Below are 71,104 nucleotides of genomic sequence, written 5' to 3'. Positions count from 1 at the left end.
GTCACATTCCTTTCAATGTGTACTGACCAGTTTTAATTTTTCTTTAAAGGTAATGAAAGAGGGGAAAATAGCACAAGCAGGCAAATACCAGGAAATACTTGAATCTGGAAAGGAGTTTATGGAACTTGTCTCTGCACACAAGGACGCCTTGTCAGCACTTGACTCCTTTTCCCGCATGGAAGATTCCTCCAGTTCCAATCAGGAAATTGAGAACAAGAAGACCCAGATTGACACGTCGTCAGAAGAAGCAAACCCTAACATACCAAAGGGACAACTTGTAACAGAAGAAGAAAGAGAGAAAGGGAAGGTTGGGTTTTGGGTCTATTGGAAATACATCACATTGGCATACAAAGGGGCACTGGTACCATTAGTCCTCCTCGCACAAATTTCCTTCCAAGTCCTTCAAATAGCAAGTAATTACTGGATGGCTTGGGCTGCCCCTGTGTCAGTGGACGTGGCCCCACCTGTCAGTAGCATGATGCTTATATATGTATTTGTGGCACTGGCACTTGGCAGCTCTCTGTTCATACTAGCAAGGGCTTTGCTTCTTGTCACGGCAGGCTACAAAACTGCAACCATTTTATTTGACAAGATGCACTTGAGTATATTTCGTGCGCCTATGTCATTTTTTGATTCTACTCCAAGTGGTCGGATCCTCAATCGGGTTAGTCATGCATTAATTTTTTTTTTTTTTTTGCAATTAGTTAGTTATATATAAAAAAAAAATGGAAGTAAAAAAGAGACCAAATAATCAGAATCCAAAATACAGGGGTCTCTCTTATTCTTATGTCTGCATTTTTTATATCCTATAAAATCTCATTAGTGTGTCATATATAAGAGTGGCATAATATTAAATTTTCTTTTAATTAATTCTTTCAGGCTTCAACAGATCAGAGTGAGGTTGATACAAGCATACCATACCAGATCGGTACTTATGCCTTTACAATGATACAACTTCTTGGTATCATAGCCGTCATGTCACAAGTTGCATGGCAAGTGTTTGTTGTGTTCATTCCTATGATTGCCTTGTGCCTTTGGTACCAGGTACCTTTATTTTTCTCATGGGAATTATTAAAATTCTAACTATTCAATATATAAAATCTCCTTCTTGTGACCTCATTATTAGTACATGACCAAAACTGCTGTTCTAAAAGCAAACTTAGCTTTTAAATATGCTTTGTGAGTACGTAATTTCAGAAAATTGAAGGGTTTTGTTATTTAGGTAGACTATACAGTTGTTCAATACAAACCGGGTAAAGACACAACACGGGATTCATGTAAATTCCTTAATAAAAAAAACTAACATGCATATGATGAATAGTGTTGTTGGAGTGTTCTGCAAATTGCCGGTAGGAGAGGAATTTTGAATTTCATTGTTGTTCTTGTAATTCGTTGCTCATACAATTTGTTGTTTAAACAGAGATATTACATAGAGACGGCAAGAGAATTGGCAAGGCTAGTAGGTGTATGCAAGGCTCCAATTATACAACATTTTTCCGAGTCTCTGACCGGTTCTACCACGATTAGAAGTTTTGGCAAAGAATCAGGTTTCAAGTGGAGAAACGGAAAATTGATGGATGATTATTCCCGGCCCAAATTCTACAATGCTGGCGCCATGGAGTGGCTCTGTTTTCGGCTTGACATGATCTCGTCTCTCACCTTCGCTTTTTCTTTGGTGTTCTTAGTGACTATACCAGCTGGAGTGATTGATCCAGGTAGGCCATTTTATAAATACATGCACAAAGTGCAGTTGCAATTTAGGATTGTTGAAGATTTGGGATAAGAATTTTTAATTAGTCCAATAATTTTTAATAATAGCAGACCCTTGTGCATTTTCACAGAATTAAAATATTAAATGATGCTCTTTCTTTCCGTTAGTACTTACATTCTTCCTTTCCTTCCCATAATACTTAAAAGTAAAGATGGTTCATTGGTCTAATTTAAAATTGCAGCAGATTTATTATTTGAAATTTACATATTGCTTTTTATATTTCTTCTTGAATACAGGGCTCGCGGGTCTTGCGGTGACTTACGGGCTTAATTTGAACATGCTACAAACTTGGGTTGTTTGGAATTTGTGCAATCTAGAAAATAAGATAATATCTGTTGAGAGAATATTGCAATATACAAATATTCCTAGCGAACCCCCCCTTTCCACTCCAAAAGATTTGTCATTAGATAATTCCTGGCCAGCACAAGGAGACATTATGCTTAAAAATCTACAGGTACACTTAATTCCTTTTCCCATGCTTATAATTTCATTGGATGTGATTAAACCTGAACATAATGCTTAAGAAAATATAAATTTTGTAAGGCTTGCATGTGTTGTGGCTCAATAAATCCTTAGGCCAAGAAACTTCCGAAGGAACTTTTTTTGTTTCTCATGTAGCTTCTGTATTAGAGACTCCAAAGTCAGTAATTTGATGTCAGAAGTTTGAAAGGTGAACAACCAGGACCATTCAATCCCCTAGGCCCTTATGATTCCAGAACATAAACAAACGGAACCAAAACAAAATTACTTTACCTGAATGTATCAAAATAATAATTTGACTTGAACCTAAATGAAACCCAAAAATGGCTAAATGATCAGGACATGAAATTTGTTATGTAGCTCAATCCAATCTGAAAGTGTACATCTAGCTTTCTTAGCATACATGAGGCAATTCTGAGGATCCTTCTCATATTGTTTTTTCGAACAGGTTCGATATGCACCACAACTTCCATTTGTACTCCGAGGTCTCACATGCACTTTTCCTGGTGGCAAGAAAACAGGTATCGTTGGGAGAACAGGAAGTGGCAAGTCAACTTTGATCCAGGCTCTATTTCGTATAGTTGATCCCACTGTAGGTCAGATACTGATAGATAATGTTGACATCTGTACAATCGGATTGCATGATCTACGGTCCAGATTGAGCATCATACCACAAGACCCCACAATGTTTGAAGGAACAATTAGAAACAACCTTGATCCTCTTGAGGAGTACACTGATGCTCAGATTTGGGAGGTAAATAATTTCAATAGTTCTCAATTCAAGAAAGCACACTTTTCAGAATTTTCACAACCTTGACCCTTTATAATCTTTTTCGTAAAATATGTATAAAATTTGTACAATAATATATAGGAATTTAATGACACACAATAATTTGATGATTGACTTTAGTCCTTTATATCTTTGGTGTAGGCTTTGGATAGTTGCCAGCTTGGAGATGAAATCAGGAAGAAGGAATTGAAGCTCGACTCTCCAGGTTCGCATCATATTTGCTTGTTGCTGTTTTTTTTATACTTACTTTTTATTTTTTATGATCTTATTAATTAATCTTTTGCAACCAGCTCCAACATTATCCAATTACTGGTAACGGCATCCAATATTTGAGACCTTCATAAAACCTGGGAAATTATTTCCCTTGATTGTAAACTCAACATAGCATATTCTCATAATAATTCAAGGAAATTAATGAGGGGCCTAAAACCGAATTATTCAGCATGTTTTATTTTTCCTACAATCTTAGCAACCCTCTACTTGCAGTGACAGAGAGCGGAGAGAACTGGAGTGTGGGCCAGCGTCAGCTGGTGTGCCTTGGGCGTGTGATTCTGAAAAAGAGCAAGATTTTGGTTCTTGATGAAGCAACGGCTTCAGTCGATACAGCAACAGACAGCTTGATTCAAAAGACTTTGAGGCAGCAGTTCTCAGATTCGACTGTGATAACTATTGCACATCGAATCACCTCAGTGCTCGATAGTGATATGGTGCTCCTACTTGATAATGGTTAGTGTTCCCTCAATTACATTTTGGTTTTTGTTGGACCAATTTCTTTGGAAATAATGTTTCTTTAGCTAGAGGTTCTTGATCAAAATAATTTGTTGTGCAATTTGTTTCACATTGGTATATTTATGAAGATGCTGTGCATTATCTTTTCTGGATAGATTGTGTGAATTATAAACAAAATTATTTATTCTTTTACTTTTAAACAGGTGTTGTTGTGGAACATGATACACCGGCAAAATTGTTGGAGGACAAGTCGTCTTTGTTTTCGCAGCTTGTGTTGGAATATACAATGAGATGATCATCAGTATAGTAGATGTTATTAACCAATTAATCCTTCACGTAATTCCACATGCAATTTGACTGTGATTAATATTTGGAATGACAAGGTATATATCAAAGTACATAGTTTAGCAGTTCTAATGCAAAATGAGCATGGAATTAAGATGATTTCAGGATGATAATGCCACAAAATGTGCAAGGAAAATAAAATTTTGTAGCTGCAGCTAGCTGTATGTCTATTAGATGCAAGTACAAGCTACGTCCAATTATTAATGCAATAGTTTTATAACTTCTGCTGAGTGTTGTTGTTGTTTTTTATTATTATTATTATTATTATATTGTTGTGACTTGTGACTGTTTGATTGTAACTACGATAAGGAAATTATCCTTCTTTTCCACCACTCAATGGTTTTCATCAAATGGGTAAATTTGTGGCTTTCTGGTAATTTTGACATCTTTGGTTTCCGAGTTGGTTTCTGCTGGGTCACTGTTGTATACTTGTCATGGCTGTTAATTAGAATTGCTAATTTCCTGATTTCTAATTACCTTTTAGCTAGCTTTGTCATTTAATCCATGCACATTCCAGGAGAGAATTAAAAACGAAGTTTTCTAATTCATTCATTTAAAGCATGCATGGTGTACACTAATAGATCGATAGCTATAGATTAAGATACCTGAGGCTGAGGTAATACAATAATTTTACTAGATAGCAAGCATGGTTTCCTGACGTTTTCGTCTGTCTTGTGTGATTGGGCTCAAAACTTGTAAATTTGTGGGGTTGCAACAGAATGAAAATGAAGGCATAATTTTCACATTTGGGCCTGTGATATATAGTAAGCACATGCATCATCAGTTGAACCAACTTGTTTAGAACATATATAAGGTTTTGAGATTCGTGCATGAAAAAGTTTTAACTTGAGAAACAATTAATACATTCATTTCATCGTACATAAGAAGACATGAATTGTACCTGGTTTAATTAATGATGCTGTCAATGTCATGTATAATATTTAAATTGAAGGTCTATATCGGTCATATATTTTATATTAGGTGCATTTCTTCATTTAATTAATTAGCAATATATATATATATATATGTTCTTCACTGCACAAGTAAAGTAATTACGTCACATGTATGGTTTCCTTCTGACTCAGCATTCACTCCTTGTGCAGGTAAATTATAAACAATTTAAGATTTTGACAACCAGTCAACCACCATCAAATAAATATTGTAAAACTTCCCGTCACGTAAGTTTTGTATGACTCAGCATTGCATTCATTTTCTTTTTTTCGTAATAAACAACAATTTGAGGACGTAATTGTTGCATACATCAGATATTTTTGTCTTATATTAATTTATCAACTTTATATTTTAACTAATCCCGTCAAATTAATATACATTCTCCAGTTTGCAAAATTCTATCTCACAGCCAGACTCCGCATTCGCTCTTAATTTCTTGTAAAATTCGCTCTTTCTGTATTTCAGGAATATTAATTGTATAACAACATGCATGAATCAATTAATTTTTTTTTTTTTATAGTATATCAACTTCACATTTTGCCACTGACCTCCAAACTAATATTGTTCAACGCAAAAAATGAAGTTGTAAATATGCTTTTATTATATGGTTTGAATAATTACGGAACTTTATTCAATTCAAATCTTTACCGAATAATAACTTGAATCAAAATTGTTAAAAAAAAATAGTAATTAATTATACAAATACATCTACAAATATAATTTAATCGAATAACATTCTGATTATCAAAAATATTAATTAGATGTACTTTAATTAGACCCACTCATCTTTTTGGTAATGTAATATGTTAACTTGAGGAGTGAGACTATATATATGGTACAATATGTATAACGCGGATTGGTTTATACTATGGATTAATATCTTCATTTTTAAAATTTAAATAGTCGATCTAATTCATTCAATAGGATTTACATATGAAAATCTACTTGAAGACTAAATTTTATATTTTTAGAATTATTTTACCTTTTTTTTAGATAGGTACAAAGTCAGTACTTATGAATGGTCTACAAAGTCAGTAATTATTTTACCATATTTTCTCTACTTTTGTCGCTAACACAATAACATTTAGATATATATTTGTGTAAGCGTCAGAAGTAAAGAAATAACATATTTGTTCTCCAAAACTGATCAATTAGAAAATTGATATATTTTTTTTTGAAAAATGCTCTTGCTTTTTATTTTTTAATGAAGGATAAATTGAGAACTTCATAAATTTAAAATTAGTTTTAATATAAAAGACAATTAAAAGGGTAAAGTTGTGAGTTTTTGAAATTTAGAAGGGTAAATATGATATTATAAAATTTAGAGGAGGAAATACATAATTTCAAAGTTTTTGAGGGGTATACATGAATATCCTCCTAAAATTAAACTGAAATGTAGAAATGAAATTATTTGATATGATTTATATAATTATCTCTATGCATATATAAAATATTATAATATTTCGACTTATTTTAATTTGTACTAAGAATTTGTGAAAATATTATTATGTGAATAATTTCTGAACATTAATTTTTTAACTTACTGATTAACAGAATCTAAAAGTAACAATTGTTTTAATGGATGGGGAAAAATATTTTAATCCCATCTAACAATTTGTTTTGTCATATGAGTTTTAATTTTTTTTTATTATTAGCAGATTAAAAATAAAGGAATCAGGGAGAAAAAAATAGTGGTACTTTGAACTCATGTAATTTTTTATTTTTTTTATAAATTATCTTCATGGTCAAAGTAAATGTTTTGAAGTCATCCATATTCAACTTAAAAAGTTGTATATGTTTCTTCTGGTTTCTTTCCGGCTAACCAAAACCGATGCAAAAGCTCTGTGTGCTGCAACTCGCGCCAAAAAAAAAAACAAAAACAAAAAAACAGATCTTTCCGTTCTCTCATGTACTACTTATTTTGTAATACTCTCTGAAGAGAAAAGAAGGAAAAATTTGCTGGAAGAGAGCTTGGAATTTTACATTTTTTTTTTTCCTGTTTTCTTCTTCATTTTCTACTCAAACATGGCTGTGATTTTTACTCTTCAAAGAACTACTTTGATTTCTCCCTGTTTCATGTTCTCTTTGCATATGTAAACCAATACAGAAAGGAGGAGAAGAGAAAATAGAAATAAATGAAAAGAAAACACTAAAACAAGGTCTAATCTCTCTAGCTCCTCTGCTCAAAACAAATGGCCGTTTACCTATTAATTGATCTTGGGTTCTTGTTACTACCCAGCAGTTTGTACTATTTCTCTGTTTCGCTGCATGTAGCTTTCTTTCTCTTTCTCTCTCTGGTTTGGCTCTGTAGAAGGTTTAAGGAGGAGAGGTCCACAGAGAATGTAGAGAACAATGATTTCTTGTATTACAAATTGACCTTTCACACCTCTCTTGGTCTTGGTTTGTTCTACTTACTCTTCTCTGTTTTCAATTATTTATGGTCTAATTCAGATTTTCTAATTGAATTGGATTCGGTGATCAGAACCATCTTTTGGTTTCTCTTCTCTTGCTACATGGAATTTGAATTTGGAAGATTGAGTGAAAAGAAATTTCCTGTCTCACTAAGAGTATTGTTTGGTCTCTTTCTACTCGTATCTCTATATTCTCTTGTTCTACATATCCTCTCCTTGCAAAATAATGCAATTGTCGGGGCACATTTCTGGGTCCTCGATTTCGGGTCATTTTTCATGGCCTTGTTGCTTAACTATGCTGGTATTTTTGGTACACGGAAAGCCAGAGAACCTGATTCACTTCTCCAAGAACCTCTTCTAAATAGAACCTGTAACAGCAGCAACAGCAACAATACTAGTAGTGGTTCAAAAAATTCCTCTCTGTATACCAATGCTGGATTCTTCACCTGTCTTACATTCTCTTGGATCAGTCCCTTGCTCTCTCTTGGCTACAGAAAAACTTTGGAACTGGAAGACATACCAATGGTAGATGAGAGAGATTCAACCAATGGCATCTTACCTATCTTCAAAACCAAGCTAGACTCCCAAACAGGTGCTAATGGTAGAGTCACAGCCTTTAAAGTCGTCAAAGCAATAATTTTCACTTTTCTGCAGGAAATTATCATAACTGCTATCTATGAGATTGTCACCAACCTCTCTTCCTATGTGGGCCCATACCTGATTGACTCCTTTGTGCAATACCTAAATGGTACAAAACGGTTTCCCAAACAAGGTTACTTGTTGGTATTTGCATTTATCATTGCCAAGATATTTGAATGTCTCTCTTCGACGCATTGCGGCTTTCAATTGCAACAAGTTGGGGTACGGTTACGAACGGCTCTTGTTGGCACCATATACCAAAAGGGACTCACTCTATCCAGCCAGTCGAGACAAAGCCATACGATTGGTGAGATGATAAACATAATGAGTGTAGATGCTAGTCGAGTCAGCAACTTCACTTGGTACATCCATGAAATCTGGCTGGTGCCAATGCAAATCAGTCTCGCATTGACCATACTGTACTCAAGCCTTGGCATCGCATCGGTATTTGCACTAGCTGCAACTATTACGATCATGCTTGCTAATATACCACTCAGCCGTATAGAAGAGAATTATCAAGATAAAATGATGGGGGCTAAAGATGAACGCATGAAAGCCACCTCAGAAGTTCTGCGGAACATGAGGATTCTAAAACTTCAGGGGTGGGAAATGAAATTTCTTCAAAAAATCTGCAATTTGAGAAAAAATGAGGCAAGCTGGCTAAAGAAACTTCTCTATGTGGACGCTGGTGTGACAGTTTTCTTCTGGGGAACGCCAACTTTTGTAGCTGTCGTCACTTTTGGGGCTTGCATGGTTATGGGTATACCGCTTTCCACAGGTAAGGTTCTCTCGGCCTTGGCTACATTTGTGGTGTTGCAAGGGCCGATATATAGCCTTCCTGACACAATTTCTGTGCTAATTCAAACAAAAGTTTCTCTGGATAGATTAAGTTCTTTCTTATGTTTGGAGGACTTGCCAAATGATGTCACACATAGGGCCTCCAAAGGGAGCTCCAAGGTGGCAGTTGAGGTGCAGAATGGTACATTCTCATGGGACTTCGAGAGTGAAGTAACGACATTAAAAGATTTGAATTTTAGGGTGTTGCATGGGACAAGGGTTGCATTGTGTGGTACGGTGGGGTCTGGTAAGTCGAGCTTGCTGCTAAGTATACTTGGTGAAATGCCAAAAGTATCTGGTGAGGTTAAGTTGTGGGGTTCAACTGCGTATGTCAGCCAGTTGCCATGGATACAGAGTGGCAAGATTCAGGATAACATTTTGTTTGGTACAGAGATGAATAGGGATCGGTATGACAATGTGCTTCAGGCATGTAGCTTGAACAAAGATTTGCAGATGTTGCCACATGGAGATCAGACAATTATTGGTGAAAGAGGGATTAATTTGAGTGGTGGCCAGAAGCAGAGGATCCAGATAGCTAGGGCTCTGTACCAGGATGCCGATATATTTCTTTTTGATGATCCATTTAGTTCTCTTGATGCACATACTGGGTCGCATGTCTTCAAGGTAAATCGTTTTTTTTGTTTCACTTTTTTGAACTTATTTAGGATTTGCATGTACTGCAATTTTGTGCACTATGATAATCAAAGTACAAAAAAAAATGACAATTGCCGACAACCATAAATAAAGATAATTAGAGTATAAGAAAGAAATGTTTAATCCCGACGCTAATTGTCAACATATGTTACATGCACGTTTTTATCTTAGGTTCAGTTCTAGCTGTAGGTTGAAATTGAATGAAGATTCCAATATTCTACATTTCTATAAATTTTGTAGGAATGCTTATTGAGGTTTCTGGCATCAAAAACCGTGATCTATGTCACACACCAAGTCGAATTCTTACCGGCTGCAGACCTCATCTTGGTAAATTTTCTTATGGTATTTCTTTCTTAGGGATGTTTCTTTCAAAGCGTACTAACCAACTTTATTTTTTCTTGGAAGGTAATGAAAGAGGGAAAAATAGCACAATCAGGTAAATACCATGAATTACTTCAATCTAGCCAGGAGTTTATGGAACTTGTATGTGCACACAAAAACGCATTGTCAGAGCTTGACTCCTTTTCGCTGAATGAACTGGATGCATCCAGTTCAAATCAGAAAACCAAGAAGGGGATGTCATTAGAAAAAGAAAACACTACAATTCCAAAGGGACAACTCGTACAAGAAGAAGAGAGAGAGAAAGGGAAGGTAGGATTTTGGGTCTACTGGAAATACATCACAATGGCATACAAAGGGGCGCTGGTACCGTTAGTCCTCCTCGCACAAATTTCTTTCCAGATCCTCCAAATAGGGAGTAATTACTGGATGGCTTGGGCTGCCCCAGTGTCAGAGGATATGGCCCCACCTGTCAGTAGTATGATGATCATATCTGTGTTTGTGGCACTGGCACTTGGGAGTTCTCTATGCATACTGGCAAGGGCTCTGCTTCTAGTTACAGCTGGCTATAAAACTGCAACGATTTTATTTGAGAAGATGCACTTTAGTATATTTCGTGCGCCTATGTCATTTTTCGATTCTACACCTAGTGGTCGGATTCTCAATCGGGTAAATCATTAACTAGTTATTTTAATTTTAATATTATATAAATAGAATAAAACAATCTTTTATGGAGGTGAAATATTTTTTTTTATCTAGAATCATCATTAGCAAAAATGAAAATACCTCTTTCTGATATTATAGTGGTAATTAGATCCGGGCAGTTATTACATTTCTAAAAGATCATACAATAGGAAAGTGAAAGGATATCTCATTAGTACTGTACGTGGTAATTTACTGGACACAATACTGAGTATTTATCATTAATTCGCACAGGCGACGACAGATCAGAGTACAGTTGATACAGGCATGCCATATCTGCTTGGTTCTTGTGCATTTACAATCATACAACTTCTTGCTATTATAACTGTTATGTCACAAATTGTATGGCAAGTGTTTGTTGTGTTTCTTCCGGTGACTGCCCTATGTGTCTGGTGCCAGGTAACTTCTATTTTATTGTGAGCATTTGTAAACATTTATTTGACAATTAAATAAAAATTATCCTATTTGTTCCTTATTTTTAAAATCTACTTTTCTCTCTATATATAGTTTCCTAAATGTGTTATTTCAGAGAGCCAGGTGTTAGGTTACTATTCGAAAGTTATGATTTTGTCAGTTACTAGGCAATCATGTATATATTTATTTATTTATTTATTTTTGAGATAAAGATAAGAACCAAACCAACTAACTTAAAATATCCATGAGGAATTCCCTCCCATCATTGTTTCAAACTTGCAACCTCTCAAATGAAAGGTATTGCCCCTAGCCGCTAGACTAAAGACTGGCTCTTATTAATTAGTAGGCAATTATTATACAATTTTATATTATATTTACAGATTAATATGTTGTTTTCTTTTATTTAATTTCCATATTTTATTTATGCTCAAATATTTTGAGCAGAATCGTTTTCTTATTTTGGTTACATTTCTCTTGTAACTACAAAATGATTAATGAGAAAAGGACTAGACCCTGTTTTCTTTGTCAAAAATAATTTCCTAGTACAATTGGTGTAAGAGGTCCAAAATGGGATTAATTTAAGTTTCTACATATATGGATTAGAAAACTTAGGAATTGATGACTTGCTCATACAATTCATTATTCTAAGCAGAGATATTACATAGAAACAGCAAGAGAATTGTCGAGACTAGTAGGTGTGTGCGAGGCTCCAATAATCCAACAATTTAGTGAGTCTCTAACAGGTTCAACCACAATTAGGAGTTTTGGTAAGGAATTGGATTTCAAGGGAAGATATGGAAGACTAATGGATGATTTCTCAAGACCAAATTTCTACAGTTCGGCGGCCATGGATTGGCTCTCTTTGCGTCTTGAAATGCTCTCTTCAGTCATCTTTGCCTTTTGTCTGGTGTTCTTGGTGACAATACCGCCTGGTCTGATAGATCCAGGTATGTATATTTATTTAAATTATAATTGAAATCTAGGGCAAGATGAATAGTAAATCTAAAATTAAATTTTCACTTCAAGAAACTAAAAGACAGTTCTTCCTCTGCTAAATGATGGCATTGCACAAAAAATTAAAGAAACTGAAAAATAGTAAAGACAGTTGGCATTATGCTGTATTAGTTTCAGATTCAAGGTAAATATGATCATTTCATTATATAAATTTACATACAGGAATTTAGCTCATATCAATCTTTTAGTAAAAAAAAAGAAAAAAAGAAAGAAAAGAAGCTAGTTTCTGACTCAAATAGATGGATTAATTTCACCTAACACAAATTGTTTCAAATTTTCATCTAATTAATATAGGGTTTGCTGGCCTTGCTGTGACATATGGGCTTAATTTGAACATGCAACTATCATCCGTTATCTGGTCATTCTGCACACTAGAAACGTGCATAATATCTGTTGAGAGGATATTGCAATATACAAGCATTCCTAGTGAACCCCCTCTTTCTACTCGGGATGATTTGTTATTAGATTGTTCGTGGCCGATACAAGGAGAAATATTGCTTGAAAATCTACAAGTACAATTCTGTTCTTTCTCTATGCTTTTGGTATATGGATCTTTTAATTGGTGTTTTTTCGCCTGTAATATGCTGTTGCTCAAAAACTCTCATTCCCAAAGAATGAATTAAGTTGCAATTAATGAATTGCGGCCACTTGAAGTACAATTGAAATAAATTATACCAAAAAAATACTACACGTGATGTCCAAAATAAGATTGACTTGAACCTCAAATGATTAGAACTTGACAATGACCTACCCTTGATTTACTATATTTGAGACTATATTAGAAGCCTTCTTAGCTTTCTATGCAGCAAACATAAGGATCCTTAATGTTTTAATGTTATCTTTTTTCGTATAGTTACGATACGCACCACAACTGCCATTTGTACTTAAAGGTATCTCATGCACTTTTACTGGTGGAACGAAAACTGGCATTGTTGGGAGAACAGGAAGTGGCAAGTCAACCTTGATCCAGGCACTCTTTCGCATAGTTGATCCCACCGTTGGTCGAATACTGATTGATAATGTTGACATATGCACCATCGGGTTGCATGATCTACGATCCAAATTGAGTATCATACCACAAGACCCGGCCATGTTTGAAGGAACAATTAGAAACAACCTTGACCCTCTTGAGGAGTACACTGAAGCTCAGATTTGGGAGGTAGTTGAATAGCTTCAAGTCAATAATACCCACCTTTCTGGATAATAAAAAAAGGAGATAAATAATATCAGTATACTTGTCTTCTTTTTTGTCTCCTTCCAAACAAATATCACATATCATTTGTCATTTCAAGAATGTATATATTTGAATTTGAATATATACTTGATTCTTTCATATCTTGGTCTAGGCACTGGATTATTGCCAGCTTGGAGATGAAGTTAGGAAGAAAGAATTCAAGCTCGACTCTCCAGGTCTGAAAGAAGTTTATTGAAAGAAATTTAATACTTATATCTGACATTTCCTATATTTGTATAATTGTATGCAACACATATCAATCTCGGGTTTTCTAGCAATGACAAACAATTATTAATGCCATTACAAAATATGGTAAAAGTATCACTGAATTGACAACTAAACAATAAAGAACTTTTGAAATTCAACTCTTGTATTATATGAGATGGGAATCAAAATCAGGATGCCTTAAACACTTCACTGTGTATTATCTTTGCAAACCTCAAGTTGCAGTGACTGAGAACGGGGAAAACTGGAGCATGGGCCAGCGCCAGTTGTTGTGCTTGGGGCGTGTGATTCTGAAAAAGAGCAAGATTTTGGTTCTTGATGAAGCAACAGCTTCAGTTGACACAGCAACAGATAGCTTGATACAAAGGACTTTGAAGCAACACTTCCCAGATTCAACTGTGATAACAATCGCACATCGAATAACCTCAGTGCTTGATAGTGATATGATCTTACTTCTTGACAATGGTTACTGTTCTCTCGATGTCATTTTTTGTTGTCAGTTGAACTGAGTATATATATTTACTTGCATATTGGTTTTTATGTTCTATTTTCAGCAAGAGTTGCTTGTTGATAGTAATTTTGGTTATACCTAGCTCTGCTTTTGTAGTTCCTTGAAATATGATCCACATTTTTAATTAATTTGAGAAATCTAACCATACTTTACTTTTTTCTCTCTTTTTTTTTTTTTAATTGAACAGGTATTGCTGTTGAAAGTGATACACCAGCAAAACTGTTGGGAGATAAGTCATCATTGTTTTCACAGCTTGTGTTAGAATATATGAGGAGATCATCATAGCTGGCAAAAAATGTTACTTAATACTTGATCCGAATGTTCTGAGCTACACTACAAGCAACTCGATGATGATAAAGTTCAGAATAACAAGGTATTAAAGTAATGTACAAGTTCTACCGCAAAATGAGCAAATTCAAAATTGGGATTACAAGTACCAGTTTTTAGAAGTATTGCAGCTGTAGACTGTACTTCTATTTGTGGTGTTCAAGTAATTAAAATCCACATTGAGTAATAATGTGAAAGCTGAATAACTTATCATCAATGTGTATATGTGATATTGCTTTTATTGTGATTATTGCAGCTGTTGCCGCTTTTCATTTCATTTTTATTTTTTCCTTTCTATATATTAGAGTAGATACAGGTAGCTAGATTGACCTTGTCGCTTTCGAACTGCTTTTTTTAGTTCTATTTTTTTATTGTTCTACTAGAGATATTTTATTTTTGAAAAAGAACGTTCGAATTCAGATTTTAAAGAAACTGAAATTTGCAAATTTCAGTTTCTGAAGGCTCATGGAAAATTTGTACTAAGAAGTTGATTCAAATTTTTCATTTTTCAATTTATCTCTTTTTTCTATCCAAACTGATGAAGATAAGGCTTTAATGGAAGTTCTATATATAGTAAGTTTGATGGCATGAAAAATACAGAACATAGACCTATAAGCCGATTTTTTTAAAAATACCCACTAAAAAAAATATTTTATTAAAAATAACCAGGTTTCAGCAAAATTTTTAAAAATACCCAAACTGCGGATTTTTTCCACGCTCCGGAATTTTTATTCCGAGCCGCAGAAAAAATTCACGCCCCGAAAAAAAAAAAAAAAAAATTTTTTCCGAGCACGGATATTTTCCGCAGGCCGGATTTTTTTTTTTAGAGTTTGGAGTTGGGAAAATAATTTTTTTTTGGGAATTTTTTGTCCAACTTTGCACCCCTGATTAACATATCAAAACACCTTCAAAAAGCATGAAAATTTACCAACTTGCATTCTTGACTTCATAGAATAAGACTGTGAAGTTTCATACAAAATCTCAAAAAAAATCGTGAGATCGGCTCTCAAAAATTACCCGAACTGCTGAAGGAGTGCTTCTGAGCCCAACTTTGCACCTCTGGTTAACATATCAAAGCACCTTCAAAAATCATGAAAATTTACCGACTTACATTTTTGACTTTATAGAACAAGACTGTGAAGTTTCATACAAAATATCAAAACAGATCGTGAGATATCGGCTCTCAAAAATTGCCCGAACTGCTGAAAGAGTGCTTCTGAGCCCAACTTTGCACCTCTGGTTAACATATCAAAGCATCTTCAAAAATCATGAAAATTTACCGACATGTGTTCTTGAGTTCATAGAACAATATTGTGAAGTTTCATATAAAATATCAAAATAGATCGTGAGATATCGGCTCTCAAAAATTGTCCGAACTGCTAAAGGAGTGCTTCTTAGCCCAACTTTGCACCTCTGGTTAACATATCAAAGCACCTTCAAAAATCATGAAAATTTACCGACATATATTCTTAATTTCATAGAACAATATTGTGAAGTTTCATACAAAATCTCAAAACAGACCGTGAGATATCGGCTCTCAAAAATTATCCGAATTGCTGAAGGAGTGTTTCATGATTGGAGATGTTTTGATATGTTAATCATAGATGCAAATTTGGGTTCAGAAGCACTCCTTCAGAGAGAGTTCAGTTTTTTTATGTTTGAGTTTTGATTTGTTATGTTCAGTTTTATTATTTTCTTAGTATATGTTTTATTATGTTTCAGTTTTCAGTTTTGTTATGTTTCATTATCTCATGGTCTGTTTTGAGATTTTGTATGAAACTTCACAGTCTTGTTCTATGAAATCAAGAATACATGTCGGTAAATTTTCATGATTTTTGAAGGTGCTTTGATATGTTAACCAGAGGTGCAAAGTTGGGCTCAGAAGCACTCCTTCAGCAGTTCGGGCAATTTTTGAGAGCCGATATCTCACGATCTGTTTTGAAATTTTGTATGAAACTTCACAGTCTTGTTCTATGAAGTCAACAATGTAAGTCGGTAAATTTTCATGATTTTTGAAGGTGATTTGGTATGTTAACTAGAGGTGCAAAGTTGGGCTCAGAAGCACTCCTTCAGCAGTTCGGACAATTTTTGAGAGCCGATATCTCACGATCTGTTTTGAGATTTTGTATGAAACTTCACAGTCTTGTTCTATGAAGTCAAGAATACAAGTTGGTAAAATTTCATGTTTTTTGAAGGTGTTTTCATATGTTAATCAGGGGTGCAAAATTGGGCTCAGAAGCACTCCTTCAGCAGTTCGGGCAATTTTTGAGAGTCGATATCTCACGATCTGTTTCGATATTTTGTATGAAACTTCACAGTCTTGTTCTATGAAGTCAAAAATATAAGTCGGTAAATTTTCATGATTTTTGAAGGTGATTTGATATGTTAACCAGAGGTGCAAAGTTGGGCTCAGAAGCACTCCTTCAGCAGTTCGGGCAATTTTTGAGAGCCGATATCTCACGATCTGTTTAGAGATTTTGTATGAAACTTCACAATCTTATTCTATGAAGTCAAGAATGCAAGTCAGTAAATTTTCATGTTTTTTGAAGGTGTTTTGATATGTTAATCAGGGGTGCAAAGTTGGACAAGAAATTCCCAAAAAAACATTATTTTTCTAACTCCAAACTCTAAAATAATAATAAAAAAAAAAAAAAAAAATCCAGCCCGCGGAAAATATCCGCGCTCGGAGAAAAAAAATATATATATATATTTTTTTTCGGGGCGCGAATTTTTTCCGCGGTCCGGAATAAAAATTCCGGAGCGCGGAAAAAATCCGCGGTTTGGGTATTTTTAAAAATTTTGATGAAACCTGGTTATTTTTAATAAAATATTTTTTTTAGTGGGTATTTTTAAAAAAATCGGCCTATAAGGTAGAGCTCCTTTACCTTTTTGAATGGGAAATCAATAATGAATACACAAAAGAAAAGAAAGGAAAAAAGAAAAGAAAAATATGATACATGTTTCGACTTCCGACTGGGCTACCCCAAGATGGCCTAGTAAACCCGGCCCACCCGTTAATCAAAATACATAAATTTAGCCTAGATCAACCAAACGGCTCAAATCATAAATCAGAATAAAACATTGTGCAGCCTCAGAATCATAATTAAAATGAAAATCAAGTCTCCGCCAGATCCGAATTAATCTAGTTTCAGTCCATTTAATTTCAATTTTGATTATGTTTTTCTTCTAAATTTTTTACAAATTTGATATATAATCATATCTTTTGATTTAAAATTTGTTTCTCTTAGATGATTCCTTCACCATTCTACTTTTTATGGCAGCAATTGTAATTATTTAGAGCCCACAATTTTTTACGAATTTCATGCGTAATGCCTTCAAAAACCGTCAATTATGTATTCCCTTTACTAAATACATTTTTTTTAACTTATCACAATAAAACCATTAATATGTTCTAAATTATTTTCTCTATGTATATATAAAAGATTATTTTTTTTTTTTGAAAAAAGGCAGGAAATGCCCATCCATTAATAAAAGAGTTTGAGTACAACTAGAGTTATAAGATAAGCAAGAAAGTAAACTATCCAAAAAACACGTATAAATCCAAATAACATGACCAACACAAGAGCACTAACAGTTGTGCCAGAATCAATTTTGGCATGTAATCACTCCATGCTTATTACAACCAAGCAAACCAAATAGCTACTAAGCAAACAAAGATGTAGACAATAGTTTTTTCATGACACAATGCAATAACAGAGATTTAGATGGCAAGCAACAGTGGCACTATCCAAGGGTTGTCAACACTGTGAGACTCAGTAACATTGATTGGCAAGGGTGACATGCTTTGCAAAGGCACCATGTCCATATCGTCAGGAATCCAGGGAGTAAACTGCACATGCCTCCTTTTAGCCCCTGCCCAATAAACCAACAAAGAGCAAATTAGTAATAGAATTTGTCTAATAGATGGTACTCTTGTGTTATCAAAACACAGAATTTCTCACTCTCCATATAGTCCAACAAATGGCACTTACAACCATAAGCATGGCTGTTCGTTGTGGCATAGGTAAAGACAAGGCTAATAATTGCATATCTTCCAAAGAGGTCCAACTCTATGATAATAATTTTGAAATTGACCCATCCAAAACCAAAATTTAGATAAGTATGGACATGTAAGGAAAAGATGTAAAGATGATTCTTCTTCTCTATGACAGAAATGACACAGGGTATCACGGGCCAATTTTTTTTCCGTAAAATGGTTTTAGTAAGAATGTTATTCCAAAACAGTAAAAACATAAACACTTGCACTTTAAGGGGCACGATGATATCCCACCACATTAATGCATATGGATCCTGTACCCCGCGAAAAGAGAGAAAATTATAGAGAGAAGCAGTAGTGAATTGATACTTGGAATCCCATCTCCATAATAACGAATCTGGATCTGATGTAAGCGTGTAAGAATGGATGATGGCAAGAATTTCATGCCAGTCAGCTAGTAGAATGCCATGGAGAGATCTGCGAAATCTCACCACAGCACCCTTAGAGGCAATTACTTCCTGTACACTTAGAGAAGGATTAGTGCATAAAGCAAAAACATGAGGGTAAACAATTGAGAGATGACATTTGGAGTGCCACGTATCTAACCAGAATTGCACAGATTGGCCAGTACCTATTTGGTAATTGCAACTCATTTTACCAATATATTTCAGTTTAGAAATCTCCCGTCAGAAATGCGACATGTGAGAGGGATTGGTATGTGAACCATATTTAACAAGAATTATTTGTTTCCAAAGACCTGAGAAAAGTGGGTTATGTAATTTCCACCACCATTTAACTAACAAAGAAATGTTCATAGTATGCAAGTCTTTAACTCCTAAACCTCCATAATCTTTGGGATAACAAACCAAAGTCCATTGTATCAATGAATATATAAAAGATTATGACATTTCAACTTATTCACATTATATCAAGAGCTTGCAAAAATATATTTACATTTGGATAATTAATGGATGTTATTTTTTTTCAACTTAATGATTTATATAAAACAAAATTGACAAGTGACAAGTTTTTATGTACATATAGATCACATGTAACACAATGAAAAATTGAGTAATGTTCTAAAAATTAATAATAGTTAGAATAAATAGGAGATAAAAGAGGGAGTAGTTAACAGGAGGTATTTAGGAAAATTAGATTGTCAAATGGGAGCAATTAGCTATAAATAGTCATGTAATCTTTGGATCAACATGTGAAATGAAATTTTAGTTTTGAACTCTCTTCTCTTCTCTTCTCTCTCCTGCCTTTCTTCCCTTTCTCCGTGCTGTCTCTCTTCTCTTTTTACTATCTCTTGTATCCAAGTTACCCACAAATTATCAAAATTTCCAAAAACTACCTCCAATTTCATGTCTTTAACTCATCCTCTCATGCTCATTTTTCTCTTCAACATGTATATTACTTTAATATCTTGTTAATTCCGAACTTCACCATCAAGCATTAATGAATTGACATTTTGAGCCAGCTACGGCGACCTTCTCATATATTCTAACACAAGCTAGGAAAACAATGACGACTTATCTTCCAACAACTTTGTTGGTGTATCATTTTCGACATCAATACCTAAAAAAGCTAAAATATGATTATAGGTTTCTCAAATTAAAAAGATGAGGACCATCTTTGCAAGGAAGTACAAAAACAGAACACTCACTGTTGTTGAAAATATAACATGAAAACAAATATTCAAGTACACCATATATACTCAGTTCAACTAATAACAAAAAATGATACTGATAGAACACTAACCGTTGTCAAGAAGTAAGATCATGTCACTATCAAGCACTGAGGTGATTCGATGTGTGGTCATTATCAAAGTTGAATCTGAGAAATGCTGCTTCAAGGTTTTTTGAATCAAGCTCTCTGTTCCTGTGTCAACTAAATCTGTTGCTTCATCAAGAACCAAAATCTTGCTCTTTTTCAGAATCACACGCCCTGAGCACAACAGCTGGCGCTGGCCCATGCTCCAGTTTTGTCCGTTCTCTGTCACTGCAAGTCGAGGTTTGCAAAAATTATGCAGTGAAGTGTTTAAGGCATTCTGATATGGATTTGGAAAGTGCTTTGTTGTTAAGTTGACAATTTGTAGAAACAATAAATTACAAGATACAAACTAACAAAATAGCATATGAATGAAAACAAAATTAAATTCAGAACTTCTTTTGGACCTGGAGAGTTAAGCTTGAGTTGTTTTTTCTTCATTTCTTCTCCAAGCTGGCAACAATCCAGTGCCTAGACCAAGAGATCAAAGAATTTAGTAAAGATTCCAATTCCAAAAATGTGCTTTTTAGAAATGAAAAAAGATATATGAAATTTGTTTGGAAAGAGATACAAGAAAGGCTAGTATACTTATCTTATTTCTCTTTTTTCTCAAATCCAGAAAGATGATTATTCTTGAATTACAAGCTATCAAATTCAAATACCTCCCATATCTGAGCATCAGTGTACTCCTCGAGAGGGTCAATGTTGTTTCTAATTGTTCCTTCAAACATGGTGGGGATTTGCGGTATGATGCTTAATCGGGACCGTAGAATATGCAATCCAATGGTACATATGTGTTGGATATTGTATTGATAAATAAGGGTATTTAGGTAAAAGTATGAATATAATAGTTATAGGGACTATAGTGTAAGATTGTAAAGTCTATATGTAAACAGATTCTCCGTTAATGAAATTACCGCAGTTTCTAAATACCGAAACCTTTATGGTATCAAAGCAGGAGAGTATTGCGTGAGCTCGCCGCTGCCGTCCGCCTTTGCGTGCGTTCACCCAGAGCAAGTCCGGCGCCCCATCCACCGTAGTCGCAGCACCGTCGCTAGTGCGTCGAGCACGCTGCCGCCAGATCTCGCGCTGCCGCCACCAGGTCACGCGCCAGAGACGTCTCCGTGTGTCTTCCTCGCTCTCTCTCTATCGGACCTGTGTCTCCGTATTTCTCTTCTCACTTGTGTTATCGGACCCTCTCTCTCTATCTGGATTCGTAACTGATCGTTGCTGTCTTTATAAAAAAAAATTAAAATAAAAAAATGGCAGAAGACAGAAGCTTCTCTAAGTCGTCTCAAGTCATCTCAGTGAGATTGAATGGGGCTGAGAACTATCTGTTGTGGTCAAGACAAATGCTTATGCACTTGAAGGGTCAGAGACTAACCGGGTATGTTACCGGTACAGCAAAGAAACCCGTAGCTGTATGAGAGGAGAAAATAGAGGGAAAACCTGAGTTTCAGAAGTGAGAGGCAGATGATGGGCAAGTTATGTCATGGCTGGTCAACTCAATGGAAGTTAGACTGCAAAATCAGTTTATGATGTTGAACACTGCCCGACAAGTGTGGGATCGGGCGGCGGAGATGTACTCTCAAAAGGGTAACCATGGGCAGATCTATCACCTCCAGTCTAAGTCAGATAGTCTGATACAGGGAGAAATGAGTGTGACTGAGTATTTCTCAAAGTTGAACAATATGTGGGAGCAAATGAATTTCTTTGATCCTTTGGCAATGAAATGCTCAGCAGATGCACAAACTGGTTGGAGAAAAGAAGGACCTTTCGTTTCCTTGCTGGCCTCAACTCTGAGTTTGAGCAGATCCGACAGAGTCTCTGGCAGAGGAATCCTCTACCTGCTCTTCGTGATGCCTTTGCAGTAGCAGTTCAAGAGGAAAGCAGGAGGAAGGCAATGGTATCTTTGCCAGTGCAGGAGGGTTCAGCTATGTTCAGCCTGCCACACACAGTATCCTCCCATGGTGACAAAGTCTGTGATCACTGCCATAGAAAGAATCACACTCGGGAGACTTGCTGGGATTTACACGGAAGACCAGCTAGAGGTCGAGGTCGTGATGGTGACCATGGCAGAGGACAAGGTAGAAGTCGTGGACCAGGACGTGGTGGAGGATACCAAAAGGCGCATATGGCTGACAGCACTAGTACACCAGGTTCAGACACTGATGATATGGTGACTCAACTGGTGACTCAGCTTGTAGCTCGGTTCTTATCCGCTACCCCAGTTAGCAGTGCCTCATCTACTGCTGCTCCATCTGGGGCTGATGGTTACACTCTCTACTTTCATCTTTCCACTGTAGTTAGAACTGTTGGCACTGTTATAAAAGCCCTAATAGCCGAGTCTAGTCCTGATCACTCCTGGATCGTAGACTCTGGGGCATCTAAGCATATGACCCCTGACCCTACAATGTTCAAAACCTATAAGCCTATGTCTGGGAGAGAAAAGGTACAAACAGCCGATGGCTCGCTTTGTTCGATAGCAGGAGTTGGGGATGTAACATGTACTCCAAACCTCCAGCTATCGTCAGTCTTTCATGTTCCTAACTTCACCAATAACCTCCTATCAGTTAGTCAACTGGTGGATGATCTTAATTGTGTTGTTTCTCTGTCTCCTACCCATGTTGTGTTGCAGGAGCTGAAGACAGGAAGAGTGATTGGTATTGGCAAGAGGAGTGAAGGCCTGTACCGACTCAAGCAAGGAGGGGAGTTTTTGGATCCACGAGCCTGTTTGGCAGAGACTCCAGAGTTGGAGATGATTTTGTTACATAGCCGTTTAGGGCATATATCTTTTATTGTGCTTGGAAGGTTGTATCCCAAGTTGTACTCTAAGTGTAGCAAGACTAAACTAGTATGTGATGCGTGTGAGTTTGCTAAGCACACTAGAACAATGTATCCCTCTTTTGGTAATAGAAGTTTTTCTTGCTTTGATATTGTTCATTCTGATGTTTGGGGGCCCTCGAGAGTTACTGCTTTATCGGGTTCAAGGTGGTTTGTCACCTTTATTGATTGTTATAGCCGAATGACTTGGCTGTACATGTTGAGGAGTAAAGAGGGAGTTCTGGAGTGCTTCAAGACTTTTCACAAGATGGTGGAAACCCAATTTGAGAAAAAAGTGAAAGTGTTATGCTCAGATAATGGCACAGAATACACCAACAGGGCAATGCAAGACTTCTTGCGAGGTAATGGTATTATACATCAAACTACATGTGTGAATACACCTGAACAAAATGGTGTTGCAGAAAGGAAGAATAGGCACATCTTGGAAGTGACAAGGTGCCTTCTCTTTGCCATGAATGTTCCGAGGTACCTTTGGGGAGAAGCAGCGCAGACTGCTACATATTTGATCAACAGAATGCCTTTGAGAGCGGTGGACTTTAGTACACCACTTGAAATGCTCACAGGGACCACCTCATTTAAGGTACCTCCCAAAAAGTTTGGTTGTGTATGTTTTGTTCATAACACAACTCCAGGTATTAGTAAACTTGATGCGAAGGCCCACAAATGTGTGTTTGTTGGGTACTCCAGTGGAAAAAAAAGGGGTATAGATGTTATGACCCTGTGAAAAAGAGGATGCTGGAAAGCTTGGATGTGACATTTTGAGAAACAAAACCCTATTTTACTCTTTCCGATGCACAATCCAATACATCTTCAGTTCCCTTTCATGATCTTCTTGAGGTGGTCGTCACCCATTCCTCAGACCGAGTTGGTCGAGAGGGGGAGAGTAAGGAATCTGACAACAGTATAGCCGATGATACTACGATCGGCCTGAGTCCAACTACAGAGACAGATATGGACTCAAGCATGAACCAAAGCCTACCACCTCCTAATAGGCAGATCAACAAGGTTTACACTCGAAAACCTCGCCATGAGAATGTTGAGCAACCTTCGGTCCAAGACCAATACCAATTACATGCTTCTGTCGACGGCTCGCTCACACCACAGCCTTCAAGTAACTCAGAGTTACCCTCAGGTACTCCTATTTTCTCTGATCTCGATCTTCCTATTGCCTTGCGCAAAGGAGTTTGGTCAATTGTCTTGAAGCAAGGGGAAGATGCCTCAACATCGCATCCTATCTCTCACTATGTCTCATTTGAGACACTTTCCCCGACTTACAAAGCTTTTGTTATCTCCTTACACTCTAACTCTGTTCCATGTGATTAGAGGAAAGCAATGCAAGACCCAAAGTGGAAGAAGGCAATGTATAATTTGATATTGTCTTTCTTTTCCAGTGGGCTAAGGAGAGAGATCACATTTCGTGAGCTACTAGGTGAGGGATTATTGATAATTTTTTATATTTTTTAAGAATTATAATATTTAATTAGTTAGTTACGGTGATGTGTTTTTGTATCACTTATTTTGAGCCAATTATGATAATTAAATAATATAAATTTAGAGAATTGTCAATTTATGTTACTGTGATCTGTACCACTGTGCAAGTATAATTGAAATACTAATGCACGTACATCTAGAAATGTGACTAATTTATGTATTTGTGATTTGTGTAATTTATTTTGAAATTTGTCATTAAATAGTAATAAAATATTTTGAAATTTGTTATTAAAGGGTGATATTGTTTAATTATATTTTAACTGTAATTAGATTGGTATTAAATGAGATAATAAGAAATATTTTATAACTAATTAAAAACAATTGAGGTATTATTAGAAAATATGATGGTTGATAGTGGATTGATTATACCCGCATAGGGCAGCCCGTGCCCTGCCCGCCCGTACCCTATGCCAGGGGTACCCGTGCCCGAGCCCGGGTATAGTGTTAGTTTGTAATAATCTAGAAGTCAATAATACGATAAATTATCATAAAGCTTTGTTCATGAATTGAATGTTTATTTATATATCATTTTGTTGCCTTGAGTATTATTGAATTTATGGATCATTTCGAGTTCATGACTGAAATTGTGAAACTCCATAATATAGATGATATATACTCTCAAAAGGTCACTGACCAAGGTAATTAGCAGGAACACTAATTACCGCGATAAGGTTAGTATGTGGATTAAAAGATGGTTAAGTTTTACAAACCACCTGACACAAGATGTCATTTTAATCACATAGATACATGTTCTAGGAACATGGTATTTGACAGACTCCGAATGAAACATTAAATAGTGCGTTCGTGTCATTTATGTTTTCATTCAGTGTCACGTTCTACAGTATGAGGTATTTATCGTTCCCACTGAGAAATATGTATGTGTGATTGTTATCCACCGCTATCCGTAAAAAGCAGTCATAACGGTAGCTTTTCCATATGTATAGCTTAGCTGAGGAAGTGATAGTTTACTGTTACATTCCGAAATTTGTAAAACTTGATTAAATTGATAAATCGATCAAATTGCTTAAATGAAAAGTTTAATTTAATTAACGATCGTTCAGAAATTTAATGACCGACTAAAACAAAACTAAAATTTCGTAATGTAAATCATATATATAAAATTATAAAATTATGTATAATAAAATTTAGAGATTTAGAAATAAAATAAAATATAGCACTAGAAATAAAATTATAATTATAAGAAAATATTCGTGCAAATAAAATATAGAATTTATAAAGCTCGTTCATTTAGAACTTTTAGAAAATTAATTGAATATATATAATCATAAAAAAGGGAAATCAAATTATTCGAATCTTAAATTGAGAAATAAATATAAAAATTTTATGTGCGAATATAGTTACAAAAATTTACGAACTTTCGATTTGAATTTATGAAAGGAACATAATTTAAACCAATTAAATAAAACTATATTAAGGTTTCGAATTATTTGGACCATTGGATTCCAGCCAGCACGGATCTTGAAGCAGCCCCATTTAATACACCCCTCTCCCTCTCTTTCTCTCTTCTCCCTCCCTGTACGTGAACCCCCAGCCCCCCCCTCTGTTACGCCAAAGAAAGAAGAGACAGGGGGCTCCGCCCCCTCCGCCCCATCCCGTCGCCGGCGAGCCGCCCACGCCCACGCCCCCCCCTCTCCTCTCTCTCTCCTTCTCGGTTTGGGAAACCCCAAACCCCACTCCCTCTCCTCTCTTCTACACCGAAAAACAGGGGGCCCCGCCCCTCCCCTTCCGCCGCTGCCACGGCCAGCAGCCGCTGCCCCACCCTCTCCTCTCCTTCCTTCTCGGTCTGACCCGCCAGAACCGCCAGACCCGCCAGACCCGCTTAGGATCCGAAACCCTAGAAATTGGGGGTCCGTCCTTGTTGCTTGCGGGTGCTAATCGGGTGTCTCTTGGTGCTAATATGGTGGTTGGAGACGCTAAATCAGCGGTGGTTGATTCAATTTTGGTGGCCACAAGGCACGGCGAAACCCGCGGAACCGATCTCTTGTTTCGACATTTTCTCTTGCGGTTAATTTCTAAAATTCGTGAATTGTGTGTATTAATGAATTGATTAATGTCGTAGGATGTGAATTTGTTAAGTTTCGAGTACGGGTTGTTGATTTTCCCGACTCAATCGAATTGCTCGAATAAATTAAGTATAAGGGGTTATATTGCAAAATGATTTTATTAATGGTCGGAATGGTAAAATATATGAACATAGTGATTGTATGAATTAAAGGGAATTGTAGTTAGGATTTTGTAAAGGGAATTATAGTTAATTACACCTTTGCTCGGGTTGTTGATTTTCCCGGTAAATGGTGCTGATTTTGTGTGTGTACCAGTTCTTGACTTGACAGGGACCAAAAATGTAAATAAATTAAATAAGTAGGCCATTGGATTAAAATGTAAGACATGCATGAGAATTTTATACATGGGATTTGAAAGTGAAAATAGTTATAATGAACTTGAAATGAATTGTAAATTTTAAATAGGAGGCTTAAACCTTTACTAAATTATGGGTCTTTAATTAAATTGAATTGGAAATAAATAATTGATCCGTAAATGGGCCAAAGTGAAATAATTGAGTAAATTGGGCCTTTGAGTGTTTAATTGGATAAATAAGGTGAATTGGGCTTGAAATTTCATAAGCCCTGAAATATTGAAATGAATATGACATGAGGTGTATATGTAAATTTGGAATTGGACTTGAATTAAAATGATTATAAATGAGCCGAAAGGTATAAAAGAATTGACGAATTGAAAGACGGCATTTGGAATTTAAGTTTTGAGAATGTAACCGAACTAAACCAAGTAATCGTATAATATAGGTGTAGGCTCAGTCGAGCCAGATTTCGCGAGGCAAATCGAGACGCCTAATCTTTAAATTAAGCGGTACGCTCGTCATAATAAGGTGCGGGATTCTTGGACTTGTTTGATACTTTATTTTCAGGAATTAAACTGTGTATTCGTTTGTCATGTTAAATATCATTGATTGCATCTGAATTGTGTAAAGCATTTGCATAGCCCAATCAAATTAAACTCGAATTGATGTGACTTGAGTGATTTGCATGCTGGTATGGTTGTAGGTTGTGTCGATCGATTATTATCTGATTTGATTGAAAGTCACCACGATTTGATTTGATATGTATGTGAATGGATTTACGAAGTTAACACTTGGATCCAATTAATTTGCCAAGTCGGGCTGTATGCTGACTTGGATTCCCAGGATCCTAAATGGCCTTAGGTGAACGGCCCTCGATATTCCCAGTACCGGTTGGGACGAGGGAGGGTGATTATGTTATGAGATGTGTGATTGGAAATCGTGGTTGACTTGTGTAACGTCTATGGCTCGGTAGCATTTTCCTACGTGTTAATGCATTTGAACGGTCGATTGAATATGACGAATATTGGAAACGATTCTAAAGTGGATTTTCTTTACATGATTTGAACCAGACCTTAATAAACTGTTAAGCCAAGCGGTTGCAGATGGGTGTCAGATAAAGGGTCCAGCGGTTGGCCATCTGTAGGTGTCAGTAACCCTACAGATGTGGGTTTGATAAAGGTTCAGCTCGAAAGAACATCTGTAATTGCTACAAGCCCTACTGAACTGAGTTAGGAATCGAGTTAAGCCAAAATATATGTTGTGTTTGAGATTCATCTTGGAAATTCCGTAAACTGTGTTTCAGGTTGATTAACTGTTGTCGAGTAGTGGCATTCTGTTATTTATGTTTTCTTATATAACTGTTTGCATTGTTGTTGTTTGGGTTTCATTATTGAATATAGAGTTTGATTGCAAGTCCAATAGTCTGAACTGTGGCAAATTCGCACTGAGAATTTATTCTCACCCCCACCCTCCCGATTATTTTCAGGTTTATATTGCACGGACGCAGCGAGTGAGGATATTGGTAATGCATATAAAAAGATCCACTGCCTTGCGTGTATATGTGACGGTTGATTTATACACGCGGCAGGCTGTCAGACCCGGTGGATTTGGGGTGTGACATTTACCAAGAATACTATTTGTCCCTCGTATCTCTATACGAGCTATAGCATCACTGCGCCCCTTGATAGAGTAAGATTATCTGCTAGCGGTATAATTACAAGAGTAATTATATTTGATAATCTGCTCAAGATCAAGAAAAGATTCAGTTAGCAAGGATGACACACATCTACCTTGAAACTAATCTGATAGCTATGAGACAGAAGAACAGACACACGTAAATTGTTTACTGGATCGTGATATTGTACAGTACAACATCATATGTGTAATTGGATGGTCATGATGTGTTGCCAGATGCCGCTCATGATTATAGAAGTTAAAACAGTTTTAACTCTATTTACCAACATAACACAGATCCTATTGGGTCACACCATATAGGAGTTAATCGGAGAATCTTATTGTGATTGATTATAAATTGGTTATGATCAATAGTAAGATGGTTATAATTAATTATACGTGTTATAATTAAATTATAAATGTTATGTAAAATAACAAGCAAAAACATTGGTTAATTTATAAACGTGTGTGACACGTTGTATAAAAGTTAACCGGTTAATTTATAAATGTGCAGGACACGTTGTATAAATTACCGAAATAACAACCGCAAGAAAAATATATATAATTGTTCAGAATAATTATACGAATATTATTTGTATTCGGGCCGAGGGCATTCGGGTCTTTTCAGATTCGTCCTTATCCCCATGACATGTCATCGATCCTATCCAGATGACACGTCATCGATCTTATCCACATGACATGTCATCCTTATCCATTCAATGGCATATCTTGTAAATAGGCCAAACTTGGAGGGTATTTTGGTCTTTTGGCAACCGACCCTAAACCCTATAAATAGGGGTGGAGGGGTAGAGAGAAATTTGCTAATTCACTCATACCGTTTCGTGTCGAAACGGATCGGTATTTTCTCTCTTTCTCGGTTTCTCTCCCAAATAGTGTTTCAATTGAGAAAAGAAAGTTATACGTAGTTGACGTATAATCTTGCGAGTTGTTGTGAGGTATATTTACGGGATTGATGAATAGTGTTTTACCGAATTTCGCGGTATGTCAGTTTTGCATATTGATGAAACTGAGCAACCGAAAATTCATGTTTACGAGTTTTCATCTTTTTCCCTGTGAATAGTGTTTTTGCAGAATTCCGCGGTTTACGGTATTTCTGGCATAAGAAATAAACCGCTCTCCGGTTAGTCCTGGTGCATAACCGATAGAGGTATCACACGTGTGATACTCCGAGTCGATTCCTTCCCTGGTGAGGCTCTACTCGCTCGGTCTGCATTCCAACTGTGATTTGGAAACAATGTATAAATATGCTATATTAATCTATTTAATTGGTAAGTAGATTAAAGTTTTAGAAATCAATCATGGAATAGATCTGTAAAAGGATTAAATTGAGTTTTGATGCCAAAGGAATACTGAAGGTGGACCGCCTTGGAAAGTTTCCTGACATACCCCGTTTAATTCTGAGCTTAAGTTGGCCGTAGAAATTTTTGTTCTACGGTCATTCCGCAACTTAAGCCTAAACGAGTTTTTGGTTAGCACCCCGAAACCCCAACATATAGGTCGGGTACACGGGTACGGGCAAAAAACGGGCCGGTCACCATTTTTTGGGCAAAAACACGACCATACCCGGACCGACTTATACCCGTACCCGACCATACCTGTGCCCGTTGTGTCCGTACCCGTGTACCCGTACCCGTACCCGTATACCCGACCTATCCCTACCCAACCCACTTAATTTTGAAATTCAAAATTTTTAAAAAACCCTCCACTTTATTTTTAAATTCTGTTTTTTCATTTCTGTTTTTTAATTTCTATTTTTAATTTCTATTTTTAAATTTCTGTTTTTTAAATTCTGTTTTTATTTCTGTTTTTTAAATTCTATTTTTTAATTTCTGTTTTTTAAATTTTGTTTTTTAAATTCTGTTTTTATTTCTGTTTTTTAAATTCTGTTTCTTAAATTCTGTTTTTTAAATTCTGTTTTTTAATTTCTGATTTTTAAATTCTGTTTTTTAAATTCTGTTTTTTAATTTCTTTTTTTTAATTTCTTTTTTTTTAGATTTATTTTTAACCTACTGAAAATAAATGAACGTTTACAAAATATATTATCAATTTAAAATGAACGTTTAGAAAATATATTATCAATTTAAAATGTAAACTAAAAATTTCGAGATATAAAAAAAATTATGAAACTATATAATTAGAATGAGAATTTGAAAATAAAATAAAATGACTCGTGTAAAGAAACAAATAAATACATTTGTACTTAGCCGAATAAACATACAAATTTTCGCCAAAATAATTTTTATATATAAGTTACAAATTTTATTTATGTAGGAATTATAAAGATGTGACTTGATAATTATATATATATATATATATATATATATATACTATTTGATATTGAACTATTCAGATTTTAAAAGTTGAATTATATACACGTAATAATATTTATACGACATTTAAAAAAAAAACAGAAAAAAGGGGCCCAATATGTAAAAAAAGAAAGATGGTCAATTTCTTAATTTTAATCTTAAACAAATAAGAAGAACAACAAAACAAAAAAGTTAATATTTATTGTCTACAAATAATTTTTTGTTCGCAGACATTACTTGCAAATTCAATAATATAGCAAAATTGAGAAAACAGTATGTTAGAGTTTTCGACAATTGGTTGAACTAATTTTTTTGAATTTTTATCTTTTTTTACTTTGTCGTTTTCATTTTATTAAATCAAAAGGAAGATGATCTTGCATATTTAATTAAATCACCTTTTCGAATATATTAAAAAAACTTATTTATAATTTTTTTTAAATGCTTATACTTTGCAGTAATAATTTTTCTTGTAAAATTTATAATGAAATTTGTTCCAAATGATTTTGAACCAAACAGTATGTTATAACTTTTATATCAAGTAGCTAGTTTGAAACTTGATAGCTTTGCATCTTCAACAGTAATTGGCACGTTCAAGGAATGTTTTGATGGCATAAATCGTAATGAAATGCGAATTTTAATCAAATATCCTTCCTAATTTTTATTTTTTATTTTTTAGGCTAAGAAGAACAAATTCGCTAATTGATTATGAGACGGCCAAATTTTTGTACAAGCTGTTAAAGAGCTCACTTAATAAATTTATTCTTAAATAAGAAATTATTTGTCTAGTATAATTTTCTAAGGCATTATTTTTATTTTGAAGATCACAAATTTGAAATTCAATGTATATTTCAAAGATGATTTAAGGTTTTAAAACCTTACCTTTGAGCACAACTATTTTTTAACAAGTTTGGATGGAGTACATTTTAGAATTATTGATCAAGTACTATATATTTGGGACAAAATTGAATTATTTAATATGGAGTCCATGGACTATATATCAACATGATATTATTTTTGTCAAAAATAAATTTTAACATATTTTTGGATAATTTTAGTAATATATATCTAAAAAATACCGTCAAACAATTACAAAATATTTTCACTCAATTTTATACTCCTAGAGACAAGTAAATTGAAATTATGGTTATGGTGTAAAATTTTGATACTTGCATTATTAATCCAATTAAAAAAAATGAAAGGATCGGATGCTGTCTTTGATGGCACTAGATACCCTAATTAATCTTATTTCTTAAACTATGGTTATGATGTCTTTGAGAAAATTGACAAATTGCCTAGTTACATATCCCAATTATATTGGTCATACATGGTTTAAACTAACACATGCATTTTGTTTCCTGCAAGTCTAATTTTTTGTTTTATTTTTTATTAAAGATAATTAGAATACATCTTAATTTAAGTACATCAAGTAGTAGATATATTAGCACACATACACTAAGAATAATAGTCATTAATACATTTATATGCATTCCTATCTACATTCTAATAAGTAAAATGATGAAAACATCATTATATATCCTAAATAAAAAAAATTAATATATACTTATCTTAAGTTGAAATTTTATTATTGAATATATTTTTACCACTAAAATCCATCCATTTATTTATCTTAAGTTGAAATTTTATTATTGAATAAGTAACTTTTATTTTTTAATCTATTGTTTTAAAATAATTCATAATTATTTTTAAAGTAATTGATTTAAGAAATTTTTTATTTATATTTTATTGTTTTAAAGTAATTGATTTAAGATATTTTTTATTTATATTTTATTTAATCTATTGAAAATAAATGAACGTTTAGAAAATATATTATCAATTTAAAATGTAAACTAAAAATTTTGAGATATAAATAAATTTTGAAACTATATAATTAGAATGAGAATTTGAAAATAAAATAAAATGACTCGTGTAAAGAAATAAATAAATACATTTGTACTTAGCCAAATAAACATACAATTATTCGCAAGAATAATTTTTATATATAAGTTACAAATTTTATTTATTTATGAATTATAAAGATGTGACTTGATAATTTTATGTATATATATATATATATATATATATATACTATTTGATATTGAACTATTTGGATTTTAAAAGTCGAATTATAAACACGTAATAATATTTATACGACACTGTTAAAAAAAACAGAAAAAAGAAAAGAAAAAAAAAACCCAGACCGCCCTGTCCCTCAAGGGTACAACGGGCACGGGTATAGAACGGGCAGGGCACGGTTTTTGAAAAAAAAAAAACTCGGGATGCCTGGCCCGAGATACCCATCTACCCGTGATACCCGTGCCCGTGCCCGAATATGCCCGGCCCGCCCTACCCCTACCCGAGAGCAAACCCCTATTGGTTGATATATATTTAATTTAACAAGTCATTCCTGTACAATAAACCGTGTTAAAGAGACGTGACAGCCACTCTGCATTGGAACCGTGCAATTATTTAAGGTCGAAAAATCTATCTATGTTAATTAAAGTGACGTGAGACGGTGAGAGCAATATAATCCGCATTGCATTTGCATGATGGTGTGACTGTGAAGGGTCCGTCGGCATCACTCCATCCACATGTTGGACTTAGAAAAATCATTTTGGCCACAGATTCGTCTTGCCAAAATGAATCTTTTCTTGTCCAAATCATTTTTTTTTTATTTAATCTTTTGTTTAAACCAATGAAAAATGTGTCAATGAATGGGATATATACTCGATCGAGTTTCTCTCTGTTTTTGTTTTTTTTTGTTTTTTAATCAAAATACATCATGACTAAGAGAATTCAGATCCTCTCGGGAACGTAATAGGAAATATTTTAGAATTAGTGGATATGGACCGTTTTTTTAAGTTGGCACGAATCTCGAAGTCCAATAATATAAATTAGCTCATCCAATCTTTTACGGTAGAGGATACTTTTCCGACTAATGATTTTGGCCACATGCATGATTGATTGACTCATTGACCTGACTCCTGAGCCGTTTGTTTTGAAAATAAAATCGATCCTTGGACGACTTGGTAGCCAAGGTACGTACTATCACTATCTATCGTTTTCTTGTCCCTACCAAATGACTTTTCAAAATTCTCACCTCCAATTTCTTGTAACAAATTAAGCATACTCATTTTCCTTTATTAGTTTAATATCTTTTTGTCATGCAAAGCATCAATTTTTATTTTGGTTGAGTTGAAATTTACTTGAAAACAACGGGAGTCCTACTCTTCACTGTTTTTTGCTATGAATATTCGCATAACCTTTTCTCATATAAGAATCTAATCTTGTAATTAGCATGGAATTAGCATACCATTCCTCGCTCGCTTTTCCTTTTTAGTCGACTCGGAACGCTCATCAACAAGCTTTAATAATTAGAAAAAAAAAAATTAAGTAATATGAGAAGGCTGGTGATTTGTCTTGTTGCTAGAAAATCAAAATTTGTTGACGTTTAGTGAGATCGATATATACCGTATATATATAGTTGATATAATTAAACAACTTTTATTTTATTTTATATATATAGTCGCTGTTTTTTATGGTGCAGAATTTTAATAAAAACAGCGATTTTCAAACCATCTTAATAAATAGTAAAAAAATTCAAAAAAATATAAAATTTAGTCTCCAAGTAGATTTTAATATAGATTAAACATCTAACGGTTTGGATTTATTGTTTGAACATCACATATGCTAATATAGCCCCGGAAGCACCTCGGTCGAAGTGCTTCCGGTAGCAAATTAGCCACACTATATATAGAGTAGAACTAGGGTGCTCTTAAGCTCACCAAAGTTTTGGTGAGCTTAACTCTAAAACTCATCAAATCAATTTCAAATGACGAATCCGAACCGTTGAAACCCACCTACCTTACGTGTGATGCATCTACATGTGAAATTTTTAAACATTTGAATTAATTTAGTATAAAGTCAAGCGGTCAAAATTAGAAGGTTAATAAATTAATTTTAGTGCATTCATTTTTGAACGTTTTTTGACCGCTTGACTTTATACTAAATTAATTCGAATGTTTAAAAATTTCACATGTAGATGCATCACACGTAAGGTAGGCGGGTTTCAACGGTTCGGATTCGTCATTTGAAATTGATTTGATGAGTTTTAGAGTTAAGCTCACCAAAACTTTGGTGAGCTTAAGAGCACCCTAGTTCTACTCATATATATATATATATATGAGGTGGGCTACGGTGAGTTGCGAAGTAAAACGCGTTTCTACTTCACGCCGTATTTTTATTTTGAAAGTCCAAACGACCAATCCGAACCGTTAGATGTTTAATCCATATTGAAATGTGCTTGGAGACCAAATTTTACATTTTTTGGAATTTTTTTACTATTTATTAAGCATTTTTGAAAATTGTTGTTTTGCTGTGAACAGTAAAAAACAGTAAAATTTTATGGACCATCAGATCAGCGACTTTCAAAATTGTTTAATAAATAGTAAAAAAATTCCAAAAAATGTAAAATTTGTTTCTCCAAGCACATTTCAATATGGAGAACAAGATAAACGGTTCGGATCGACGTTTTGAACTTAAAAATCGCAAAATATGAGCGTGAAGTAAAATAGTCGTTTTACTTCGCAACTCACCGTGGCCTATCTCTATCTCTATATATATATATATATATATATATATTTATTATTCGAATGCAAATAATTAAACTTTAATACTATATTGATATTCGTATCAGCACATATACGTATCTAATTTTCAAATTTGAATTGGATATTATCTGCTCCCTTAACCCTGACTTGATTAAAAAAAAAAAACAATGAAAGAGAAGGTGGAGCAAGGATTGCGTATCCTCTGCATTAACTCAAAAATGAATCTTTTGAGTTAATAAATTTCAACCGTCTGATTTTAGAGCCAATTCGATCCTTGCTTATGATAAAGAGGTCATTTAATATTAATGTGGATCTATTCTGTATGAATCTTAAAACTGATCAAATAGTCAAGATTCATTAATTTAAAAGATTCCCTTTTGAGTTAATGTAGTGGATACGAATTCGGAGCAAGAAAGAATGCATATCCTCTGCATTAACTCAAAATAGATTTTTTTGAGTTAATCAATATCAACTGTTTGATTCTAAACGGAGCCAGTTCGGCTGTTGCTTATAAAAAAAAGATCTTTCAAAATTAATATAGATATAGTCCGCACAAATTTTAAAACATATTGATTAACTCAAAAGAAAAAAGAACAATAAAGAAGAGTAAAGACAAAACAAAAATACAAACAATTTGACGGAGGAGAGGGGAAACTTCAAATTAATTATTCATTTTGCATTTGCATTTGCATTTTATTTTATTCTCCAATGTGACTGTGATGCCATCTAGGAGAACCTTGCTCACCAAGGAGCTGCTCTTTTGACCTCTTGCGCTTCCATCCTCTCTTCGCATCGCATATATAAAAACCCACAGAGAACTATAGAAAGGGGAGAGAAGAAAATAGAAAAAAGCAGAAAAGAGGTCTCAGCTCTCAATCACTTCCTCCCCTCTTAATAAATAAACAATGGCTATTCACCACTCCATTGATTTTGGCTTCTTGCTACAACCCCAAGATTTCTACTACTACTCTGTTTCATGCCATGTAGCTCTCTTCCTCTTTCTCTCTATAGTTTGGCTTTCTAGAAGGTGCAGTGAGGGTAGGTCCAAGGAGAAAATAGAGAACAACAATTTCTTCTATTACAAACTGACCCATCTAAGCTCTCTCAGTCTTGGTTTGTTCTATCTTTTCTTCTCTGTTTTCACTTACTTCTTTTCCTATTCGGGTTTCCTCATTCAATTGGATTTAGGGGTCCGAACCATTTCTTGGTTTCTTTTCCTCTGCTACATGCAATTTGAATTTGGAAGATTGAGAGAAAAAAAGTTTCCTGTCTTACTTAGAGTATGGTTCGCTCTCTTCCTAATAATTTCTCTTTATTCTCTTCTTCTACATCTCCTCTCATTACAAAATCATGTAACTGTCGACTCACATTTGTGGGTCTTTGATTTTGGGTCACTTTTAGCTGGTCTGTTGCTTAGCTATGCTAGTTTCTTTGGTAAGCAAAAAAATGAAGGTGATGATTCCCTTCTCCAGGAACCCCTCTTAAATGGTTCTTGTAACAGCATTGGTACTGGTAACAGTACCAGCAGTGATTCCAAAAATACCTCTCTGTTCACCAATGCTGGGTTCTTTAGCATTTTTACATTCTCATGGATTAGTCCCTTGCTCTCTGTCGGCCACAAAAAAACATTAGACCTAGAAGACATTCCAACGGTAGATAAGAGCGATTCAATCAATGGGGTCTTACCTATCTTCAAAACCAAGCTAGAATCACAAATTGGTGCTGATGGTAGAGTGACAGCCTTTAAACTTGCAAAGGCTTTGGTTTTCACATGTTGGGGGCAAGTTGTTTTAACAGCTATCTATGCATTGGTTAACAACCTCTCGGCCTATGTTGGGCCATACCTGATTGACTACTTTGTGCAATACCTAAATGGTACCCAACGATCTCCGAAAAAAGGTTACTTGTTGGTAATGGCATTTATCGTTGGCAAAATTTTCGAATGCCTCTCCAGGAGGCATTGGTTCTTTCGGTTGCAACAAGCTGGGGTGCGGGTACAAGCGGCTCTAGTGGGTACGATATATCAAAAGGGGCTTACTCTCTCCAGCCAGTCGAGACAGAGCCGCACCAGTGGTGAGATGATAAACATAATGAGTGTAGATACCGACCGAGTCAGCCTCTTCAGCTGGTACATGCATGACCTCTGGTTGGCACCGATACAAATCTCCCTTGCTCTGATCATACTATACTCCTGTGTCGGTCTCGCCTCGGTATCAGCTCTAGCTGCAACAATTGTGATAATGCTGGCCAATTTACCACTCAGCCGTATGCAAGAGAAATTTCAAGAGAAAATGATGGAGGCTAAAGACGTCCGCATGAAGGCTATGTCAGAAGTGCTGCGCAACATGAGAATTCTAAAACTCCAGGGTTGGGAGATGAAATTTCTTCAAAAAATTATCAATCAAAGGAAAAACGAGGCTAGCTGGATCAAAAAATTCGTGTACGCTAATGCTGGTGTCACGTTTCTCTTATGGGGAACACCGACTTTTGTTGCTGTCGTCACTTTCGGTACGTGCATTATTTTAGGTATACCGCTTTCTAGCGGTAAGGTGCTTTCGGCCTTGGCTACATTTAGGGTGTTGCAAGAGCCGATATACAACCTTCCTGACACTATTTCCATGATAATTCAAACTAAAGTTTCCTTAAATCGGATAAGTTCATTCTTGTGTTTAGAGGATTTGCCAGATAACGTGGTACATAGAGCTCCCAAAGGGAGTACTAACGTGGCAGTTGAAGTTCAGAGTGGTACATTTTCATGGGATTCGGGGAGTGAGGAACCAACATTAAAAGATTTGAACTTTAGGGCAATGCAAGGCATGAGGGTTGCAGTGTGTGGTACAGTGGGGTCAGGTAAGTCGAGTTTGCTGTCATGCATACTCGGCGAAATGCCAAAATTATTTGGGGAGGTGAAGTTGTGTGGTTCAGTTGCATACGTCAGCCAGTCGCCATGGATACAGAGTGGCAAGATTCAGGATAATATTTTGTTTGGTACGGAGATGGATAGGGACCGGTATGATAAGGTACTTGAGGCATGTAGCTTGAAGAAGGATTTGGAGATTCTACCACATGGAGATCAGACGATGATCGGAGAGAGAGGGATTAATTTAAGCGGTGGCCAGAAACAAAGAATTCAGATAGCTCGGGCACTGTATCAGGATGCTGATATTATCCTTTTCGACGATCCCTTTAGTGCTGTCGACGCGCATACTGGGTCACACCTCTTTAAGGTACTCTTTTTGGTTGAATTTCCTTTTTTTCCCCCTAATTTGGATTTGCAAGAAGTTCAAAGCTGACCCAACAATCAACCAAACAGTACACAAATAATTAGTGTAGAATGCTAAAGGAGTTGGTTTATGGCAACTTTTGGTTGGGTTTCTTGACTTTCTTCTTCATTTATAACTGTTCTTTGAACTAAACTAATAGATACTTTTATAGGAATGCTTATTGAGGCTTCTAGCATCTAAGACCGTGATTTATGTCACACACCAAGTCGAGTTCCTGCCGGCTGCTGATCTCATCTTGGTAAGTTTTTGGTTCTATTTTCCTTCTTTGTCACATTCCTTTCAATGTGTACTGACCAGTTTTAATTTTTCTTTAAAGGTAATGAAAGAGGGGAAAATAGCACAAGCAGGCAAATACCAGGAAATACTTGAATCTGGAAAGGAGTTTATGGAACTTGTCTCTGCACACAAGGACGCCTTGTCAGCACTTGACTCCTTTTCCCGCATGGAAGATTCCTCCAGTTCCAATCAGGAAATTGAGAACAAGAAGACCCAGATTGACACGTCGTCAGAAGAAGCAAACCCTAACATACCAAAGGGACAACTTGTAACAGAAGAAGAAAGAGAGAAAGGGAAGGTTGGGTTTTGGGTCTATTGGAAATACATCACATTGGCATACAATGGGGCACTGGTACCATTAGTCCTCCTCGCACAAATTTCCTTCCAAGTCCTTCAAATAGCAAGTAATTACTGGATGGCTTGGGCTGCCCCTGTGTCAGTGGACGTGGCCCCACCTGTCAGTAGCATGATGCTTATATATGTATTTGTGGCACTGGCACTTGGCAGCTCTCTGTTCATACTAGCAAGGGCTTTGCTTCTTGTCACGGCAGGCTACAAAACTGCAACCATTTTATTTGACAAGATGCACTTGAGTATATTTCGTGCGCCTATGTCATTTTTTGATTCTACTCCAAGTGGTCGGATCCTCAATCGGGTTAGTCATGCATTAATTTTTTTTATTTTTTTTTGCAATTAGTTAGTTATATATATAAAAAAAATGAAAGTAAAAAAGAGACCAAATAATCAGAATCCAAAATACAGGGGTCTCTCTTATTCTTATGTCTGCATTTTTTATATCCTATAAAATCTCATTAGTGTGTCATAGGAGTGGCATAATATTAAATTTTCTTTTAATTAATTCTTGCAGGCTTCAACAGATCAAAGTGAGGTTGATACAAGCATACCATACCAGATCGGTGTTTGTGCCTTTACAATGATACAACTTCTTGGTATCATAGCCGTCATGTCACAAGTTGCATGGCAAGTGTTTGTTGTGTTCATTCCTATGATTGCCTTGTGCCTTTGGTACCAGGTACCTTTATTTTTCTCATGGGAATTATTAAAATTCCAACTATTCAATATATAAAATCTCCTTCTTGTGACCTCATTATTAGTACATGACCAAAACTGCTGTTCTAAATGCAAACTTAGCTTTTAAATATGCTTTGTGAGTACATAATATCAGAAAATTGAAGGGTTTTGTTATTTAGGTAGACTATACAGTTGTTCAATACAAACGGGGTAAAGACACAACGCAGGATTCATGTAAATTCCTTAATAAAAAAAACTAACATGCATATGATGAATAGTGTTGTTGGAGTGTTCTGCAAATTGCCAGTAGGAGAGGGATTTTGAATTTCATTGTTGTTCTTGCAATTCGTTGCTCATACAATTTGTTGTTTAAACAGAGATATTACATAGAGACGGCAAGAGAATTGGCAAGGCTAGTAGGTGTATGCAAGGCTCCAATTATACAACATTTTGCCGAGTCTCTGACAGGTTCTACCACAATTAGAAGTTTTGGCAAAGAATCAGGTTTCAAGTGGAGAAACAGAAAATTGATGGATGATTATTCCCGGCCCAAATTCTACAATGCTGGCGCCATGGGGTGGCTCTGTTTTCGGCTTGACATGATCTCGTCTCTTACCTTCTCTTTTTCTTTGGTGTTCTTAGTGACTATACCAGCTGGAGTGATTGATCCAGGTAGGCCATTTTATAAATACATGCACAAAGTGCAGTTGCAATTTAGGATTGATGAAGATTTGGGATTAGAATTTTTAATTAGTCCAATAATTTTTAATAATAGCAGACCCTTGTGCATTTTCACACAATTAAAATATTAAATGATGCTCTTTCGTTCCGTTAGTCCTTACATTCTTCCTTTCCTTCCCATAATACTTAAAAATAAAGATGGTTCATTGGTCTAATTTAAAATTGCAGCAGATTTATTATTTGAAATTTACATATTGCTTTTTATTTTTCTTCTTGAATACAGGGCTCGCGGGTCTTGCAGTGACTTACGGGCTTAATTTGAACATGCTACAAACTTGGGTTGTTTGGAATTTGTGCAATCTAGAAAATAAGATAATATCTGTTGAGAGAATATTGCAATATACAAATATTCCTAGCGAACCCCCCCTTTCCACTCCAAAAGATTTGTCATTAGATAATTCCTGGCCAGCACAAGGAGACATTATGCTTAAAAATCTACAGGTACACTTAATTCCTTTTCCCATGCTTATAATTTCATTGGATGTGATTAAACCTGAACATAATGCTTAAGAAAATATAAGTTTTGTAAGGCTTGCATGTGTTTTGGCTCAATAAATCCTTAGGCCAAGAAACTTCCGAAGGAACTTTTTTTGTTTCTCATGTAGCTTCTGTATTAGAGACTCCAAAGTCAGTAATTTGACGTCAGAAGTTTGAAAGGTGAACAACCAGGACCATTCAATCCCCTAGGCCCTTATGATTCCAGAACATAAACAAACGGAACCAAAACAAAATTACTTTACCTGAATGTATCAAAATAATAATTTGACTTGAACCTAAATGAAAATAAAAAATGGCTTAATGTAATGATCAGGGCATGAAATTTGTTATGTAGCTCAATCCAATCTGAAAGTGTACATCTAGCTTTCTTAGCATACATGAGGCAATTCTGAGGATCCTTCTCATATTGTTTTTTCAAACAGGTTCGATACGCACCACAACTTCCATTTGTACTCCGAGGCCTCACATGCACTTTTCCTGGTGGCAAGAAAACAGGTATCGTTGGGAGAACCGGAAGTGGCAAGTCAACTTTGATCCAGGCTCTATTTCGTATAGTTGATCCCACTGTAGGTCAGATACTGATAGATAATGTTGACATCTGTACAATCGGATTGCATGATCTACGGTCCAGATTGAGCATCATACCGCAAGACCCCACAATGTTTGAAGGAACAATTAGAAACAACCTTGACCCTCTTGAGGAGTACACTGATGCTCAGATTTGGGAGGTAAATAATTTCAATAGTTTTCAATTCAGGAAAGCATACTTTTCAGAATTTTCACAACCTTGACCCTTTATAATCATTTTCGTAAAATATGTATAAAATTTGTACAATAATATATAGGAATTTAATGACACACAATAATTTGATGATTGACTTTAGTCCTTTATATCTTTGGTGTAGGCTTTGGATAGTTGCCAGCTAGGAGATGAAATCAGGAAGAAGGAATTGAAGCTCGACTCTCCAGGTTTGCATCATATTTGCTTGTTGCTGTTTTTGTTATACTAACTTTTTATTTTTTATGATCTTATTAATTAATCTTTTGCAACCAGCTCCAACATTATCCAATTACTGGTAACAGCATCCAATATTTGAGACCTTCATAAAACCTGGGAAATTATTTCCCTTGATTGTAAACTCAACATAGCATATTCTCACAATAATTCAAGCAAATTAATGAGGGGCCTAAAACCGAATTATTCAGCATGTTTTAGTTTTCCTACAATCTTAGCAACCCTCTACTTGCAGTGACAGAGAGCGGAGAGAACTGGAGTGTGGGCCAGCGTCAGCTGGTGTGCCTTGGGCGTGTGATTCTGAAAAAGAGCAAGATTTTGGTTCTTGATGAAGCAACGGCTTCAGTCGATACAGCAACAGACAGCTTGATTCAAAAGACTTTGAGGCAGCAGTTCTCAGATTCGACTGTGATAACTATTGCACATCGAATCACCTCAGTGCTCGATAGTGATATGGTGCTCCTACTTGATAATGGTTAGTGTTCCCTCAATTACATTTTGGTTTTTGTTGGACCAATTTCTTTGGAAATAATGTTTCTTTAGCTAGAGGTTCTTGTTCAAAATAATTTGTTGTGCAATTTGTTTCACATTGGTATATTTATGAAGATGCTGTGCATTATCTTTTCTGGATACATTGTGTGAATTCTAAACAAAATTATTTATTCTTTTACTTTTAAACAGGTGTTGTTGTGGAACATCATACACCGGCAAAATTGTTGGAGGACAAGTCGTCTTTGTTTTCGCAGCTTGTGTTGGAATATACGATGAGATGATCAGTATAGTAGATGTTATTAACCAATTAATCCTTCACGTAATTCCACATGCAATTTGACTGTGATTAATATTTGGAATGACAAGGTATCGAAGTACATAGTTTAGCAGTTCTAATGCAAAATGAGCATGGAATTAAGATGATTTCAGGATGATAATGCCACAAAATGTGCAAGGAAAATAAAATTTTGTAGCTGCAGCTAGCTGTATGTCTATTAGATGCAAGTACAAGCTACGTCCAATTATTAATGCAATAGTTTTATACTTCTGCTGAGTGTTGTTGCTTTTTTTTTTTATTATTATATTGTTGTGACTTGTGACTGTTTGATTGTAACTACGATAAGGAAATTATCCTTCTTTTCCACCACTCAATGGTTTTCATCAAATGGGTAAATTTGTGGCTTTCTGGTAATTTTGACATCTTTGGTTTCCGAGTTGGTTTCTGCTGGGTCACTGTTGTATACTTGTCATGGTTGTTAATTAGAATTGCTAATTTCCTGATTTCTAATTACCTTTTAGCTAGCTTTGTCATTTAATCCATGCACATTCCAGGAGAGAAAACGAAGTTTTCTAATTCATTCATTGAAAGCATGCATGGTATACACTAATAGATCGATAGCTATAGATTAAGATACCTGAGGCTGAGGTAATACAATAATTTTACTAGATAGCAAGCATGGTTTCCTGACGTTTTCGTCTCTGTCTTGTTTGATTGGGCTCAAAACTTGTAAATTTGTGGGGTTGCAACAGAATGAAAATGAAGGCATAATTATTTTCACATTTGGACCTGTGATATATAGTAAGCACATGCATCAGTTGAACCAACTTCTTTAGAACATATATAAGGTTTTGAGATTCGTGCATGAAAAAGTTTTAACTTGAGAAACAATTAATACATTCATTTCATCGTACATAAGAAGACATGAATTGTACCTGGTTTAATGATGCTGTCAATGTCATGTATAATTAAATTGAAGGTCAATATCGGTCATATATTTTATATTAGGTGCATTTCTTCATTTAATTAATTAGCAAGATATATATGTTCTTCACTGCACAAGTAATTAATTACGTCACATGTATGGTTTCCTTCTGACTCAGCATTAATTCACTTCTTGTGCAGGTAAATAAACAATTTGAGATTTTGACAATCAGTCAACCACCATCAAATAAATATTGTTCTGTCTGTAAAACTTTCCGTCACGTAAGTTTAATTTGTATGACTCATGCAGTGATGATCTAGGGTTTTAGAACACAGTAAAGAATAAAAAGGAAAGAACGAGTGAAAGAGGGTTCAAAGAGTTAATTCATTTCTCTGACGCCTCATCTATTTCTATCAAAATATTTCAAAGTTACAAAACAGTCCATATATTATGTAAAATTACATATACATCCCTAGAGTTTCTATTAAACACAAAAGATACAATATCAGCTCTATTTCTCAACACTCCCCCTCAAGTTGGAGCATAGATGTTTATCATGCCCAACTTGGAGCATATCTCTTCTATCCTTTTTCCAGACAACCCTTTCGTGAACACATCTGCTAGTTGTTCATGAGATCTCACATGCTTTGGATTCACCACTTTCTCCTTCACAAACTTCTCACGCACTAAGTGGCAGTCCACCTCTATGTGCTTCGTTCGTTCATGAAAAACAGGATTACTAGCAATATGAAGAGCTGCTTGATTGTCACAATATAAAGGAATTGGTTGTATTACCTTAAATCCCAACTCATCAAGCAATGTTTTTATCCACATGCCCTCACATGTCCCGTTTGCCATAGCTCTGTATTCTGCCTCTGCACTTGATCGGGAAACAACCTTTTGCTTCTTACTCTTCCAAGTGACTAGATTACCACCAATGAAAGTACAATAACCAGATGTAGATCTCCGATCAATGGTACTACCAGCCCAATCAGCATCAGTGTATATATCAATGTTTAGAGCATCTCCATGAGAATACAAAAGACCTTTTCCTGGTTCCCGTTTTAGATATTTCAAAACCCGATAAGCAGCTTGTAGCTGTTCATGTGAGGGATTTTGCAAAAACTGACTAAGAACACTAACAACATAGGTTATATCGGGTCGTGTAATTGTCAAATATAATAACTTGCCAATTAGTCTCTTGTAAACAGTTGGATCTTCTAATGGCCTAGCTGTTTTGTCCCATAGTTTATGGTTTGGTTCAATGGGACTTGTTACCGTTTTACAACCCAACATTCCGGTTTCTTTTAGCAAGTCAAGGGTATATTTTCTTTGATATATGAAAATACCATTTTCTGAACGAGACACTTCAATTCCAAGAAAGTATCTCAACTTACCTAGATCTTTGATCTCAAATTCACTTCTTAGATTTTTCTTTCAATCTATTTATCTCCTCAACATCATCTCCTGTCACCATTATATCATCAACATAAACAATTAAAAAAAAAACCTTCTCACCCCTTCTTACAAACACAGTATGATCTGAATGTGTTTGTACATATCCCAAACTGATCATGATATAACTCAATCGTGCAAACCAAGCTCTAGGTGACTATTTGAGACCATATAGTGATTTCCTTAAACCCTAAACCCTAAACCAAGCCCTCAAGTTTGAAACCTGGTGGCTGATCCATATATATTTCTTCTTCCAAAGATCCATGAAGGAAAGCATTTTTCACATCTAACTGATAAAGTTCCCACTTTTTGCAAGCATCAATGCAAAGTAAAATACGTACCAAGTACAATTTTGCCACCGGAGCAAAAGTATCATCATAGTCCACCCCTTGTGTTTGGGTATACCCTTTAGCAACCAACCTAGCTTTGTACCTCTCAATTTCACCATCTGGCCGAAATTTAACGGTATACACCCACCGACAGCCAACAGTCTTCTTGCCTTTTGGGAGTTCACAGATTTCCCATGTCCCACTCTTTTCAAGAGCATACATCTCTTCTTCCATTGCTTTTCTCCAAGCATTAGATTCCAAAGCTTCTCTAGTAGTTCTAGGAATACATACTGTATCACATGAGGCTATAAAGGGTTGAAGCTGTTTAGATAGATGTGAATATGAGGCATATTTATTGATTGGAAATTTGATGTCTCGTTTACCTTTTCGATGAGCAATGGGTAGGTCAAGATCATGTGGCAAGGTATGTGTGTCACTTTCCTTGTCCATCATTATATTTTTCGGATCTTGATTCGAGCCACCTCCTTGTTCAGTGACATTTGAAGAGTTTGGAAGTACCACTCCACGTTTGCCTCTTGTATAGACTTTCATCTCAGTGGGTTTAGGTTCTTTATCTTCTTTAAACAAACTTTCTGTAGTGTTTGGATTGAAGATATACTCCAATTGACTCGGGAAAAAGAATTTTTCTTCATTTTTAGTTAGGTCTTTACATAAATGGTTTTCATCAGAATTAAAATATGGCTGATTTTCAAAGAAAGTGACATCCATTGAAACATATCTACGCTTGGTGATAGGATCAAAGCACTTGTACCCCTTTTGAGAATTTGAATATCCTGTAAAGACACATTTGATAGCTCTGGGATCCAATTTGTCATGCATAGTTCCTTTTGTGTGAACAAAACAAATGCAACCAAAGACCTTTGGAGGTATGGAAAATAATATCGATTTGGAATCAACAATTTGAAGTGGTGTCTTTCCATTAAGGGTCTTTGAAGGCATTCGATTTATCAAATACACAGAAGTGAGCATTGCTTCAGACCACAAATATTTTGGTACATTCATACCGATCATAAGAGAACGAGTTACCTCAAGAATATGTCGGTTCTTTATCTCAGCTACCCCATTTTGTTGTGGAGTATAGGGACAACTTGTTTGAGACTTAATACCATGAAACTCCAAGTATTTCTGAAGTTCAGAAGAGAGATACTCTCTTCCATTATCACTTCTCAAAATCTTGACAGTTGCACCATATTGAGTTTGAACCATCTTGTGATATATTGGAAAAATTGAGGCAACTTCACTCTTTGATTTTATCAAGAAAATAGTGGTATAACGAGAACAATCATCCACAAAACAAACATAATATTTATATCCAAAAATAGATGCAACAGGAGATGGACCCCAAATATCACTATGAATAATTTCAAAAGAAGTAGTACAATGATCACTGACTATAGGATAGTGACTCCTAACTTGTTTAGCTCTAACACAAATTGTACATTTAAATTCTTCATTTGTCTTTGAAAGTTCAGGAAACAAAATACACAACTTCGTAGGATGCAAATGACCTAACCTACAATGAAGAAGTTCTAAACTTTCTGATTTAAAACAACCTAACCCACAAGATGAAGTCTTGACTCTTGAATCTTCAAGATAGTACAATCCATTCTCTTCATAGCCACTCCCAAGGAGATTGCCCGTCGTCAAGTCCTGAAAAATACAATGATTTGGAAAGAAAGTTACACTACATGGCAAGCTTTTAGTAAGGGCACTTATGGAGAGGAGATTGACTAGTAAGTTAGGTACAAATGAAACTGAATTGAGTGTGGCAATAGGGGTAGAAATGGATCCTTTTCCAATAATTGGAATTGATGAACCATCAGCAATGGTCATTGAGTTGGGCTGATTATATAAGTGGAAATTTGAGAAAAAATGCTTCATACCAGAATAGTGATAAGTGGCACCAGTATCTATTACCCATTTTCCACTAGAGGATGTTAAGTTTGCTGATGCTTGAAACCTTTGTTGTGCATTAAGGGGTTGAGACATTCCGAGTTGAGACCCGGAGAGACCAACTTTTAACTCATCAAGTTGTCTCTTTAACTCTTGATATTCTTGCATTCCTATTGTCTGGGATGCACCTTCTCCAGCAGCATTGAAGGCTCTTTTTCCTCTTCCAATATGAGGTGGCCTTCCAACTATATCCCAACACTCTTCCTTGGTGTGCCTCATTTTGCCACAATGAGAGCACTTGAGTTTATCACGATCACTTGAGGATCTACCACGTCCTCTTCCTCCTTGGTTGAAACCTCTACCTCGACCTCTTACAGATCCATACTCTGCCACCATTCCTACCTTTTCAGCCACATTAACGAATACTTTCATCATACGTTTCCTTGTTTCCTCTCACTGAATAGCATAATATACTGACCCAATTGGTGGAAGAGATAACTGAGCAAATACCATACTTCTCACACTTTCATATTCAGGGTTTAATCCCATGAGAAAATCAAATACTTTATTTTTCTCTCCAGTTTGAACACAATTTGGACATGGTTTTTCACATACCTTAAGTTCATCCCATAGTCCTTGAAGTTCTGAGTAGTACTCTTGCATTGAACGGTTTCCTTGAGTGCATTTTCGAATACTCTCCTTGATTTCAAACAACTTCGCATCATCCCCTTTGTGGGAATAAGTTGTCTCAATTGCTAACCACATGTCCCTTGCAGTTGCTGCACCTAGGAAATTCCTTCCCAACTCGGGTAATATAGTATTGTTTATGGCAGCCATAACACCATAATCGGTTGCTCTCCAGTCAGAATATTTTGCATCTGTTTCAGCTGGTGCCTTTATCTCTCCATTAACATATCCAAGTAATCTACGTCCTCCTAATGCTATAATCACAGCTCTTGACCAGTCCAAATAATTTAATCCATTAAATTTAATAGATGTCAGATCTCCATGATATACAACCTGGGCAGGATTGGTACTAGGTCCAGTCCCAGTGGTTGGACCAGAGGTGTTGACAGTTTCTGAGCTCATCTTATCAGTTTCGAGAGAAATTCAGAATATTACCTGAGTGCACGACTTGGGACCAAAAAATAAAAACACACTGCTCTTGGAGCAATTTCAATCAGCACTTTTCAGACCGCTCTGTCTTCTTTTGAGCGACTCTACTTTCAATTAGCGCTTCTCACCTTCTGGTCCTCTTCTAGTCCGTGCTTCCCCTCTCCTTTTTTTTTTTTTGTGATTCTGGTTTCTCACCCAGCGACTACACGCTTCAATGGAACCAGCTAGCTCAGCGACTTCACCCAGGTTAGTGACTTCCTTCAATTTCGCGATTTCACCAAATCAGCTTTCACTTCCCTTCTCCAGTTGAGTTGAGGTAAGAAACAAAGTTTAATCGAGTTGGATCGAGTGCTCTGATACCATGATGAATCTAGGGTTTTAGAACACAGTAAAGAATAAAAAGGAAAGAACGAGTGAAAGAGGGTTCAAAGAGTTAATTCATCTCTCTGACGCCTCATCTATTTCTATCAAAATATTTCAAAGTTACAAAACAGTCCATATATTATGTAAAATTACATATACATCCCTAGAGTTTCTATTAAACACAAAAGATACAATATCAGCTCTATTTTCTCAACATCCAGCATTCATTTTTTTTTCGTAATAAACAACAATTTGAGTACGTAATTGTTGCATACATCAGATATTTTTGTCTTATATTTTTCAACTTTATATTTTAACTAATCCCGTCAAATTAATATTCTCCAGTTTGCAAAATTCTATCTCATAGCTAGACTCCGCATTCGCTCTTAATTTCTTGTAAAATTCGCTCTTTCTGTATTTCAGGAATATTAATTGTATAACAACATGCATGAATCAATTAATTTTTTTTTTTTTATAGTATATCAACTTCACATTTTTCCACTGACCTCCAAACTAATATTGTTCAACGCAAAAAATGAAGTTGTAAATATGCTTTTATTATATGGTTTGAATCCTTACGGAACTTTATTCAATTCAAATCTTTACCGAATAATAACTTCATCAATCAAAATTGTTAAAAAAAAAGATAGTAATTAATTATACAAAATACATCTACAAATATAATTTAATCGAATAACGTTCTGATTATCAAAAATATTAATTACATATGTACTTTAGACCCACTCATTTTTTTTGTTAATGTAATATGTTAACTTGAGAAGTGAGACTATATATATGGTACTATATGTATAGCGTGGATTGATTCATACTATGGATTAATATCTTCATTTTTAAAATTTAAATAATCGATCTAATTCATTCAATATGATTTTCAGATGAAAATCTACTTGAAGACTAAATTTTATATTTTTAGAATTATTTTACCCTTTTTTTTTAGATAGGTATAAAGTCAGTACTTATGAATGGTCTACAATTTTTAGAATGAATTATTTTCTACCTATATATAAAAATACTATTTTCTTTGTAAAGAATAAAGTAAAATTTGATCTATAAATTCATATGGAAATCATGTTGAATGATTCAAATTGACTATTTAAACTTTGAAAAACGAAAATATTAATTTTTAGTGCGGACCAAGGGTGAAGGCATTAATAGTGAATGAGGGTCAATTGACCCCTTTTTGTATTTATGTATAATTTTATATATAATTTAGAGTAAATTGTCATGAAAATTTTATATGATTATTCTCTATTGAAGTTTAACCTCTATAGTTTGAAAGTTTAACTCCATCTCTGATAGAGACTAATCCGCACTATACATATTACCATAGCCTCACTCTAATTAGAGATCTAATTAAAATTTATGTTTCGGTAACTTAATTTACTTAATTTCTTTTCTTGTAAGATCTGTGCTATCCATTTCAGATTGTCCAAATTAAGTCTAATTTTAGACAAATAAAATCCGCCAGAAAGAACAAGAAGTAAATTATATAATCAGAATTGACACCTACTATTAAATATGCAATGGATGATCCATACTTCCTCCCAGTTGTGATGATCCATATTTTCTCTACTTTTGTCACTAACACAATAACATTTAGATAATGTTTGTGTAAGCGTTAGAAGTAAAGAAATAACATATTTGTTCTTCAAAACTGATCAATTAGAAAATTGATATATTTTTTTTTGAAAAATGCTCTTGCTTTTTATTTTTTAATGAAGGATAAATTGAGAACTTCATAAATTTAAAATGAGTTTTAATATAAAAGACAATTAAATCTCCATATTTGATCTATTGTTCCGACCAATTCATGTACCAAAATCTGCGTTTTAAACCACCAAATCGTGTATTTTACATTGAATATCCATAGAATGTGGTACTGCTGCGATTTCATTCTTATTTTGAAGAAAACGGGCGAAATCAGGGAAGTTACTGAATTCTGAGACTCTGCACGCGACCCTCATCACATCTGACGCGACCCTCATCAGAGTCGATGCGGGTAGCATCAGAGTCGATGCGGGTAGCATCAGAGTCGATGCGGGTAGCATCAGAGTCGATGCGGGTAGCATCAGAGTCGATGCGGGTAGCATCAGAGTCGATGCGGGTAGCATCAGAGTCGATGCGGGTAGCATCAGAGTCGATGCGGGTAGCATCAGAGTCGATGCGGGTAGCATCAGACCTGACGTTGGTCGCATCGCGAGTCTCCAGAGCAGACAGCAAAGGCCCAATAAAGGCCCAGAATTGGAATACTCGTTTTGAAAAGTCTATAAATAGACCACCCCTGCCACCAGAGGGGGGAGTTCCGAATTTGAAGATTCAAAACCTCAAGAATTGGAGTGTTGATCAAGAAAGAAGGGAAGATCCTTGCTAGATTGCTACATTGGGTTCTATCATGATCTCTTCTCTTCTCTCTTCTTTTATGATGTTGTTTGAGTAGATCTTTCTTGTTTCTAGGGTTGATGTAGTCTAAAGCTTTGATTGTATGTATTGAATTTGAATTTGAGTTGTTCTTGTGATCAATTGATTGAGTATTATTCTTTCATTGCTTGATTTTGATTGTTTGAATCTTGATTGTCTATTGTTGAATGTTTCTTGCATCTCTTCTAATATCTTGACTTTGATCCTTCTTGCAATTTAATCAAGCACTTGAGGTAGGTTAGAGATCTGAAAAGATAGATCAATTGAACCGAAAGGTGAGATTTCCATTTATTGAGAGATAGTGGATACCTTTAGCAAACCGATCAATTAACTTAGATTGAACACGAATAAACGAGAGTTGAAAGTTGTAGATCTAAGAAGGTGAAATTGCAATTCCTTACTAGGTTTCTGGTGCTAATAAACGAGAGTTGAGGCTCAGGAATCTTAGGTAGGGTCAGTAGAACCTTGCACAATCGAATAACTCAGAAACAGGTGGAATGCTGCATTCACTCGAGGACCACGCGAGTCACATGGGAGACCATGCGGGTCGCGTCACTAGGGTCGCATGCGAGAGCATGCGAGTCGAGTGAGGGTCCAGAGAGGTAAAGCTGAGGATGAAATCTGAAACCCTGGAAACATCATTTTAAAATTGACTGAAACAAACATTTATTTTCTTTTGCAATCTTCTGTTATTGAATTTAGAAATTGAAACGTATTCAACCCAAGTTTGTCACTTCTAGTACCTAACTCAGATTAGTAGGAATCCAGAGTCGAATTATACCGTCCCTGAGGATCGATACCTGATTATACTATACGGATAGGACTGTGCACTTGCAGTCTTAGACGAGAGTTGATTCAAGGTTTTTAAACGGGTACAGCTAGCTGTACCTGAGACTTTGTAAGCATACTTTTGTGCGAACAGGTAAAGTTGTGAGTTTTTGAAATTTAGAAGGGTAAATATGATATTATAAAATTTAGAGGAGGAAATACATAATTTCAAAGTTTTTGAGGGGTATACATGAATATCCTCCTAAAATTAAACTGAAATGTAGAAATGAAATTATTTGATATGATTTATATAATTATCTCTATGCATATATAAAATATTATAATATTTCGACTTATTTTAATTTGTACTAAGAATTTGTGAAAATATTATTATGTGAATAATTTCTGAACATTAATTTTTTAACTTACTGATTAACAATATTTTAATCCCATCTAACAATTTGTTTTGTCATATGATTTTTAATTTTTCCTTATTATTAGCAGATTAAAAATAAAGGAATCATGGAGAAAAAAATAGTGGTACTTTGAACTCATGTAATTTTTTATTTTTTTTATAAATTATCTTCATGGTCAAAGTAAATGTTTTGAAGTCATCCATATTCAACTTAAAAAGTTGTATATGTTTCTTCTGGTTTCATTCCGGCTAGGGCTGGGCAAAAAAAGCTCGAACTCGTAACTCGCTCGTAACTTGCTCATTTACAGCTCGTTTAACTCGGCTCATTTATAGCTCAGCTCATTTACAACTCGAGTTGGCCAACTCGTTTAATAAATGAGCCGAGTTCGAGTTGGCCCCAACTCGCTCATTTATAACTCGAGTTGCAAATTATTGGTCACACTAAATTCCAAAATAATCAAATCCGAATCTCTAGACTGTTATTTGTGCTTTGAGATTTCGTGCAAAATATGTTTGAACTTGTGTTGTAATACTATCACTGGTTAAACGAGTTGTGAGCCAACTCGAGTTGATAACGAACTTAGTTTGAACTTGTGTTGTAATACTATCACTGGTTAAATGAGTTATAAACGAGTTGTAAGCTAACTCGAGTTGATAACGAGCCGAGTTCGAGTTGGCTCTACAACTCGTTATTACTATCTCAACTCGAGTTGGCTCGCTCGTTTATTAAACGAGCCGAGTTCGAGTTGGAGGTAACTCGCTCAAACTCGGCTCATTTACAGCCCTATTTCCGGCTAACCAAAACCGATGCAAAAGCTGTGTGCTGCAACTCGCACCAAAAAAAAAACAAAAACAAAAAAACAGATCTTTCCGTTCTCTCATGTACTACTTATTTTGTAATACTCTCTGAAGAGAAAAGAAGGAAAAATTTGCTGGAAGAGAGGTTGGAATTTTACATTTTTTTTTCCTGTTTTCTTCTTCATTTTCTACTCAAACATGGCTGTGATTTTTGCTCTTCAAAGAACTACTTTGATTTCTCCCTGTTTCATGTTCTCTTTTCATATGTAAACCAATACAGAAAGGAGGAGAAGAGAAAATAGAAATAAATGAAAAGAAAACACTAAAACAAGGTCTAATCCCTCTAGCTCCTCTGCTCAAAATAAATGGCTGTTTACCTATTAATTGATCTTGGGTTCTTGTTACTACCCAGCAGTTTGTACTATTTCTCTGTTTCGCTGCATGTAGCTTTCTTTCTCTTTCTCTCTCTGGTTTGGCTCTGTAGAAGGTTTAAGGAGGAGAGGTCCACAGAGAATGTAGAGAACAATGATTTCTTGTATTACAAATTGACCTTTCACACCTCTCTTGGTCTTGGTTTGTTCTACTTACTCTTCTCTGTTTTCAATTATTTATGGTCTAATTCAGATTTTCTAATTGAATTGGATTCGGTGATCAGAACCATCTTTTGGTTTCTCTTCTCTTGCTACATGGAATTTGAATTTGGAAGATTGAGTGAAAAGAAATTTCCTGTCTCACTAAGAGTATTGTTTGGTCTCTTTCTACTCGTATCTCTATATTCTCTTGTTCTACATATCCTCTCCTTGCAAAATAATGCAATTGTCGGGGCACATTTCTGGGTCCTCGATTTCGGGTCATTTTTCATGGCCTTGTTGCTTAACTATGCTGGTATTTTTGGTACACGGAAAGCCAGAGAACCTGATTCACTTCTCCAAGAACCTCTTCTAAATAGAACCTGTAACAGCAGCAACAGCAACAATACTAGTAGTGGTTCAAAAAATTCCTCTCTGTATACCAATGCTGGATTCTTCACCTGTCTTACATTCTCTTGGATCAGTCCCTTGCTCTCTCTTGGCTACAGAAAAACTTTGGAACTGGAAGACATACCAATGGTAGATGAGAGAGATTCAACCAATGGCATCTTACCTATCTTCAAAACCAAGCTAGACTCCCAAACAGGTGCTAATGGTAGAGTCACAGCCTTTAAAGTCGTCAAAGCAATAATTTTCACTTTTCTGCAGGAAATTATCATAACTGCTATCTATGAGATTGTCACCAACCTCTCTTCCTATGTGGGCCCATACCTGATTGACTCCTTTGTGCAATACCTAAATGGTACAAAACGGTTTCCCAAACAAGGTTACTTGTTGGTATTTGCATTTATCATTGCCAAGATATTTGAATGTCTCTCTTCGACGCATTGCGGCTTTCAATTGCAACAAGTTGGGGTACGGTTACGAACGGCTCTTGTTGGCACCATATACCAAAAGGGACTCACTCTATCCAGCCAGTCGAGACAAAGCCATACGATTGGTGAGATGATAAACATCATGAGTGTAGATGCTAATCGAGTCATCAACTTCACTTAGTACATCCATGAAATCTGGCTGGTGCCAATGCAAATCAGTCTCGCATTGACCATACTGTACTCAAGCCTTGGCATCGCATCGGTATTTTGCACTAGCTGCAACTATTACGATCATGCTCGCTAATATACCACTCAGCCGTATAGAAGAGAATTATCAAGATAAAATGATGGGGGCTAAAGATGAACGCATGAAAGTCACCTCAGAAGTTCTGCGGAACATGAGGATTCTAAAACTCCAGGGGTGGGAAATGAAATTTCTTCAAAAAATCTGCAATTTGAGAAAAAATGAGGCAAGCTGGCTAAAAAAACTTCTCTATGTGGACGCTGGTGTGACAATTTTCTTCTGGGGAACGCCAACTTTTGTAGCTGTCGTCACTTTTGGGGCTTGCATGGTTATGGGTATACCGCTTTCCACAGGTAAGGTTCTCTCGGCCTTGGCTACATTTGTGGTGTTGCAAGGGCCGATATATAGCCTTCCTGACACAATTTCCGTGCTAATTCAAACAAAAGTTTCTCTGGATAGAATAAGTTCTTTCTTATGTTGGGAGGACTTGCCAAATGATGTCACACATAGGGCCTCCAAAGGGAGCTCCAAGGTGGCAATTGAGGTGCAGAATGGTACATTCTCATGGGACTTCGAGAGTGAGGTAACGACATTAAAAGATTTGAATTTTAGGGTGTTGCATGGGACAAGGGTTGCATTGTGTGGTACGGTGGGGTCTGGTAAGTCGAGCTTGCTGCTAAGTATACTTGGTGAAATGCCAAAAGTATCTGGTGAGGTTAAGTTGTGGGGTTCAACTGCGTATGTCAGCCAGTTGCCATGGATACAGAGTGGCAAGATTCAGGATAACATTTTGTTTGGTATAGAGATGAATAGGGATCGGTATTGTTGGGTTTTGACGGTTCAAACCCATTGATTAAGTCTGTTGGGGTTTTGACTGTTCAAATCCATTTATTTGCTTAAGATGCGGAAAGAATATAAAACAAAATTTTACTTCTAACTTAAGCCAAGGATTAAACGGGGTATGTCAGGAAACTTTCCAAGGAGGTCCACCTTCAGTATTCCTTTGGCATCACAACCCAATTTAATCATTTTACAGATCTACTCCATGATTGATTTCTAAAACTTTAATCTACTTACCAATTAAATAGATTAATATAACATATTTATACCTTGATTCCAAATTCTAATTGGAATGCAGCAAAGCGAGAAGAGCGACATCTGGGAATGACTCGACCAAAATACCCTCGGTGGATAAGAATGATGACATGCCATGTGGATAAGGATGATGACATGTCATGTGGATAAGGATGACATGTAAAAAGACCAAAATGCCCTTGGCTCGAATTCAATTAACATCCATATAATTATTCTGAACAATTATATTTTTTGCGGTTTTTTGTTTCGGTAACTTTTATACAACGTAACGTGTACGTTTATAAATTAACCTTTGTTTTTGCTTGTCATCTTATATGACATTTATAATTTAATTATAACACGTATAATTAATTATAACCATCTTATTATTAATCATAATCAATTTATAATTAATCAACAAGATTCTCCGAGTAGCTCCTATATGGTGTGACCCAATAGGATCCGTGTTATGTTGGTAAATAGAATTAAAACTGTTTTAACTTCTATAATCATAGGAGGCACCTGGCAGAATGCACTATGACCATCCAATTACACAGATGATGCTGTACTGTACAATATCACGATCCAGTAAACTATTTTACTTGTGTCAATTCTTTCGTCTCATAGCTATCAGATCAGTTTCAAGGTAGGTGTGTGTCATCCTTACAAACTTAATCTTTTCTTGATCTTGAGCATATTATCAAATATAATTACTCTTGTAATTATACTGCTAGCAGATAATCTTACTCTATCAAGGGGCCCAGTGATGCTATAGCTCGTACAAAATACGAGGGACAATATTACTTTTGGTAAACCATCACTTCCTCAGCTAAGCTATCATATGGAAGTGCTACCGTTATGACTGTTTTTTACCGACAGTGTTAGATAACACTCACACATACACATCTCTTAGTAGGAACGATGAATACCTCATACTGTAGAACTTGACACTAAATGAAAACATTAATGACACGAACACAATTCTATTTAATGTTTCATTCGGGGTCTATCAAATACCATGTTCCTAGAACATGTATCTATGTGATTAAAATGACATCTCGTGTCAATGTTTTGTAAAACTTAACCATCTTTTAATCCACATACTAACATAGTAACGGTTAATTAGTGTTCCTGCTAATTACCTCGGCTAGTGACTTCTTAAGAATATATATCATCTTTATTATGGAGTTTCACAATTCCAGTAATGAACTCGAAATGATCCATAATTCAATAATACTCATGGCAACAAAATGATATATAATTAAACATCCAATTCATGAACAAAACTTTATATGATAAATTATCGTATTATTGACTTCTAGATTATTACAAACTAACAGGTATGACAATGTGCTTCAGGCATGTAGCTTGAACAAAGATTTGCAGATGTTGCCACATGGAGATCAGACAATTATTGGTGAAAGAGGGATTAATTTGAGTGGTGGCCAGAAGCAGAGGATCCAGATAGCTAGGGCTCTGTACCAGGATGCCGATATATTTCTTTTTGATGATCCATTTAGTTCTCTTGATGCACATACTGGGTCGCATGTCTTCAAGGTAAATCGTTTTTTTTGTTTCACTTTTTTGAACTTATTTAGGATTTGCATGTACTGCAATTCTGTGCACTATGATAATCAAAGTACAAAAAAAAAATGACAATTGCCGACAACCATAAAGAAAGATAATTAGAGTATAAGAAAGAAATGTTTAATCCTGACGCTAATTGTCAACATATGTTACATGCACGTTTTTATCTTAGGTTCAGTTCTAGCTGTAGGTTGAAATTGAATGAAGATTCCAATATTCTACATTTCTATAAATTTTGTAGGAACGCTTATTGAGGTTTCTGGCATCAAAAACCGTGATCTATGTCACACACCAAGTCGAATTCTTACCAGCTGCAGACCTCATCTTGGTAAATTTTCTTCTGGTATTTCTTTCTTAGGGATGTTTCTTTCAAAGCGTACTAACCAACTTTATTTTTTCTTGGAAGGTAATGAAAGAGGGAAAAATAGCACAAACAGGCAAATACCATGAATTACTTCAATCTAGCCAGGAGTTTATGGAACTTGTATGTGCACACAAAAACGCATTGTCAGAGCTTGACTCCTTTTGGCTGAATGAACTGGATGCATCCAGTTCAAATCAGAAAACCAAGAAGGGGATGTCATTAGAAAAAGAAAACACTACAATTCCAAAGGGACAACTCGTACAAGAAGAAGAGAGAGAGAAAGGGAAGGTAGGATTTTGGGTCTACTGAAAAAGAAAACACTACAATTCCAAAGGGACAACTCTCATTAGTACTGTACGTGGTAATTTACTGGACACAATACTGAGTATTTATCATTAATTCACACAGGCGACGACAGATCAGAGTACAGTTGATACAGGCATGCCATATCTGCTTGGTTCTTGTGCATTTACAATCATACAACTTCTTGCTATTATAACTGTTATGTCACAAATTGTATGGCAAGTGTTTGTTGTGTTTCTTCCGGTGACTGCCCTATGTGTCTAGTGCCAGGCAACTTCTATTTTATTGTGAGGATTTGTAAACATTTATTTGACAATTAAATAAAAATTATCCTATTTTTTCCTTATTTTTAAAATCTACTTTTCTCTCTCTATATATAGTTTCCTAAGTGTGTTATTTCCAGGTGTTAGGTTATTATTCGAAAGTTATGATTTTGTCAGTTACTAGGCAATCATGTATATATTTATTTATTTATTTATTTTTGAGATAAAGATAAGAACCAAACCAACTAACTTAAAATATCCATGAGGAATTCCCTCCCATCATTGTTTCAAACTTGCAACCTCTCAAATGAAAGGTATTGCCCCTAGCCGCTAGACTAAAGACTGGCTCTTATTAATTAGTAGGCAATTATTATACAATTTTATATTATATTTACAGATTAATATGTTGTTTTCTTTTATTTAATTTCCATATTTTATTTATGCTCAAATATTTTGAGCAGAATCGTTTTCTTATTTTGGTTACATTTCTCTTGTAACTACAAAATGATTAATGAAAAAAGGACTAGACCCTGTTTTCTTTGTCAAAAATAATTTCCTAGTACAATTGGTGTAAGAGGTCCAAAATGGGATTAATTTAAGTTTCTACATATATGGATTAGAAAACTTAGGAATTGATGACTTGCTCATACAATTCATTATTCTAAGCAGAGATATTACATAGAAACAGCAAGAGAATTGTCGAGACTAGTAGGTGTGTGCGAGGCTCCAATAATCCAACAATTTAGTGAGTCTCTAACAGGTTCAACCACAATTAGGAGTTTTGGTAAGGAATTGGATTTCAAGGGAAAATATGGAAGACTAATGGATCATGCTCTGTGTCAGTGCATGTCACCAGAAAGGTTGTAATGAAAAAATAGTCCTGCTCCTTGATTAGATGGATGCAAGTTCAAATGTTCAATTGCCGATCGAGAGGGTCTAACCCGCAGACCCCTTCTGAGTTCTGAAAGTAGAGATGTTAGATGTAGCCATGTAGGCAGCAACATCTATGTGTCTTTAAAACAATTCGTCTAACCCGCAAACCCCTTCTGAGTTCTGAAAGTAGAGATGTTAGATGTAGCCATGTAGGCAGCAACATCTATGTGTCTTTAAAACAATCGAGACCATAGATGAAACGCCACCATAGAACATCTATAGAAGAACCAAACAACTGTAAGACTTGTAACATTTTCAATTTAAATTTAATTATTTTTCTATTTAGAGATACATTCCATAAAATATACAATGAATACCACTAAAGGTAATCTAAAATCCTATTACAAAGTTCCAACTGTTACACATCAAAACAAAACAAATATTAATTGCCTTCTGCCTTGGAAATGCTGCTGGCACTGGATCCTTTTCTTCCAACTGTTGTATTCTTCAGTATCTGCGGCGTACACAAAACAACAATTGTGCACACTGTAAGTTCTTGAAATCTACCAAACAATAAACAAGTTTATGACATAGATGATCTCTAAAGTTTCATCTATTTTCATTTTGGTTTAAGAGTAATTTCACAGAATGCAATAATCAAGGATAAAAAACAACATCTCCTGGCTTTCAGGGACTAAGGAAGGAAAGACAGGATACTTCAAGGACCATTCTGTAAATTACTTCACAAAAAATGTGTAAACAGAAGAAAAGAACATGTACTTGTCTCAGCATGTTGTTCTCATTCTGCAAAGTGGAGACACGCTGTTCCAACTCAGCATTTTTCTTCTCCAAATCCGTAGCTCTTGCCTCAAGATCATTTAAATATGCTTTCTTTCTCTCCCGAGCTTGTTGAGCCGACACTCTATTCCTCAACAACCTTTTAAAAATTTAAAAAAAAAAAAAAAGGAAGAATAAGAGTTAACTCATTAAAAACACTGATAGTCCAATTAGATGAACAGAACTTGTTCACCCAACCCAAACCAACGTATTCATGGATCAGGCTTTGACACCAGAATTTCTCAAACTGCTAACACATCAGATTGATTTGATACACTTATTTCAAATTTTGCTTGGTTCACAAATAGCCTAAGTTTCTCATTTGTAAAATATCTTTGTATTAAGAAATATACTACAAAGAAGACCCCATATGTGTTGAAAAACATCACTATATGTATAATTTGGATTAAAAAAAACAGCCACACTTGAAATTCTGGAAATACCAGCCATTGGATCTAACTGAACCAGTAAAGGCTTGGGGCCAACCATTTTACTTTAAAAATAAGAGTAATTCTATTGTATATCATTCTTTTATGACCCATCCTAGTGGGTCAGCGTCCATTGTTTAAAATAGGGAATGTACCAAATTTCGGCCAAATGCAAATATTGTTTAGATTTCCATCAAATGATTCGAAATTCTCAACATTTGAGTTTTAAGTTTTAACGGCTTTATTGATGGATGATCAAATAAGTTCCAAGTTTGACATACACCATATATAGTAAAATAAATGAATGCACATTCAAAAATTCAATATTTCAATTGGGACAATTTCAATGACCATAAATGCCACAAATATAAATACACGTGCCACAAAATAGATGTATACTTGAACTGCCCTTCAAAATAATAGCAGCTGGGGAGACAACTCTGGGAGGGGTATGAATGCAAAGATTATTTCTTAAGAGGGAGGATCACATGACAATTCATTATTTAATGAGCTTGGCAATATAAAAAAATATATTTTGAATACCAACATTATAAAATATGATGAGATTAGATGTATGTTAAAATATATTATTCACATATCATGTCTATAAAATATGATGAGATTTAGTTTGATGTTTCTTTCACTTTACATCAAGTGGCTTAAAATTTCAACGGTCCGAAATTAACAGCCTTGATGCATCATGAAATTAAATTGCATGAAATTTGATGGTTAGCCTATATAAATGTCCAACAAAATGCTTATAATGTTACTTATCAATTTTAAGTTTTATTTGAATTTTTCTGAGAATCTATTGGTAAGATTGGCAAAATAACATTTGTCATATATTGTTTTACTTAAATCCCTCCTATTTTTAAAGACCTTTTGAGGCGCTTGTGCTCTTTATCAGCAGGGCTACGGCCTCTCCTGCACTGGGTAGCAGTGGCTGACGATTGGGCCCGGACTGGCCTGTCAGCAGAACCCACCTCAGCACCTGACGAGGATGGTCCCACCAGCTCAGATCCCAACTCCGGCACTCTTCTAATCTCCTCATCACTCTCCCCACCTGATAATAATGCAACATGACACTTTCAGCACTGGATGGAGAGAGGTGCGAAACTGACAATTTTGCATGCATGCTTGAAAGACCCTAAACTTATCTAAATATCCCTGTAGCCTCCCCCCTCTCCTTCCCCCAAAACAAAAACCCAAAACACAACTTCTTGAAATTTAGACAGACTACTGCTTCGGCCTATACTTTTTCTGGATATCAATCGAGTTACAATTGTTAGAAAGGTCAATACGTCTCTACTCTCTACCAGCAGGTTAAATAAATAGACAGAAATATCTATTGTATTGTATGAATGCACGCAAAAAGGCTCTTAAACCTCTTTTGAATAACAACGCAATAATAATGTTAATTTTATGAGGTAATTCTCAAGTTCCACTTTAAACCATAAAAGCGACAAAGGAGACGTGTCTTTTAAATATATCCACTAAATTACTAAAATTTAAAAAAAAAAAAAAAAATTCGTACCTTTAACCTCCATTGGTGGGACTGAACTCGAAGATCTCTCACTACTAGAAGGGAGCGAGTTGGCTCCTTGTTCCTGCATCATCCTTATTCCTTACTCCTTAGGCAGAGAAGGCAGAGAAGGCAGAGAGAGAGAGTGTGGAGAAAAGGTGGTGTTAGCAAAAAGGAGATGAGAATGAGAATGAGAACTGAGAAGGTGACAAGTTTCAATCTCGACTGTCCGATAGGGATGGATTGAACGGTGCCCAAAGCGTTAGCGTGTTCACACCAGATTCATACATTTGAATTCGTATCCTCTGCATTAACTCAAAAAGGAATCTTTTGAGTTAATACATCTAGACTGTCCGATCAGCATTTAAGTTCGTGCGAATTAAATCCGCACTAATATTGATGACCCCCTATGTTTTAGGCGGAGGCCGGATGGACTCCGTTTACAATCGGACGGTAGGTATCATCTTTTTGAGTTAATGCAGACGATGCGGACTCCATACATTTAGAGCCCCATCCGAAGGTATATAATACACTCAGATGTGGGTTGCACACCGGCCGTTGGATCCGTCTCACATCCCCACTTCCTTTCCTCCGTAATTATTGTTTTACAATATAGTCCCTGTAGTTATAATATAATATATACTAATCACTAATTCAGTATCTCAAGTTCTCAACCTCGTCAAACAAACTTATTATTAAAAATAACACCCACCGGTACAGGCGCACGTACAGCTCCAACTCCAAGTCCGGTCTTAAATTTCACAAGCAATGACAGCTGGATGTGCAAAAATTATTTCAACCAAATATTAAAATATTCAACCACAATTTTTTTTTTAATCAAGCACAATTTAATTCTTTGAAGTTACTTGGGAATATTCTGTTTGACTTCTATTTCATACTTCAATTTTCCTCGTGATGGCCTTGTTTATTTTTTTCAAGTAGCAAAATAATACATAAACAAACAAAATATGTAATGGCTCACACTAATTCAACTTCACAAATCAAGATACTGACATTATCTCTACGAACTAGGGAATTCAATGGGTGGGGCTTACAAATATATATATAATATATATAATATAACATAATAACTAGAAAGAGAGGAATCCTTCTTTTTGACAACAATAAGATATTACCTACTAACTTTTTTCAAAATAAAAAATAAATTAAGTGGGGTTTTCAATATGGAGATTTTTTTTTAAAAGTTCTACTCGGGTAATTTAGTACAAATAAATTCAAGTGATGTATTAAAAGAAATAATCATATTAACAAATGGAGACTAAGCTGAAAAGAAAGGACAAAAGGAGATTTATTGTCTGTTCCTAACTTTATATTTATGAAATTTTCCTCTGTCTGTTATAGCGAAGTTTGCAGAACCAAACAAGAGATGATAAAAATTTTGAAAAAAAAAAAAAAAAGCTTTACAGTGCATTTAATTCAAAAGAAATCCAAATCGCATGAAAAGAAAAGAACGAGAAATAGGAGCTCCCTTCAGTCCAAGCCAAGGCATGAATTAAATTAAGCAAAGCATGAGAAATTTTTGCTAAAATTTTGTTTTTCTTCTAAACAATACAATGTTTTGAACTGAAAGGAGCTCCAATGTCTCCTTCTCTTTGAAATGAAGATCAACACTGCATTTTGAATCTTAGTTGGAGAAGAAATGGGAGTATTCTATTTATGTAGCTTTGGGGTCGCTTTATAAGAAGTATATTTAGCAAAACAAAGATTTAAATAAATAAAAGAAAAGGAAAAGGAAAGATAGCGGTTTGTTAAGTGAATGCCACGTGGCAGTGATTGGTTCAAAAGTCAGTGCAGGGTATATTGACTGGCGGATAATTTCAAGTACAACAATCATTGAAACAAATAATATGATTGACATGTACTCTTAGAAAAATTCACGGCGAAAAGATGAAAATTAAATTAAAGTATGAAAAAGAATCCATAAAATGGAATCACATTATCGTTCCTTTTATCTTCCATTATAGAGTTTGCTACTTGCATGCTTTGGCAATTCGATCTCTTCTATTCACAATTTCACATTATCTTCTTCTCTCCTTCTCCTTCTCCTTCTCCTTCTCCTTCTCCTTCTCCTTATATTCTAATTCTTTCTAAAATCCGCACATAAATGATTTCATAAAAATTTTAGGCGGTACGACATATATATATTCGGTGTATCATACCTGTAAATAATTCAACAAAATACATATATATATATATAGGACTTGGCTACGGTGCTATGAGTTGCATAGAGGCCTCCTGTGCTATGGCTCAATATTCGACTTTTTAAAATCCTAAAGGTCGATCCGAACCGTTCATCTTGTTCTCCATATTAATGTGTTTGGAGACTAAATTTTATATTTTTTGAAAAAAATTTACTATTTTTTTTTAGATTTATTGAAAATCACTATTTTTCAGACAAATCTGGACCATAAAAAAACAACGATATTCAATAAATCTAAAAATATAGTAAAAAATTTCCAAAAAATGTAAAATTTGGTCTCCAAACACATATTAATATGGAGAACAAGATAAACGGTTCGGATCGACCGTTAGGATTTTGAAAATTCGAATATTGAGCTGTAGCACGGGAGGCCTCTATGCAACCCATAGCATATTAGCCAAATCCTATATATATATATATATAGAGTTGGGCTACGGTGCTATGCATATATAGTATCATCTTGTGCTATGCATTTTTTAACCGTATGATCGGTTTTAATATCCGTGCTGTGATGGTGCGCTGATTTATTTTAGAAACGGAGATGACGGAAATTAATTAAACCCATCTCTCGTAACTGATTTATTTTAGAAAGGGAGACGAAAATCGATTAAACCGATCTCTCTTGAGATGAATTTCGTGAATCTCGCTCCACCCCGCTAGCCTCTCTCTCTCGCGGCTCAACCCCCAGCCTAGGTCTCTTGCGCCTCCTCCCCTTGAGCTCTCTCTCTCTCTCTCTCTCCCCCCCCCACCCCCCCCCCCCCCCCCCCCCCCACCAAGCTGCTCTCTCTTGCCATCGCCTTTTCTCTCTCTCTCTCACTCTTATTCTTGTGCTTCAAGGAGCTTCACAATCTTGTTTCAGCTGCCGCTGTTTGGATCGAGCATGAACCTATTGCAATTGGTGGCTCTCTCCCTCCTCCATCTCTAGTGTTTCTGTGTACGATGCCTTTCGTACGATTTTGGTATACATCAAAACATACGGTACTGCTACAGTAACAGTTTAAGGCTTTAAGCCCAAGCTGCAATTGATCGTAAATAGTTGTATTCATTTGCATTAATTTTATTTTGTTAATAGCTGCATGTGCCATGTACATAAATGCATCCAGTTATTAGATCTTTTCTTTTCTCTTTGTGGAATTATTTGAAGAGATGACACGTGGTGCATTTTGGTCAAATTTAGGGGCACTTTTAGTTGCATTTGGTAAAAAGACGAAGAGACTTGAATTTGGGGAAGACAGAGGGACGAGATTAAAAGTTAACGGAGGCGGAGGCTAATTTTCAAGTTTTGCGTTCCGTCTAAGCGCTACAACGATTCATCACAGCACGGATATTAAAGCCGATCATACGGTTAAAAAATGCATAGCACAATATGACACTATATATGGATTTTTTTTTTTAAATAGAATTCATTTAAATTATTTCAACGGAACAAGCCTTCTTTAGTTGGATTTTCGAAAACTAGCCTCCACCGATCCCTAGAATCGGTGCAGCAAAAAAAATCCAACCTACACCAGTCCTAGGGACCGGTGGAGCCAATTTTTATTCATTTTGACATCCAGTAGAGTATTGCCACAGAAAATCAATATTTTTTCTGCACTGATCCGTAGGATCGGTGGAGGATTCTTTGTAAAAATGTGTCCAAGAACGTGGGGTTCCACGGTCTTCACCTTTTTTTTATTTTTTTTTATAAAACAGAAATTTTTTAAATTTTTTTATTTTTTGTATTAAAATATTAGAAATGTTGAATATATTTCTTTGAAAATAGATAAAATACAATATAATTTGATTTATTAGAAAGACTGCAACAAATAACCCGGATCAATATTTTTCAGGTCGGGTTTTTCACGGCTGTAAGAAAAATTAATATATTTCTTTATGTGTTATTAGAAAAAAATAAAAATGCTTAGATTCTGAGTTATTGATCCCGGTTCAAAAGTCACTTCTAGGTAATCCAGAAAATATTGTGATCCTTCTAGTACATTTAATTTATGAAATGTTGTATCTATTTTGAGAATTCTTTTTGAATAACAATCATTGAATAACTTAAAGTTTTTATTTTTTTTCAAAAATAGATACAATTTTCATAAATTAAATGTACTAGAAGGATCACAATATTTTTTGGATTACCTAGAAGTGACTTTTGAACCGGGATCAATAACTCAGAATCTAAGCATTTTTATTTTTTTCCAATAACACATAAAGAAATATATTAATTTTTCTTACAGCCGCGAAAAATCCGACCTAAAAAATATTGATCCGGGTTATTTGTTGCAGTCTTTCTAATAAATCAAATTATATTGTATTTCATCTATTTTCAAAGAAATATATTCAACATTTCTAATATTTTAATACAAAAAATAAAAAAATTTAAAAAATTTCTGTTTTATAAAAAAAAATAAAAAAAAAAGTGAAGACCCCACGGTCTTGGGCAAAAAAAATATTGATTACAAAGAATCCTCCACCGATCCTACGGATCGGTGCAGAAAAAATATTGATTTTCTGTGGCAATACTCTACTGGATGCGAAAATGAATAAAAATTGGCTCCACCGGTCCCTAGGACCGGTGTAGGTTGGATTTTTTTTGCTGCACCGATCCTAGGGATCGGTGGAGGCTAGTTTTCGAAAATCCAACTAAAGAAGGCTTGTTCCGTTGAAATAATTTAAATGAATTCCATTTTAAAAAAAAAATCCTATATATGCATAGCACCGTAGCCCAACTCTATATATATATATATATATATATATAGTAAGGCTTGGGTGCTATGGATAGCATAGAGACCTACGGTGCTACGACTCAATATTCAAGTTTTCAAAATCCTAACGGTCGATCGGAACCGTTCATCTTGTTCTCCATATTAATAAGTGTTTGGAGACCAAATTTTACATTTTTTGGAAAATTTTTACTATTTTTTTAGCTAGGTAGAAAATCACTTGATCTAAAAAATTATGCACCATTAAGATATTTGATTTTCTAATTAAGAGTTTTAATATTGGTGATCAAAAGTTGTATGTGTGTTGACACATATTTTGTACAATTATTTTTGTTTCTCCATTATTTTGTACACATATTTTATACTTGTTCATGTTGTTGTAAATTTTAATTAAAAGCTTCATTAAAAAGGAGATATCAAATAAATAGAAATGAATCTGTCTCCAGTAAATAAAATATTGCATGGCTAAGCTCATGCAATTGTTTGGAGCTTTTAGTCCAGACTATTTATATGCGAATGATAGTTGGCTATTTACATGGACCTTCAATAAAATATAATATAAATATGAGGTTAAGTAGTTGCATGGCCATGGGGTTAAGTAGTTGCATGGACCTTTAATAAAATATAATATATACTAAGTGATTAAGTAGTTGCATGAGAAGGGAGTTGAGTTGTTGCATGGACCTTTAATTAAATATAATATCTACTAAATTTTTAAGTAGTTGCATGGCCATGGAGTTGAGTTGTTGCATGAACCTCGAATTAATTATAATATCTGACCTTCAAAACTTATTTGCATGGTTGAACATCACACAATTGCATGGTTGCACTTCACACAATTGCATGTGATACCTGTTACATGGGGATTCGCATGCAACAAGTTTAAAAAGTCAGCAAACGCAATTTCTTTTGCATGGGCCGTCTCTACCATGCAACAAACTGGTGTTGGACATGCAACAAACGATTATTCTAATAGTGTTCGGGTTAGTTTCAAACTGAATTCTTTTGCGGTTTAGAGCTTTCTCTGTCGTTAAATCTAAAACGGGTTTGAATTTATCTGATTTATAAACCTGTTAACCACTCAAATTCAATTTGTTAACAACTAAAACGGCTTTGAGAAAGCTCTAAACCACAAAAAAATTCAGTTTGGAACTAACCCGAAGAGTTCTCGAAGCTTCAACGGTGATTAGTATCATTAATCCTGGCCGTGATAGTCTATAATGGCTAGAGGACGTTATAAACTATCACGTTTTCCCTATCTCTCGAAAAATCTCAGATTCGTTCTTCATTTGAATATTTATTTAATTAATTTCCTATTAATAAAAATTTCGGCAAATTACTTCGTTAGAAGAAAACGATGCACTGTAATGGCAAACTGGGCTCAAACATCAGGTCGGTCATCCCAAGGCAACTCAGACCTATACGAATAATACTTTTTCATTTGAAGATAGAAGAGACTCTCAATCAGGAACATTTTAGGTTTTTTAAAGAACTACTTAAGTAGAGTTAAAATGCATACTTTTTCATTTGCTTCAAGTTAATTGATTAGGAATTTTTAAATGCGTTGTCCTATGTAATGTATTGTAGAATGATTTACTAGATACTAGTATGTACTGCATACTCGATCGCTAGTATTGTTTAAGAGCTTCTCTCTCAAAAAATGAAGAAACAATGCAATAATTAAAGTTGTTCCTAATCAACACCGAGTGCGCAAGAGAGATGGAGAAGGGTATAATTAAAATTAGAGTCCACTGCCAATTATTTCTAAAACAAAAACAGAGAGAAGGATATAATTAAGAGTCACAGTGAAAACATGTAGAATAATAGCTAGAGATACAAGGTGAATATAATTCAGGGTGGTTAATTTTGTTTGAGAATTTCATCGCATCGATCGATCGCTCAAAGATGAAGAGATCGATAATGACACAAGCTAACTAACATATGATTTTGATTATGGTACGTAGCTTCCTGTTGTTGTGTTCATGTAACAATCTTATCAGTTAAGGGCTTCTCAATTTTCTTCACTTTTTTTAAAATTTGTTGTAGACTTCTCTTCTTTATTTAAAAGGAAGGGGCAAATTTGTCTGAGGATAAAAGAAAGAATGATTAATTTGTATGGAGATATTGGATGATATTAAAATGTTTTCATTTAAATATTAGCTATATATATTAAAAGTTTCTATGGGTGGGTACACTAGAAATTTTACAAATCTCGAAAGGAGGCTCGCTCGAGCAACCATCGAGATGCGAAGACGAGACGTCGCTCCTCAGACCTCAATGGAAGGGGTTTAGATTTAGAATTTAGAAGGCAATTTTCTGCGAGTTGGAATTAATTATAAATAATCACTTGACAGTGTAGCAGAAAGAAGAAGACAGTCCAGCTCATGCTCATAAATTTTTTCGAGCTCAATTTGAGAATCTGTACCGCTCGTGGACCATTGGACTAAAGTGATACGGCATCTGTTAAAAAAAAAGGAGCACCTAGCCCCTGTAACAATCTCTTATTTCATCCCCCAGTCATTAACTACTTCAATAACTACTAACTACATAGGGGACCACTTACTATTTGGGGACCACATAATATTTGAAAGATTTTACAACTGGCGCGCGCAAGTATTCATCTATAATGCATCAAGTATTCATCTATAACACATCAAGTATTCATACCTAATATATCAAGTATTTTAAAAAAAAACTAACACGTTTTTAGAGGTGAGATTTTTTTTGTTCGTTCAATCTAATCAATATTTCTGACAATCGGTGAGGAATTTTGCAAATCTAAAATCACGAATGTTTTTGACATAATTTTATCTTTAAAATGAGATCCATGATGATATACTTTCGAGTTGTCCGTTGTACAAGTATTCATCCTTATCAAGAAAGTATTCATCATCATCGTACAAGTGCAAATATAAAAACTAGACACATCACTCATCCATCTTTTACACATTTTTAGAAGTGGGATTTTTTTTTGTTCGTTCAATCTAATCAATATTTCTGACGATCGGTGAGGAATTTTGCAAATCTAAAACCACGAATGTTTTTGACATAATTTTATCTTTAAAATGATATTCATGATGATATACTTTCGAGTTGTCCATTGTACAAGTATTCATCCTTATCGAGAAAGTATTCATCCTTATCGTGCAAGTGCAAATATAAAAACTGGACACATCGCTCATCCATCTTTTACACGTTTTTAGATGTGGTTTTTTTCTTCGTTCAATCTAACCAATATTTCTGACGATCTGTGAGAAATTTTGCAAATCTAAAACCACGAACGTTTTCTACACAATTTTATCTTTCAAATGAGATCCATGATGACATACTTTCGAGTTGTTCGTTGCACAAGTATTCATCTCTTATCGAGAAAGTATTAATCCTCGTCGTGTAAGTGCAAATATAAAAACTGGACAAATCACTCATTCATCTTTTACACGTTTTTAGATGTGGGTTTTTTTTCTCTGTTCAATCTAACTAATATTTCTGACGATCTGTAAAGAATTTTGCAAATCTAAAACCACGGATGTTTTCTACACAATTTTATATTTCAAATGAGATCCATGATAACATACTTTTGAGTTGTCCGTTGCACAAGTATTAATATCTTGTTACTCAAGTATTTATACCTAAGATATTAAGTATTCATTTATACACATTGAAGTATTCATT

General features: G+C 35.2%; 7 protein-coding genes and 1 pseudogene across 8 annotated transcripts in view; 5 read left to right on the top strand and 3 right to left on the bottom strand.

Annotated features, from left to right (window-relative positions):
- LOC144568768 (ABC transporter C family member 3-like) overlaps positions 1-4,339 on the top strand; it is a 7,158-nt gene extending 2,819 nt beyond the window's left edge. The window contains exons 3-10 of the mRNA XM_078319152.1: positions 50-664; positions 880-1,044; positions 1,421-1,715; positions 2,008-2,225; positions 2,700-3,005; positions 3,183-3,246; positions 3,528-3,767; positions 3,974-4,339. Of these exons, the coding sequence (XP_078175278.1) occupies positions 50-664; positions 880-1,044; positions 1,421-1,715; positions 2,008-2,225; positions 2,700-3,005; positions 3,183-3,246; positions 3,528-3,767; positions 3,974-4,065 (1,995 nt within the window). The 3' untranslated portion in view covers positions 4,066-4,339. The remainder of the gene's footprint in view (positions 1-49; positions 665-879; positions 1,045-1,420; positions 1,716-2,007; positions 2,226-2,699; positions 3,006-3,182; positions 3,247-3,527; positions 3,768-3,973) is intronic.
- Positions 4,340-7,024: 2,685 nt separating this feature from the next.
- Positions 7,025-14,589, top strand: LOC144568769 (ABC transporter C family member 3-like). Of its 2 annotated transcripts, XM_078319153.1 has the most exons (10): positions 7,025-9,577; positions 9,848-9,934; positions 10,013-10,615; positions 10,883-11,047; positions 11,715-12,009; positions 12,371-12,588; positions 12,930-13,235; positions 13,423-13,486; positions 13,761-14,000; positions 14,234-14,589. In XM_078319153.1, the coding sequence occupies exons 1-10, from the start codon at positions 7,259-7,261 to the stop codon at positions 14,329-14,331; spliced, it is 4,395 nt and encodes a 1,464-aa protein (XP_078175279.1). In that variant the 5' UTR covers positions 7,025-7,258; the 3' UTR covers positions 14,332-14,589. The 2 variants fall into 2 exon arrangements, 1 of the variants encoding a protein (XP_078175279.1); XR_013515724.1 differs by lacking the exons at positions 13,761-14,000; positions 14,234-14,589 and having other exon boundaries at positions 7,223-9,577; positions 12,930-13,305; positions 13,423-13,540.
- Positions 14,590-19,827: 5,238 nt separating this feature from the next.
- On the bottom strand, positions 19,828-20,905 carry LOC144568771 (ABC transporter C family member 6-like). The gene is made up of 4 exons (XM_078319156.1): positions 20,803-20,905; positions 20,548-20,611; positions 20,132-20,371; positions 19,828-19,948 (listed from the first exon to the last, which is right to left on the bottom strand). Exons 1-4 carry the CDS (start codon positions 20,869-20,871, stop codon positions 19,884-19,886), a joined length of 438 nt encoding a protein of 145 aa, XP_078175282.1. The 5' UTR covers positions 20,872-20,905; the 3' UTR covers positions 19,828-19,883.
- A 497-nt stretch (positions 20,906-21,402) lies between these two features.
- LOC144568622 (uncharacterized) lies at positions 21,403-24,307 on the top strand. The gene is made up of 3 exons (XM_078318995.1): positions 21,403-21,527; positions 21,884-23,616; positions 23,799-24,307. The coding sequence occupies exons 1-3, from the start codon at positions 21,403-21,405 to the stop codon at positions 24,305-24,307; spliced, it is 2,367 nt and encodes a 788-aa protein (XP_078175121.1).
- An 11,829-nt stretch (positions 24,308-36,136) lies between these two features.
- On the top strand, positions 36,137-43,351 carry LOC144568767 (ABC transporter C family member 3-like). Its single transcript, XM_078319151.1, has 10 exons — positions 36,137-38,693; positions 38,902-38,988; positions 39,067-39,681; positions 39,895-40,059; positions 40,436-40,730; positions 41,023-41,240; positions 41,720-42,025; positions 42,203-42,266; positions 42,548-42,787; positions 42,994-43,351. The coding sequence occupies exons 1-10, from the start codon at positions 36,372-36,374 to the stop codon at positions 43,083-43,085; spliced, it is 4,404 nt and encodes a 1,467-aa protein (XP_078175277.1). The 5' UTR covers positions 36,137-36,371; the 3' UTR covers positions 43,086-43,351.
- Positions 43,352-48,157: 4,806 nt separating this feature from the next.
- On the bottom strand, positions 48,158-48,793 carry LOC144568621 (uncharacterized). The gene has a single exon (XM_078318994.1). It carries the CDS (start codon positions 48,791-48,793, stop codon positions 48,158-48,160), a length of 636 nt encoding a protein of 211 aa, XP_078175120.1.
- A 5,167-nt stretch (positions 48,794-53,960) lies between these two features.
- LOC144568620 (ABC transporter C family member 3 pseudogene) lies at positions 53,961-58,097 on the top strand (annotated as a pseudogene).
- A 1,931-nt stretch (positions 58,098-60,028) lies between these two features.
- Positions 60,029-62,674, bottom strand: LOC144568804 (transcription factor HY5-like). Its single transcript, XM_078319197.1, has 4 exons — positions 62,516-62,674; positions 61,861-62,044; positions 60,497-60,653; positions 60,029-60,230 (listed from the first exon to the last, which is right to left on the bottom strand). The coding sequence occupies exons 1-4, from the start codon at positions 62,595-62,597 to the stop codon at positions 60,159-60,161; spliced, it is 495 nt and encodes a 164-aa protein (XP_078175323.1). The 5' UTR covers positions 62,598-62,674; the 3' UTR covers positions 60,029-60,158.
- Positions 62,675-71,104: the final 8,430 nt, after the last annotated feature.

This window comes from Carex rostrata, chromosome 17, assembly GCF_964058835.1.
Source record: "Carex rostrata chromosome 17, lpCarRost1.2, whole genome shotgun sequence".
In the NCBI taxonomy this organism is placed as follows: domain Eukaryota; kingdom Viridiplantae; phylum Streptophyta; class Magnoliopsida; order Poales; family Cyperaceae; genus Carex; species Carex rostrata.
The sequence above is the reverse complement of the archived record's forward strand: the minus strand, read 5'-3'. Positions and strand labels throughout refer to the sequence as shown.

Coding starts and splice junctions, on each gene's coding strand:
- LOC144568771 (XM_078319156.1), bottom strand. CDS start 20,871: ATGTTTGAAGGAACAATTAGAAACAACATTGACCCTCTCGAGGAGTAC. Junction 20,612..20,802: donor CTGATGCTCAGATATGGGAG/GTATTTGAATTT, acceptor CTCTTGGTCTAG/GCACTGGATTGTTGCCAGCT. Junction 19,949..20,131: donor GATCTTACTTCTTGACAACG/GTTAGTGTTCTA, acceptor TAGCTTTTTTAG/GTATTGATGTCGAAAATGAT.
- LOC144568804 (XM_078319197.1), bottom strand. CDS start 62,597: ATGATGCAGGAACAAGGAGCCAACTCGCTCCCTTCTAGTAGTGAGAGA. Junction 62,045..62,515: donor CCCACCAATGGAGGTTAAAG/GTACGAATTTTT, acceptor CATTATTATCAG/GTGGGGAGAGTGATGAGGAG. Junction 60,231..60,496: donor AGAACAACATGCTGAGACAA/GTACATGTTCTT, acceptor TGTACGCCGCAG/ATACTGAAGAATACAACAGT.
- LOC144568621 (XM_078318994.1), bottom strand. CDS start 48,793: ATGAGCTCAGAAACTGTCAACACCTCTGGTCCAACCACTGGGACTGGA.
- LOC144568767 (XM_078319151.1), top strand. CDS start 36,372: ATGGCTATTCACCACTCCATTGATTTTGGCTTCTTGCTACAACCCCAA. Junction 38,989..39,066: donor CGGCTGCTGATCTCATCTTG/GTAAGTTTTTGG, acceptor TTTTCTTTAAAG/GTAATGAAAGAGGGGAAAAT. Junction 41,241..41,719: donor TTATGCTTAAAAATCTACAG/GTACACTTAATT, acceptor TTTTTCAAACAG/GTTCGATACGCACCACAACT.
- LOC144568769 (XM_078319153.1), top strand. CDS start 7,259: ATGGCCGTTTACCTATTAATTGATCTTGGGTTCTTGTTACTACCCAGC. Junction 9,935..10,012: donor CGGCTGCAGACCTCATCTTG/GTAAATTTTCTT, acceptor TTTTCTTGGAAG/GTAATGAAAGAGGGAAAAAT. Junction 12,589..12,929: donor TATTGCTTGAAAATCTACAA/GTACAATTCTGT, acceptor TTTTTCGTATAG/TTACGATACGCACCACAACT.
- LOC144568622 (XM_078318995.1), top strand. CDS start 21,403: ATGGCAGAAGACAGAAGCTTCTCTAAGTCGTCTCAAGTCATCTCAGTG. Junction 21,528..21,883: donor AAGGGTCAGAGACTAACCGG/GTATGTTACCGG, acceptor AATGCTCAGCAG/ATGCACAAACTGGTTGGAGA. Junction 23,617..23,798: donor TGTTCATAACACAACTCCAG/GTATTAGTAAAC, acceptor ATACATCTTCAG/TTCCCTTTCATGATCTTCTT.